Source organism: Choloepus didactylus, chromosome 21, assembly GCF_015220235.1.
Source record: "Choloepus didactylus isolate mChoDid1 chromosome 21, mChoDid1.pri, whole genome shotgun sequence".
In the NCBI taxonomy this organism is placed as follows: Eukaryota; Metazoa; Chordata; class Mammalia; order Pilosa; family Megalonychidae; genus Choloepus; species Choloepus didactylus.
In genome coordinates, this window is record NC_051327.1 from 9,009,066 (window position 1) to 9,081,154 (window position 72,089).

A 72,089-nucleotide genomic window follows, 5' to 3' on the forward strand; every position below is an offset into this window, starting at 1 on the left:
GTAGGCATGTGGCCCAGCCTGGAGCCTAACCAATGGGGTAGGCAGGTGGATGCTGGGACCCAACCCAGAGCCCAAATTCCCACCATATATATGGGGGCCTGACTCAGAACCCAAATAACTATGGTGTAGACAGGTGGAGGCGTGGGGCCATTCTTCAAGCCCATATAACTTCATGGTAGATGGTTGGAGGACAGGGCCCAGCTCAGAGCCCATATTCCCACATTGTAACAGGCCTGGCTTGGTGTAGACAGGTGGAGGCTAGGGCCCAGATCAGACCACATATCCCCACATTGTAGACAAGTGGATACTAGGGCCCAAAGGAGCCCATATATACACAGTGTAGACAGGAAGAGGTTGGGGCCCGGCTCGGTATCCATATCCCCACAATATAGACAGGTGGATTATGGGGCTCAGAATGGAACCCATATCAGAACCATTTAGACAGGTGGAGGCTGGGGCCTGGCTCAGAGTCCATATCCCCAGAGTGAACACAGTTGGAGGCTGGGACCGAGCTTGGAGCCCATATACTTGGGGATAGACAGGTGGAGGCTGGGGTCCAGCTTGTAGCCAATATACCTGTGGCACAGATGGTGGAGGCTTCAGCCCAGTTCAGAGACCCTATCCCCACAGCTTAGACTGGTGGAGGCTGGGGCTGGCTCGTGACCCATACACCTGTGGTGTGGATGGGTTGATGCTGGGGCCCAGCAGGGAGCCCATCTACCTGTGGGATAGATGTGTGGAGACTGGCTCCAGCGCAGAGCCCATATCCCCACAGTATACACTGGTGGAGGCCGGGGGCCTGCTTGAAGCCCGTATCCCCACAGTGCAGACGGGAGGATGAATGAGGCCCGGCTTGGTGCCCGTATACCTGGGGTGTAGACAAGTGAAGCTTGGGGCCCGGCTTGGTGCCCATTTTCCTGAGATGCAGAGCAGTGGAAGCTGGGGCTAGTCTCCTAGCACATATCACCACAGTGTAGACAAGTGGAGGCTGGGGCCTTATTCAGAGCCCATATACCTGTGCTGTAGATGGGTAGCTGCTGTGACCCAGCATGGAACCCATATACCCAGAGTTTAGACAGGTGGATGCTGGGATCCAGCTCACATACCATATCCCCACAGTGTAGATAGGTGGGGGTGTTTGGCCAGCTTGACTCCCGTATACCTGTGGTGGAGACAAGTGGGGTCGAGGCCCAGCTTGGTATCCATATCCCAACAGTATAGACAGTTGGAAGCGGGGGGCAGCCTGGAGCCCATATTTAAACAGTAAATAAAGGTGGAGGCTTGGGCCCAGTTTAGAGCCCATATACTGGTTGGTTACACAAGTGGAGGCCTGGGGCCAGATTCAGTGCCATATACCTGTGCAGTAGACAGATGTAGCATGGGGCCAGATTGGGAGCCTGTATACCTGTGGGACAGATAGTTGGAGGCTGGGGTCGAGCTTGTAGCCCATTTACTTGTGGGGTTGGCAGGTGTAAGCTAGGGCCTGGCTCAGAGCCCAAATGTTGTTTTGTAGGCAGGTGGATGAGTGGGGCCCTGCTTGGAGTCCATTTAACTGTGGTGTAGATGGGTGGTGGCTGGAGTCCATATCCCCACAGTTTAGACATGTATAAGCTTGTAGCCCATATACCTCTGGGGCAGACAGCTGGAGGCTAGAGAAAGGCTCAGAGCACATATGTCTGTGTGGCAAATAGGTGGAGACTGGGGTCTGCCTTGGGGCCCATATCACCATACTATAGACATCTGGAGGACTGGAGCCCAGCTTGGAGCCCATATACCACTGGGGTAAACTGGTAGAGGCTGGGACCAGCTTGGAGCCCATATTCCATCAAATTAGTTGGGCTTATGCTGGGGCCCAGTTTTGAGCCCATGTACTGTGGTGTAGACAGGTGGAGGATGGGGCCCGGCTCAGAGCCCATTTCCTCACAGTGCTTATGGGTGGAGGCTGGAGCTTAGCTCGGTGCCCATATCCCACAGTGTAAACGGGAGGAGGCTGGGGCCAAGCTTGGAGCCCATACACCTGTGAGGTAGATGGTGGAGGCTTTGGCCCAGTTCAGAGACCCTGTCATCACAGTTTGGACTGGAGGAGGCTGGGGCCCACTCAGAGCACATACTCCAATCAGTGTAGATAAGTGGAAGTGTGGTGCCCAGTAGAAGCCCAGATACCAGTGGTATAGACAGGCAGAGGCTGGGACCTGGCTTGTGCCCATGTTCCTGCAAAGTAGAAGAGTGGATTTTAGGGCCAGGTTTGGAGCCCAGATCTGCCAAGTGTTCAAACATGGAGCCTTGGGCCCAGCTAGGAGCCCATATACCTATGTGGTAGATCTGTGGAGTCTGGGGCCCGATTCTGATCTCATATATCCACTGTGTAGATGGCTGGAGACTGGGGCCCAGCTTGGAGCCCATATACCTGTGTTGTAGACAGGAGAAGCCTGTGTTTCCACTTAGAGCTCATATACCTTGAGGCAGACAGGTGAATGCTGCAACGTGGCTCAGAGCCTATATGCCCACACTGTAGATGGTGGAGGCTGGGGCCCAGCTTGAGACCCATATTCCCACAGTGTAGATGATGGAAGCCTGTGGCCTGGCTCAGAGCCCATATACCTGTTGTATAGACAGGTGGAGGTTGGGGCCCATAGCAGAGTCCATATACACGTGGTGTAAACATGTCAAGGCTGGAGCCTGGCTTGGTGTACAAATAACTGTGGTGTAGACAGGTGGAGCTGTAGGGCCCAGCTTGGAGCCCCTATAACATTTGAGTAGATAGTTGGAGGCTGGTACTCACCTGAGAGCTCATATTCCCACAGTGTAGATGGGTGCAGGCTGGGACTTGGCTCAGAGACCATGTTACAGTGGTGTAGACAGGTAGAGGTTGGAGCCCAGCTTGGAAAACAAATAAATGTATTTTAGACAGGTGGAGGTGTGGGGCCCAGTTTGGAACCCATATACATGGGGCTTGAACCCATATCCCTACAGTGCAGACAGATTGAGGCTGGGACACCATTTGGAGCCTATATACTGCGGGGTAGACAGGTGTAGATAGGTGGAAGCTAGGGCCTGGCTTGGGGTCCATATCCCCATTGTGCTTGGGCACAGTGGGAGCACATATAACTCAGGGGCAGACATGTGAATGCTGGGGCCTGACTTGGAACACATAGATACGTGGGTAGAAAGGTGGCCACTGGGGAAAGCCAGGAGCCCATATACCTGTGGTATAGACAAGTAGAAGCTGGGGTTCAGATTAGAGCCCATATACTTATGGTGTCAATGGGTGGAGACTGGGGCCTGGCTCAGCTTCCAAACCACTGTAGTTTTGACAGGTGAAGGCATGGTGCCAACTTGGTGCCCATAAACCTGTGGGATAGTTGCGTGAAGGTTGGGGCCTGACAAGGAGCTGATAACCCCACAATATACATGGGTGGAGGTGTGGAGACTATCTCTGAACCCATGTACCTGTGGTGTAGACAGGTGGAGGCATGGGACCCAGCTTAGAGCCCAAATTCCTACAAGGTAGTTCGGTAGAGGCTGGGGCCAGGCTCGAAGCCCATATACCTGGGGGTTGGACAGCTGGAGGTATGAGTCCTGGCTTGGAGCCCATACATCTGTGGGGAAAATGGGTGGAGACTGGGCACTGGCAATAGCCCATATTCCCACAATGAAGATAGGTGGAGGCTGGGGCCGAGCTTGGAGCCCATATACTTGTGGGGTAGACAAGTGGATGTTGGGGCCTGTCTCAGAGCCCATATTCCTGCAGTGAAGACAGGTGGAGAATGGAGCCCAACTTGTAGACCATATAACTGTGGTATAGAGAGATGGAAGCTGGGCCCCAGCTTGGGGCCCATATTCCTGCAATGAAAACAGGTGGATGTTGGGGCCCTGCTTGGAGCCCACTATGATATAGATGGATGGAGGCTGGGGCCCGGCTCGGAGTCCATATCCCATCAACCTAGATGCTGGGGGCTTGGGTCCACCTTGGAACCCATATACATTTAGGGTTGACTTGTGGAGGCTGGGGAGTGGCTCAGAGCCCATATAACTGTGGTGTAGGCAGGTCGAGGCTGGAGCCTGGCAAGGGGTCAAAAAACTGTGGTGTAGACAGGTGGAGGCTAGGACCCATCTCGGCACCCATATTCCCACAGTGTAGAAGGGCAGATGCTGGGGTCCATCTTGGAGCCCATATACCTGTGGTGTAGATAGTGGGGCTGGGGCTCAGCTTGAGTATATATACCTGTGGGGCGTACAAGTGGAGGCTGGGCCCAGCTCAGAGCCCATATACCTGTGGAGTAGACAGCTGGTGGCTGTGGCCAGCTTGGAGTGCATATGTGTGTGTGTGTGTGTGTGAGTGTGTGTATGTGTGTGTGTGTGTGTGTGTGTGTGTGTGTGTGTGTGTGCGTGTGCGTGTGTATACAGTCTTGTAGGGTGGAGCCTGGGATTCGACTCAGAGCCAAAATAACTACTGTATAGACAGCAGGAGGCCTGGGAACTAATCTGGGGCTCATATAACTGTGGGGTAGATAGCTGGAGGCTTGGGCCTGACTTGGAGCCCATATCCCCACAGTGTAAATGGGTGGAGTTGTTGTGCCAAGCTTCTAGCCCATACAACTGTGGTGTGGACAGGTAGTGGCTGGGTATAGCTTGGAGCCCATATACCTGTGGATAGGCAGGTGGAGGCTAGGGCACAGATCAGAGTACATATTCCCACAATGTAGATGGCAAAGGCTGTGGAATGTTTTGGAGCCCATAAAACTGTGGTGTAGACAGGTGGAGGATGGGGTCTAATTTGGATCCCAATACCTGTAGGGTATACAGGTGGAGTCTAAGGCCTGGCTCAGAGCCCATATCCCCACAGTGTAGATGCTTGGAGACACAGGGCCCAGCTTGGAGCCCATATAACTATGGGGGACTGGTGGAGACTGGGGCCTGACTTGGAGCCCATATACCCACAGAGTTTATGGGTGGAGGCTGGGGCACAGCTCAGACCCCATATCCCCACACTTTAGATGAGTGTAGGCAGGGCCCAGGTTTGAGCCCATATAACTGTGGGGAATGTGGGCCGTGGCTAGGGCCTGGCTTGGAGCCGTATCTCCACAATGTAGACAGGTGTAGGCTGGGCCCAAATTGGAACCCATATACATATGTAGTAGATGGATGGAGGCTGGTGCCTGGCTAGGATCCCATACCCTGAAGTGTAGACAGGTATAAGCTGGGGACCAGCTTGGAGCCAATATACCTGTGGTATAGAGAGGTAGAGGCTGGTAAATTGCCCCCATTCCAGCAATGAAGATAGGTGGAAGCTGTGGCTCATCTTGGAGCCGATATCCCCATAGTGTAGACGGGTGGAGGCTCAGTCCCCTCTCAGAGCCCATATGCCCACAGTATAGATGGGTGGGGTGTGGGACCCAGCTTGGAGCTTACATAGCTCTGGTGTAGACAGACAGAGGCTGGGGTGTCACTCTGAGCCGATATCCCCACAATGTAGATGCATGGAGGCTGGGCTCAGACTTGGAAACCATATTGCGACAGTGTAGACTGGTGTAGGATGGGGCCAATCATCAAGCCCATATACCTGTGGTCTAGATAGGGGATGCTGTGGTCCAGCTTTGGTCCCATATAACTCTGGTGTAAACAGGTGGAGGTTGGGCCCAGCTTGGAGCTGGTGGGGAAAATGGTGGATGCTTAGGCCCACGGTGTACATGGGTTCATGCTAGGGCATGGTTCAGAGCCCACATCCCCACAGTGTAGACTGGTGGATATGTGCAGCCTAGCTTGGAGCCCATATATGTCTGGGGTAGACGGCTGGAGGCTGGTGTCCAGTTCAGAGTACATACTCCCACAGTGTAGACAGGTGGAGGTGGGGGCCTCGGCTTGGAACCCATATACATGTGGGGTAGACAGGTAGATGATGGGGTCCATCTCAGAGCCCATATCCACACAGTGTAGAAGGGTAGGAGCTAGAGACCAACTTGGAGCCCATATATTTCTGTAGTAGACAAATAGAAGCTGTGACCCAGTTCAGAGCCCATACACCTGTGGAGTAGACTGGTGGAGGCTGGTGCCTGGCTTGCAGCTCATATACCTGAGGTGTGGACTGGTAGAGATTGGGGTCCAGCTTGAGCCCACATACCTGTAGTGTGGACAGGTGGAGGATGGGGTCTAACTTGTAGCCCATATACCTTGTGGTAGACAGGTGGAGGTTTAGGTGCATCTCAGAGCCCATATCCCCACAGTACAGATGTTTGGATGTGTGGTGCATGGCTTTGATCACATATAACTCATGTAACTGTGGTGTAGACAGACGACACTGGGGTCCAGCTTGGAGCCCATAATCTGTGGGGTAGACAGGTGGAGATTGGGATGGGGCTGGGAACCCAAAAATCCTGCAATAGAGAGTGGTGGAGGCTGGGGCCTGGTTTGGAGCCCATATCCAAACAGTGTAGATGGATGTAGGCTGGGTCCCAGTTTGGAGCCCATATACCTGTGATGTAGAAAGCAGGAGCCTGGTTTTCTGCTTAGAGCCCATATAACTTGGGGCAGACAGGTGGAGGCTGTGGCGAAGCTTGGAGCCAATATACCCTCAATGTAGATGGTGGAAGCCTGTGGCCTGGCTTGCAGTCAGTTTACCTGTCATGTAGACAGGTGGAGGTTGGGGCTGATAGCTGACCATATACACATGGTATAGACAGGTCAAGGCTAGAGCCTGGGTCAGAATACAAATAACTGAGGTGTAGACAGGTGGAGGCATGGGGCCCAGCTTGGAGCCCAAATAACCTTAGGGTAGATGGTTGGAGGCTGGGGCCAAGCTCAGAGCCCATATTCCCATAGTGTAGATAGGTGCAAGCTGGGGCCTGGCTCAGAATCCATATCCCCATGGTGTAGATGGGTGTAGTATGGGTCCCAGCTTGGTGCCCATAAACCTGTTGTATAGACAGGTGGAGGCTGGGGCTCAACTCAGGGACCACATTCGTGCAATGCAGATGGATGGTGCCTTGGGCCCAGATCGGAGCCCATATACCAGTGGGTGGACTGGTGGAGAGGGTGGACTGGTGGATATTGTGGACAACCTTCGAGCCCATATACCCATAGTGCAGATGGGTGGAAGATGGGGCCTGGCTCGGAGCACATAAACCCTCAGTGAAGACAGGTGAATTTGGGGCCTAGCTTGGAATCCATGTACCTGTGGGGCAGACAGGCAGAGACTGGGGCCTGGCACAGAGCCCAGATAACTGTTGTGTAGACATGAGGAGGCATTGAGCCCACCTTGGAGCAGATATACATGTGGTGTAGACAGGTGGAGTCTGGGGGCCTAGGTCAGAGCCCATATCCCCCAGTGTTGACAGTAAAGGCTTTGGTACCAGTTTGGAGCAACACAACTGTGGTGTACACAGGTGGAGGCAGGGTTCTGGCTCACAGCCCATATCCCTAGAGTGCAGATGGGTTTGGCATTGGGCCCTGCTTGGAGCCCATATAGATATGGTGTAGAAATGTTGATGCTGGGGCTCAGATCAGAGCCCAAATTCCCACAGTGTAGATAGATGGAGGCATAGGGCCCAACTTGGTGGCCATATACCTGTGGGGTAAAGAGGTGTATCCTGGGGCCTGGCTCAGGACCCACAACCCTACAAAGTTTATGGGTGGAGGCTCGGGCTTGAAGCGGAGCCCATATCCCACAGTGTAGACCAGTGATGTCTGTGGCCCGGTTCATAGCCCATATACCTGTGGTTATATTGTTGGAGGCTGAGCCCATTTTGAAGTCCATATCCCCACATTGTAGATGGTTTCAGACTGGGGCCCAGGTTGGAGCCCATATACCTGTGGGGTAGACAGGTATAGCCTGTCCCCATATTCTTTATGGGTGGAGTTTGTGTTTTAGCTCGGAGCCCATATACCCTCAGCATAGATGGATGTAGCCCTGGGAACCAGCTTGGAGCCTGTATACTGTGGTGTAGATAGGTGGAGTCTGGGACATGGCTCAGAACCCAAACAAATGTGGTTTTGGCAGGTGTAGGCATGGTGCCAAGCTTAGAGCCCATAAACCTGTGGTTCAGTAAGGGTGAGGTTGGGGTCTTGCAAGGAGACCATATCCCCACAGTGTAGAGAGGTGTAGGCTAGAGTCCAGCTTGGAGCCCATATGCATGTGGCTTAGACTTGTGCATGCTGGGCCCAGCTCAGAGCCCATATCCCCACAATGTAGATGGGTGGAGGCATGGAGACTATCTCTAAGCATATATACCTGTGGTGTAGAAAGGTGGAGGCTGGGGCCTGGCTCAGAGCCAAAATAACTGTGTTGTAGGCAGGTGGAGGTGTGAAACCTAACTTGGAGCCCATATGTTTCTGGTGTAGACAGGTGGAGTCTAGGGTCCAGTTTTGATCCCATGTCCCCACAGTGCAGATGAGTGGAGGCTGGGTTCTGGCTCAGAGCCCATATCTCCACACTGTAGATGGCTGGAGGCTGGGGCACAGCTTGGAGCCCCTATCCCCACAATGTAGACAGACAGGGACACGGGGCCTTGCTCATTGCCCATGTAACTGTGTTGTAGACAGGTGGAGACTGGGTTCCAGCTTATAGGCCATATACCTATGGTGGAAATAGTTGGACGATGGGGCCGAGCTTGGAGACAATATAACAGTATGGTAGATTGGTGGAGGCTGGGGCATGTTTTGGCACCCATATATACACAGTGTAGAAAGGTATAGGCTCAGGCCCATCTTGGAGCCCATACACCTGTGGGATAGACAGTTGGAGGCAGGGGCCGGGCTCAGAGCACATATACCCACAGTGTAGATAGGTGGAGGCTACAGCCCAGTTTGTAGCCCACACCCCACATTATAGACAGGTGGAGGCGTGGGTACCAGTTTGAAGCCCATATAACTTTGGCGTAGACAGGTGGGGACTGGGGCTTGGCTCAGAGCCCATATACCTATAGAGTAGACAGGTGGGGGCTGGGGCCCACCTCAGAGCCCATATCCTCACAGTATTCATGGGTGGAGGGGCCCAGCTTGAGGCCATATACTTGTGGTATAGACAGGAGGAAGATGGAGCAGGATTAGAACCCATATACTTTTGGGTAGACATCTGAATTCTAGACACTGGCTTAGAACCCATATCCCCACAGTATAGAAGGGTTGAGGCATGGGTCCCAGTTTGGAGCACATATACCTGTGGCGCAGACAGGTGGGGGCTGGGACACAGCTCAGAGCCAATATCCCCACAATTTTCATGTGTGGAAACCTGTGGCCTTGCTCGGTGCCAATATAACTGCAGTGTTAACAGGTGTAGGTTAGGCCTGGCTAGGAGCCCAAATAACTGTGGGGTATACAGGTGGAGGCGTTGGGCCCAGCTTGGAGCACATATACATGCAGTGTAAGTGGGTGGAGGCTGGGGCTTGTCTCAGAGCCCATATCCCCACAGTTTAGATGGGTATAAGCTGGGGCCCAGCTTTGAGCCCATATACCTGTGGTGTAGAGTGGTGGAGGACAGGACCCAACTTGGGGCCCATATTCCTGCAATGTAGAAGGGTGGAGGCTCTGGTCCCGTTTGGAAACCATATAACTTGGGAATGACAGGTGGAGGCTGGGGACTGGCTTGGAGCCCATGTACCCCCAGTGTGGATGAGCATAGGCTGGGGCCCAGCTTCCAGCCCATGTCCCCACATTGTTGATAGGTGGAGGCCTGGGTCCCTGCATGGAACCCATATACTTGTGGTGTAGACAGATGGCAGGTAGGACCCGGCATCAAGCCTGTATTAGGGTTCTCTAGAGAAACAGAATCAACAAGAGATATCTATAAATATAAGATTTTATAAAAGTGTCTCATGTAACTGTGGGTATGCATAAGTCGAAATTCTGAAGGGCAGGCAGAAAACTGGCAACTCCAATGAAGATGTTTGATGAACTCCTCAGGCAGCAAACCAGCAACTTTGATGAACCTGTTCAATGAACTCCTCAAGAAACAAACTGGCAACTTCAATGATCTCCTCAGGAAACACTTTCCTGGTTAGCTGAAGGAGAAGTAAAAGTCCTCTATCTGTCTCGCTTAAAAGTCTTCAACTGATTGGATTAAATCCAGCTGATTGCATTCTCTCATTGTGAAAGGCATGACCTTTGTTGATGTAATCAGTCACAGCTGCAGCCAATTGACTGATGATATAATAAACAAGCCTTCTGGTTTACTAACCAGCCACAAATGTCCTTGCAGTAATGGTTAGGCCATGCTTGCTTGACCAGACAGCTGGAGGAGTGGGGCCCAGATTGGAGCCCATATATTGTGGTGTAGAAAGGTGGAAGCTGAGGCCAAGCTTGGAATCCTGTTCCAGCTTGCCAATGCTGCCATTGTGCAAAATACCAGAAATGGATTGGCTTACAAAGGGGGTATAGTTGATTACCAAGTTACAGTCTGAAGGCTATGAGAATGACCAAATGAAGGCAACACCACAAGTATACTTTCACCAAAGGAAGGCCAATGGCATCCAGAAAACCTCTGTTATCTGAAAAGGCATGTGGCTGGCTTTTCTGAACCCAAGTTGTGTTCCAGCTCCACTCTTAGCTCCTGTGCATTCTTCAAAGTGTTTCTCTTGGCTGCAGCTCCAAAATGTCATTCCTAGCTTCTCTGAGGTCATTCTGTGAGCTTTTTTATAGGAGTCCAGTGATTCAGTTAAGACCCACGCTGAATGGTGGGTAAGAATTCCATGGAAATTATCCAATCAAAGGTCTCACCCACAGTTGATTGAGTCACATCTCCACAGAAATATTCAAAGGATTCCAATCAAATCAACACTGATACATCTGCTCACACAAGATTGCACCAAAGAACATGGTATTTGAGGGGACATAAAACATCCAAACTGACACAAGCCCATATAAACTGTTGTGTTGACAAGTGGAGGCTCTGGCCCAGGGTGGATCTCATATCCCCACAAGGTAGACAGGTAGAGGCTGGGGTCCAGCTTGGAGCCCATATCCACACAGTGTAGGTGGATGGAGGCATGGGCGAAAGCAAGGAGCCCCTATACCTGTGGGTAGACAGGAGTAAGCTGGGGCCTGGCTCAGAACCACATACCCTTGGAAGAGACAGTTGGAGGCTGGGTTCCAGCTTGTAGCCCATATACCTGTTGAGTAGACAGGTAAATGCATGGATTTGTCTGGGAGCCATATCCACACAGTGTAGACAAGTATAGCCTGGAGTCCAGCTTGGAGCCCATATAACTGTGGGGAACACAGGAGGAAGCTGGAGCATGGCTCAGAGCCCTTATCCCCACAGTGTAAATGGGTATAGGCTCAGACCAGATTAGAACCCATATACATGTGGTGTAGGCAGGAGGAGGCTGGGTGCCTGCTTGGAACACATTACTCTTGCGAGGTAGGTGGGTGGTGGCTGGGGCCTGGATTGGAGCCATATCCCCACAGTGTAAATGAGTGTAGGCTTGGTCCAGATTGGAGCCCATATACATGTGTACACAGGAGGAGCCTGGGGCATAGCTTGAGGCCCATATACCTCTGGGATAGACAGTTGGAGGCTGGAACCAATCTCAAATCCAATATACCTGTGCAGTAGACAGGTGGATGCTGGGGCTGAGCTTGGATCCCATATACCTATGGGGAAGATGGATGGAGGCTGGGCCCAGCAAGGAGCCCATATTCCTGCAATGTAGATGGTGGAGTCTGGGGCCTAGCGATGAGCCCATTTACCTGTTGGTTACACAGGTGGAGGCATCTGTCAAGCTTGGAATCCATGTAACTGTGGGGCAGACAGGCAGAGGCTGGAATCTGGCTCAGAGTCCCAATCTCCACGGTGAAGAGAGGTGGAGGCTGGGACCCAGCATGGAGCCCATATTACTTTGGTGTAGACAGCTGGATGCTGGGGCCCATCTCAGAGCCCATGTTCCTGTAATGAAGACAGGTGGAGGGTGGGTCATGACATTAAGCCCATATCCCATCAGTGTACATGCGGCGGGCTGGGGGCCCACCTTGGAGCCCATATACCTGTAGGGCTGACAGGTGGAGGCTGGAGCCCAGCTAGGAGCCCATATATATTTGGTCTAGACAGGTTGAGCCTAGAGCCTGACTTGGAGCACAGATAACTGTGGTATAGACAGGTGGATACATGTGGCCCAGCTTGGAGCCCATGTATCTGTGTGGAAGATGGCTGGAGGCCTGGCCCAGCTCAGAGCCCATATTCACACAGTGTAGACAAGAGTAGGCTGGGTCCAGGTCAGATCCCATATCTAAACATTGTAGTAGGGTGGAGGCTTGGGGTCCAGCTTGGGACCCATATACATGAGGGGTAGATAGGTGGAGCCTGGGGCCCAAGTAGAGCCCATATCCACACACTGTAGAAGGGAAGAGGCTGGGGAAATCTCAGAGCCTATATACCCACAGTGTAGACGAGTGGAGGCTGGGGCCCAGTTTAGATCCCATATATCTGTGGGGTAGACAGGTGGAAGGTGGGGCCCAACTTGGAGCCCAAATCCCCACAGTGTAGATGGGTGGAGGCTGGGTCCCCTCTCAGAGCCCATGTCCCCACATTATTGATGGCAGAGGATGGGTCAAGTCTTAGAGCCCATATTCCCACAATATAGACAGCCTTGGGCATGGGGCCTGGCTCATTACCCATATAACTGTGTGATAGATTGTTGGAGGCTAGGGCCTGGCTTGGGGCCCATGTTGCCATGGTGTAGACCAGTGTAGGATAGGGCCAATCATTGAGCCCATACTTGTCTAGACTGGGGATGCTGTGGCCCAGCTTTGATCCCATATAACTGTAGTATAGACAAGCAGAGTTTGGGCCTGGCTTGGAACCCATATACCTGTGGGGTAGATGGGTGGATTTTTGGGCCCAGCTCAGAGCACATATCCTTACAGCGTAGACAGATGGAGGCTTGGATCCAGTTCAGAACCCATATCCCCACAGGGTACAAGGGTGGAGGCTGGGGCTTGGCTTGAAGCCTGTATCCAACAGTATAGACTGGTGGATATGGTGGCCCACCTTGGAGCCCATATATGTCTGGGGTAGATAACTGGATGCCAGGGCCCAGCTCAGGACACATATTCCCACAGCGTAGATGGGTGAAGGCTGGTGCACAACTTGGAGCCACATATTTCTGGAGTAGACAAGTGGAGGTTGGGGTCCAGCCGAGAGACCAAATTCCCACAGTGTAGACATGTGGGAGTTGGGGCCAGGCTTGGAGCCCATACATATACAGAGTAGACTAGTGGAGACTGGGGCCAAGTTCAGAGCTCATACACCTGTGGTGTAGACTGGTGGAGACTGGGGCCTGGCTCTGAGCCCATACACCTGTGGTGTAGATTATTGGGAGTCTGGGTCCAAGCTTGGAGGCCATGTAACTGTGGTGTGGACAGGTAGAGGCTGGGGTCCAACTCGGAGCCTTTATTCCCACAATGTAGACAGGAGGTAGCTGTGGACTAGCTTAGAGCCCATATACCTCTGGTCTAAACAGATGGAGGATGGGGTCTAACTTAGAGACCATATACCTTTGTGTTAGGCAGGTGGAGGCTTGGGTCTGGCTCAGAGCCCATATCGCCACAGTGTAGACAGGTGGATGTGTGGGGCTTAGCTTGGATCCCATATAACTGTGGTGTAGACAGGTGTGGCTGGGGTCTAGCTTGAATCCCATAATCTGTGGGTAGACAAGTGAGAGTGAGGCAGGCCTGGGAACCCATATTCACACAATGTAGAGTGGTAGCAACTGGGGCCTTGTTTGGAGCCCATATCCACACAGTGTAGATGGAAATAGGCTGGGTATCAGCTTGGGGCCCATATTCCTGTGGTGTAGACAGGTGGAGACATGGGGCCCAGCTTGGAGCCCAAATAAGTTTGAGGTAGATGGCTGGATTTGGTTAAGTCCTGCACCTGTTGTAAAGTTATCTTATAACAAATCATATTAAGGTCAATAAAATTACTTCTAATTTTAGAATGGTGTACTAAGGCAAAGTCTTATTTTGAAACCAAAGATCTGTTTACTCATTCCTTAAACATGCACAAATCGACTTATCATTCATGATGGAAATTTAGGAAACTGTAAAATAAAAATGCTAAAGCTTCAGTTATTGGAAATCACTTATTTCTCAACTCAGCTATAATGAGATTAAAAAACAGGAATTGTTTGAAAATCCTCTAAAAATCAAAATAAATATAAAATATTTGGATTGAGATACACTTCTTTCTCTAACCTAAAGCAATGTAGAAATCTAATTCAGAGTTGGCAAATGCTGAATTGAGAAATCAATTCCAACCAGCCAGCTCCTATGGGTTTTCCAAGACCACTGAAATTGGATGTCATCAAATCATGTCTTATGGAAAAGGCACAACCAATATCTTCCAGAATGGACAAAAGTGCTTCTAAAACTGCACTCATCCCCTGAAGACATCACTACATTAGAACTCAATAAATCCAGGCAGGACCCCATTTAATACCATGTAAAGATAAACATTCTTGTCATCTGGAACATAGTTTCTAAATTCAAATGTTATAAATGGTTGTGAGATGCTAATGCTAGTCCAAAACACTTGCTGAGGTGTTGGAATATTGTTGTATATCTAAACACCATTTACAATAGTGGTGCTATAGGAAATGCATCCAGGAGATGGTGATTTTTCTTTTCCCCATCACACACTACCTGTTCAGGCAAGAAACAGAAGAAAGGTCAATGGATATGCAGCTAAGGGAAAGGACAAGTGTTCCAGGAGCCAAACACTGCAGCCAGGGAGCAGGCGCAAGACAGAGAGAGCAAACACCATGAAAATAAGAGCCCTTGTTGGGTATTTGAAATGAGAGAACAGAGTGGGGAAATAAGAAATGCTTTCCCCTTCCTATTATCCATTTCCCTTTTGATTATGAACTTTTCTTTCCTCTGATGGAAACCCCATGGGCAGCAAAGGGAAAAGAGACCCTGCAGATATCAAAGGAGAAAGATGTTTGCTTCCCAAGGAATTTTCCAATCAACATGCAAGGAATAAATTTCATATACCATGATAGATCAATTGCAATAAAGTAAACAGGAAAAGCACACACAATTTCAGAAAGATTTGTACCCAAAACTTTTGGACATTTTAACTGGTAAGCTTCAGTTATCTACAAAGCTCTGTTTATGCAAAATTATTTGTTCCAAATTGTGGTATAAAACTGAGGCCTTAGGGCCATCACCAAATATACCAAAGCCTTAATCTCACTTCCATTAATATAATAAAAAGAACCTAAATTTATACCAAGTCCAAAGTTACCTCTCTGTTAAATGTGCTAGAATGGTGAGTGATTATCACAGAAGATGAACAGAAGACACTGCTTTAACCTGTAATCTAAAATCCCTTTACTCTCTAAGGGTGAATTATAAATTTCAACTAACTTGGCCCAACAGTTGTGCACTGTCAACTAGGACTTTGGGTTTTATACTGTTGTACTGCATAATAAACACTACAAATGCTTGCATTGCAAAGTGATTTCTTACTTCTTCTACAGGTCAAAACAGATGCATTTATATGAGTATGTAGACAGGTACATTATTTTAACAATTCCCCTGCCATTGTGCATATTGGTTGTTGCCACATTTTCACTCTAACAAATACTGTTCCACTAAATATCCACATACAAGTCCCTTGAATGAATGTCTGACTAGTTCTTTAATCTAGATTTCTAGAAGTGGAGTTACACTAAATAAAGTTATAAACATATTTACTGTTTCAGATATATTTTATGAAACTGTTTTTCAGGATGGTTGTAAGAACTCACAATTCTACAGAGTATGAAAGTGCCTGCCTAATATTTAATATATAGCTTTTGATAAAAATTTATTGTAATTTTCTCATTGACATTAAACAATTCTTTGTTCTCTGTGTTCTTTACTAAAACAGCTATTTTGCAAGGTTAGCTTCAATTTCAAACATTAATTTCTATTCACATTATTAATCTAAAAGGAAACAAAGAAACCATGACTACAAAAGTGCTGTTTTTAGTAACTCATGGTATGCTTATATGTTAGTTTAATATACTCACAGTTAGAATGACTCTCCATAATAAATTGGCCACTGAAATAAGTCCTACAGAGGCATCAATGTTAATAGATATTCCATAAACAACAGTTCCCAATAGAAGATTGTAAGGCAGAATATCAAGTAGCAGAAATTATAATATTTGAAATAGTGAGATGCTTAAAGAAATAAAGAATATAGAAGAAACAATAATCATTGTTAGATACTCTAAAGCTGCTTCCAAGGGGTAACAATACCCTTCAAATGATCTCCAAGGGATTGTGCTACTGAAGAAAAATTTGAAGCTGGCAGGTTTCGTGTATGTGTGTGTGTTTGGTAACTGTGACGTTACATACTGCAAAACTGGGAGTCTTCAAGTAGGAAAGAGCTTCTAGGTTGATCTGGGCTCTACATGGTTTTATGTCTAACTCTATACTAGCATCTGTCTGAATGATGTTTTTCCTGGGACAAGTTGATTGTTATTTAAAAAGCTGCATAAGAAAAAAAATTAATACAATAGAAAGATGACTTCATTTAGTCATAATCATCTTTTAAGTGTGCCAATAGAATCAATATGATGATATTAAGAGGACACTAATAATATGCGATTTGTCCAAATCCTTGATTTTCATTGTATTACACTGATACGTGAATGAAGACAAAGACTCCCGTTGAGTAAGTTCAGACTGCTCCTGAAAACTGCTCTAGATAAATTGATTTGGGTTTAAGTGCATGTTCTTTAAAACTTGATACCTTAACTCCAAATGTTTCTTTGAAGACAGCATTAAATATAGATATGCTTTCAGTAGACTATGGCTCACCAATGGAAAGGTATGAATTAGGGAGCCATACAAACTGATGAGTTAATCTCAAAAACACTATTCTAAGCAGAGGAATCCAGACATAACAGAATACATATGGCATGGTTCCATTTATATGACATTTTATAATTTATTTAAGAGCTGGCATAGTATTAGGGGGAAGTGCATAGATGTTTGAAATTTAATTTGAAATGCATCAAAAATAAGATGGATTGATGTGTGGATGGATGGATGGATGGATGGATGGATGGATGTAGGCATTGGCAGACATTTGTGATTATCAAGCATATAAAATGTTAAACATTCAATCTCACTGTGTTTGAAAATGTTGGTAGGTAAGCAAAACCAATAACATGTAAATGGCAATTCTTTTGAACAAAAGGAGTAGTTGTTCCAAAAATGACTGCTGTTATTGGAATCGATGTTTGAAAAAATTTAAACACAATCCCTATGTATTTTTTTAATTCATTTTATTGAGATATATTCTCATATCATACAACATCCATGGTGTACATCCACTGTTCACAGTACCATCATATAGTTGTTGGCATTCATTGCCCCAATCTATTTTTTTTAATTTTTATTGGGATTGTTCAGATCCATACAATTATCCAAAGATCCAAAGGGTAGAATCATTGCCCCCTGGTACCCTCATACAGCTGTGGCATCCATCACCACACTTAATTTTTGTTCATATTTAGGATCACTTTTCATTACTCAGACAAGAAATAAAGTGAAAGATGGAAAAAAAAGAAAAAAGGAAACTCAAATTCTCCCATATCCCTAACCAACCCCCTCATTGTTGACTCATGGTGTTGGTATAGTACATTTGTTACTGTTTATGAAAGAATGTTGAAATACTACAAACTGTAGTATCTAGTTTGCAATAGGTATATATTTCTTCCCTATATGCCCCTCTATTATTAACTTCTAGTTGTATTGTCATATATTTGTTCTGGTTCATGGAAGAGCTTTCTAATATTTGTACAGTTAATCATGGACATTGCCCACCATAGGATTCAGTTTTATACATTCCCATCTTTTGACCTCCAACCCTCCTTCTAGTGACATATATGTCTCTAAGCTTCCTGTTTCTACCTCATTCACATGCCATTTGGCGCTGTTAGTTACTCTCACATCTTGCTACCAACACCTCTGTTCATTTCCAAACATTTAAGTTCATCCTAGTTGAACATTCTGTTCATACTAAGCAACCACTCCCCATCCTTAAGCCTCATCCTATATCTTGGTACCTTACATTTCATGTCTATGAGTTTACGTATTATAATTAGTTATTATCAGTGAGACCCTGCAATAATTGTCCTTATGTGTCTGGCTTATTTCACTCAGTATATTGCCCTTGAAGTTTTGATATCAACCCATTTTTTAGATGGTTTTGTTCACACCCCATACATTCCATCCTAAGTAAACAATTGATGGTTCTCTGTATGGTGACATATTTATGTGTTCACCACCTTCACCACTATCTATATAAGGGCATCTGTGTTTCTTCCACAAGGCAGGAGGGAGAGTCAAAGAAGGTAGAGAGGGAAAAGAAAGAGGAAAAAAATGACAGCCAGGAAGTAGCAAAAGGAAAAGCAAAAGGAAAAGCAACCCCAAATCAAAATAGGGTAAAGAGTCAGACAATGTCAAGTGTCCAACATGCCTTCCCTATCCCCCCCTCCTATCTGCATTTACCTTGGTATATCACCTTTGTTACATTAAAGGAAGCATAATACAATGATTCTGTTAGTTACAGTCTCTAGTTTACATTGATTGCATCCCTCCCCCAATGCCTCCCATTTTTAACACCTTGCAAGGTTGACGTTTGCTTGTTCTCCCTCATAAAAGAACATATTTGTACATTTTATCACAATTGCTGAACACTCTAGATTTCACCAAGTTACACAGTCCCATTCTTTATCTTTCCTCCTTTCTTCTAGTGTCTCACTTGCTCCCAATCTTCCTCTCTAAACCATATACATAGCTATCTTTGTTCAGTGTACTTACATTGCTGTGCTACTATCTCCCAAAATTGTGTTCCAAACCTCGCACTCCTGTCTTCTCCTATCACTCTGCAGTGTTCCCTTTAGTATTTCCTGTAGGGCAGGTGTCTTGTCACAAAGACTCCCATTGTCTGTCAGAAAATATTTTGAGCTCTCCCTCATATTTGAAGGACAGCTTTGCTGGATATAGAATTCTTGGTTGGCAGTTTTTCTCTTTCAGTATCTTAAATATATCACACCCCTTCCTTCCTGCCTCCATGGTTTCTGCTGAGAGATCCGCACATAGTCTTATTAAGCTTCCTTTGTATGTGATGGATTGCTTTTCTCTCGCTGCTTTCAGGATTCTCTCTTCGTCTTTGACATTTGATAATCTGATTATTAAGTGTCTTGGCGTAGGCCTATTCAGATCTATTCTGTTTGGAGTACGCTGCGCTTCTTGGATCTGTAGTTTTATGTCTTTCTTAAGAGATAGGAAATTTTCATTGATTATTTCCTCTATTATTGCCTCTGTCCCTTTTCCCTTCTCCTCTCCTTCTGGGACACAAATGATACGTAGATTCTTGTACTTTGTTTCATCTTTCAGTTCCCAGAGACATTGCTCATATTTTTTCTTTCTTTTCTCCATCTGCTCCTTTGCATGTAGGCTTTCAGTTGTTTTGTTCTCCAGTTCTTGAGTGTTTTCTTCTGCCTCTTGACATCTGCTGTTGTATGTTTCCATTGTGTCTTTCATCTCTTGTGTTGTGCCTTTCATTTCCATAGATTCTACTGGTTTTTTTTTTGAACTTTTGATTTCTGCCTTATATATGCCCAGTGTTTTCTTTACAGCCTCTATCTCTTTTGTGAAATATTCTCTAAACTTTTTGAATTGATTTAACATTAGTTGTTTAAATTCCTGTATCTCAGTTGAAGGGTATGTTTGTTCCTTTGACTGGGTCATAGCTTCGGTTTTCTTAGTGTAGGTTGTAGTTTTCTGTTGTCTAGGCATCTGACCTCTTAGGCCACCCCAATCAGGATTTCCCAGATGAGAACAGGCTCAGGTCACAGAAAGAGGTAATATTTCAGTATCTGGTTTCCCTGATGGTTTTTCTTAGAGGATTGAGACACCTGTGCTTTTCTGCTGGGCAGATGCACCTGTCACTGCCTGTGTAAGAGGGTGTGGCCTGTGGCTCCCCCCCCCCCCAGGCTTTGTGGTCTGGTTCCGGAAAGACTGAAAGACTGACAGTAGAGCTGGGCCCCTCCCTTTCCTCTTGGGAAGCTATGCCCCCTGCAGAGATGTCATTTGCATATCAATAAGTTCTTTTTTTCTCTGACTCTGCTGATCAAAGTGTTTAGATTTTAAAATGTCTGAGGCTGTCTTTACTGCAAAGCACTGGGGGCTGAGAACAGCTGAGGTTTTCTCCACAGAGAGAAAGGAACAGAAAAACTCCCAGGTTCACCTGTCAGCCAGAGATAGAACCTGATCCTCTGGGCTCCCTGTCCTGAGACAGATATGTCCCCCAACTCTCCCAAGGTCACTTGTCACCAAAAGCCTCTGTCTGCTTGTTGAGGATTCGCTGCCTGTATTGAGCAGTTAATATTAAAACCTCACTTGGAGCTGGGCTGAGAGAGTGCACCATGCAGCTTCTGTGAGGGAGGGGCTCTCGGCTTTCATCTCTCGGCTTTCAGTGCAGGTCTGCAGTTTTACTTACAGATTTTATGCTATGATCTCGGGCATTCCTCCCAATTCAAGTTGCTGGATGATGAGTGGACAGTCACGTTTGTCTCCCCACTGTTATTCCAGTTTATTTACTAGTTTTTGGTCATTTATGAATTGTTCTGGGGGGAAACTAACAGTCTTCCACTCCCCTCTATGCTGCCATCTTAGCTCCTCTCCCTAAATGTATTTTTATTCCAAAACACTGTATCATGGAATTACAAACTACAAGTAAATGCTGGAACAATCCCACTGAGGGGCTGCTTTGGGGGATTATGTAGTAAGGTTATGGCCATATGGGAAAACCAGCCACATTACCTTTTCAAGGAAATGGATAAATGAGTTGTGGTATTACTACCCAGCAATGAAAAGAAACAAATTTTAATATACTCAATATCATGGATAAATCTCAAAACAATGCTAGAGTCTCCTGTCAAAGCAGGCCACCTGCCATCCCAGCTGCTCCTCCACTTGGGCTTCAGAGGATCTCAGCTTTGCTTCAGATGTCCCAGCTGTGGTGACATGGAGGTCATTTAGGACTGCAGGGCAATGTTTCTTTGACCTTGGTTTCATTAAATCTAATAATGGGAGATATTGAGGTCAAGATGGCTGAGTAGGCAACTCCAAACAAATGGGCAAGAAGGAAATGAAAAGACATTCAACATCAGTAGCTATTAGGGAAGTGGAAGTCCAAACTACAATGAGATACCATTTCACACACATAAAAATGACTATTATTAAAAGTCAGAAAATAACCAGTGTGAATAATGATATGGAGAATTGAAACTTTAGTGTGCTTCTGGTGTGACTGTAAAGTCCTGCAGCCATTGTGGAAAAGAATTCAGTGGTTCCTCAAAAAGCTACATATACAATTATCATACAACCCATCGATTCCACTAATAGGTATATAGCCAAAAAAATTAAAAGCAGAGAATCAAACAGATAGTTGTAAACCAATGTTCACAGCAGCATTAGTCACTCTAGCCTAAAAGAGGAAACAATCCAGGTGTCCAATCACAGATGAATGGATAAACTAAATATGATATATACATAGAATGGAATATTATGCAGTCATGAAAAGGAATGTGGCTCCAATGCATGGTATAACAGGGATATCCCTTGAAAACATCATGGTAAGTGAAATAAGCCAGGCACAAAAGGAAAAATATGGTGTGATTCCACTTACATGAAATTATTTAGAACAAGCAAATTTACAGGAACTGGAAGTAGACAGGTGTTACCAGATATTGAGAGGGTGTAAGAAGAGGGGTGGGTATAGAGTTGGGAATTACTGTTTCAAGGTTAAAGCATTTCTGTTTTGCATGTAAAGTTTTGGCAATGGATGGTTATATAACATTGTTATGTAACATTGCAAATGTAACCAATGCCACTGAATTCTGCACATAATGGTGGTTAAAGTGGCAAATTTTATGTTATAGATATGTTACCCTAATGAAAAAATAACAATTTTGTTAGTGAAAACACCAGGGAGAAAAGAGAATATCCTCTATATGATAACTTTACATAAAATTCTACCTGAAAAAGTAATCTATACTGACAAAGCAGATCAGTAATTGATGAGGTCCATGGTGGGAGAGGGTGTGGGAGGGAGGGGATGGCAGGATAGATTCCAAAGGGCTTCAAGGAAACATTTGGGGGTAATGGATATGTTCACTATCTTGACTGAACAGATGTTTTCATGGCTATATGCACATGTCAAAACTCAGCAAACTGTACACTTTAAACGGATGCAGTTTGCTGTGCATTCCTCGCATCTCAATAAAGCAGTAGAAAAATCAGTAATCAAATATTCAGAGGCTTTCGAAAATTGTTAGAATTTGACTTACAAACTTATAAGCCAGTTTATATTTGGGAATAAAAAAGAGAAATCCAGAACTTAACATCAGTCAGGAAGTCTAATTTTCATGAGTGGAATCAAACTGCTTGGGTCAAATCCATTGAAAATAGGTAAAAATATACCCAACCTGTAGAAAGAATGGGCAAAATGGATAAAGAGCAATTACAATTCTGTACAACAGATAGACATGGCAGAATGCTGACCAGTGAGGAGACATGGAAGAAAGATCAATATTGACATAATTGAGAGTCTAGATGGTTGCCCTTATAATTACAAAATTATTTAATTATTGCCATGATATCAAGTACAGAATATTGTTAGGACAAAATCATTGAAGTTTCCTTTCAGTATTCAGTTTCATTCTGAACACAGGACACATCATCTCAGATTTATCAAGTAAACAAAAGAGCTGCAATACAGGGGACTATTGTCTATTGTGTGATTAAAACTACCAGAACCCAATCTGGTTGGAAACCTAATTCCAAATAATCACTGGCAAGAATTCACCTTCAAATTTCTTGAATGCATTTTCAACAAAACAAAAGACAAAGAAAGTATTTTTTCAAAAACTACATTTCACAAGTGTTCTTGGAGAAAATAAATGTACAGTATATTCATAATACTCTGCACACCAAGCTTCAGTTCTGCATGAATTAAACCCTCTGAGCCACATAACACTGTCATCTTCAGCCCCACAGCTGAGGGGTGGACAGACAGTGCTCTTGGAAAACACGCACTGGCTTTGGGTAGCCAAGGTCAGAAAGGGAGTGACAGCTCTCAGTGCAATCACTAAAGATGTGGGTCAAAAGCACACAAGGGACAAGTGCCATCTTAGTCATGTACTGGTAAAATATCCCAGCCGTGGACCTTCTCCTTATAGCTGCTGTCTGGACAGCCAGTATCAGAAGTGGACCACAAGTGTGATTAGACCTGACAGGCCACTAAAACCTGCAGTAAGGATGGTTAATATCCAAAACCATCAGAAATCAATAAACACTGCAGAATTCAAAAGAAGACATGGAAATAATCATTTTGAGAGCTAAGAGGGAACTTTATGTTTCCAACATAGCAGGCTTGAAAATGAGAGAGGAGATTGAGGAAAAATACACTTTTTCCTTCTGAGGAAAATCTAAATGAGAGTATCTGGAAAAGGAAAAGAAATCAGAGACATATGAAGACAGGAAATACATTTACCTTTGTTCAATCTTAATCCCTGAGACAACAGGAATGGATATAATCTTGATGTCCAGCCATCCTCCAATGCTTGGTTTTACCTCCATATATCATCTCTGCCAAGGAATCATTTATTTTTTAAACAGAGTGAAACTTTTACAGTTGGAATCAGGTGTTTCTGTGTCTGGACAAACCACCAAAGGATATTAAGGAAGGATTACTACTTTGGGTAAACCAACAGTCTGCATATGACACATTTTTCCTACAAAAGGACATTAACTCATCCCCCTCCCAATAAGTGACCCCTGGACTCATTATAAACATCCAACCAGGCTACAGCCATATGTTTCCACATCTGATGGAATTCTCAGGGCTCCCATCAAACCAGCTAACACTGATCCGCCATGGGAAATCTCCAGAAGCAAAGGGCGTCTGAAGGAGCAGGAGGAAAGGGATGACCCAGAAGTTGCTAAAAGCCAACAAACAAGAAAACACAGAGTGCAAAGGATAGTTTGCTTTTTTTAACAGACAAGCAGTAACACCAATGATGAGGTACCATCATTCTCAGAGTTACCACACTTTCAGGAATAATCTACTTTTAGAAAAAAGCCAAGTACACATGGGCTGAAGACTAAGCTGGCCAAGCCTGAAGCAGGATCTTGCCCAGTGATTCCAGGAGTAAGATGTTAATTCCCATGTTACCTATTAAATAAAATCTTACTTTTTGACACTATGGTTAAACTTTTCATGTTTTCACAATTTCAACCTTTCCTGTGCCTGGAACAAGCAGGCAGGACCCCAAGCTGGATGTGCACAGCAGTTCAGGCTGGTTAAGAAAACTGCACTGAAGTCCTCGCTAGCAAGGGAGGACCTAGAACCCAGAGACCACTAGAAAAACCTAATTCCTAAACCACAGTATATTAAGAGCTCACCAATAAAGAAGGACCTTAGGCTTGTGCAATGTTTACTCACACTGGCAGTTGGGTGTCTAGGCACTTGCCAGAGTGACCCAAGCAGGAGCAGCCAGAAGAGCTGCCCCAGGGCCCCCATGTAGGGACCACCAGGGCTCTAGGTGGGAGATGGAGGCTGGACAGGGGAGGAACAATGGCAGGGGGAGGAGGCTGAAGGTGGGGCAGGGGTGGGGTGGAGGGTGGGGCAGAACTGGAGGTGGGGATCTGGGCAGGAATGGGACCAGGTGGAGATGCTGGAGAGGATGGTAGGAAGGTTCAGAGATAGGTCAATAGGTTAACAGGTCAGCACTAGCTAACAAATCAGCAGGATTCAAGGATCAGGAAAGAGGGTCTCACAGGAGCAGGAGGAGAGCTCTGTCTTCCTCCGAGTCTTCTCCTGTTTGGTGGCTCCCTTGGCAATGTGGCTTTTTAAACCCTCTTCTTCCTCCAATTACCTGCTGTCTCCCCACACGACTGCATTCTTAGAACACCACTCTCCCACCCCTACCTCATCCCCTCCAAGCACCATCCAAATGACAGCTCCTCTCTGGAGCCTTCCAATCTTCTAATTTCTGATCCTTCCCAGCTCTTTTTGTCCACCCAGCCCATGCCCCCAGCTTGATGGATCACTCCCTCCTCTATTGAATTCCCTTGTTTTCCACCCTTGTTTCCAAGGTCTGTCTTTTCTCTAAGTTCCCACCAGAGAGTCCTCAAGTATAAGAAAATCAGAACAGCCAACCCAGGGTAGGTTAGCTACACCGAACGTTGCATTTACCCAGGGCCAGTGGCTTCTCACTGTAATGTCTGCTGAGGTTACCAGTCAACTTCAAAGCTCAAGGAAACCCTTTATTTTGTTCCCCTAAGTAAATTGACTCCTGTAGCCCCTGTGGCTATTCTAGTATAAACATATGGTCATGTCTCTCCTCTGCTCAGAATCTTCCTCTCATTTCCAAGTCTGAGCTTCTGACCTTACTGGACAGTGAGGAACTCAAGAGCTGACCAGGATATATCAAAAAGAGGCAGGAACCAGCTTGAAGGGGCTGCCACTGACTCCATCAGGACAACCTGAGCATCAAAATGCATTATGGCAGGAATGGCTTATAACACATTGAATAATAAGTAAAATCATCCATGTGTCACCAATACTCTTAAAGAAATGTTTAAATAGGAGGTTGAGAGAAGAGAAATCTCTTCTGTATGGGAGATTACCAAGAAATGAAGATAAAGGGATTAATGGAAATAGTAAATTGACATCTTACAATGACCAATGAAATAATTGAGCCCCAAATCATCAATGTATGCTCAAGTCATTGGTGAAAAGAAGTTGGGCGGAGGATGAGGATAGTGGAGACCACATGAAGCAAATGATCAAACTTAATATCATTAATAATAAACTGTTTTCATGTGTCTCCTGATGCTGAAACAGTGAGAATCATAATTTAAAGTCTGATAGAAAGAAAAGAAAGGGGAAAAAAAGGAGAAGGAAAACAGCATAGAAAAGTCTGGGCAAATAGAAAGTGCATTACAAAATCGTGATAGTGAACTCAAACATAATAGGTTTACATTGAATGTAAATGGATCAATGTTCTTGTTAAATGCCAAAGGCTGTCAGAATAAATTAAACCCACCAAGCAACAAAACATAACAACTGCATGCAGGTTACATGGGACACATCTAAAGCGTAAAGATATGGAAACTCTGAAAATAAATCACTAGTTAAATCACTGAAACACTAATTTAGAGAATGCTGCTCTTAATGTAGTAATCTTACTTAAAATTTTTTTTAACAGGCAAAAGCATTACTAAATGCAAAGAATGTTTTCACAAAATGATATCAGTTCACCAGAAAATATCACAATATACATAGTGGCCATGAACACACAAGCAAAACATGACATAGCTACAAGAAGAAACAGACAAATCCTCATGCAGAGTGGGAGATTTTCACATCTCCTCTCAGTAATTGCTACAATAAGCAGATCAGAATTCAGCAAGGATTTAGAAAATCTGAACCACCCACAAATGTAGCATAAAGACATACATGTATCATTATACCAACCAACTATAGAAGACATATTGTTTTTAGCATACATAGTACATTTATAAAAATTAACCACAACTTGGCCATAAAAAGTATTAATATATTTCAGCATAACAAAATCACAGAGCATGTATTCTATGACCATGGCACAATTGGCTAGAAATGTTTTTTCTCACCTTATAGAAACAAAAGGAATTATAAAGAACAACTGTGAATAGTTGTATACCAATAAATAAGGTAACTTAGATGAAATAGACAAATTACTACAATGATAAAAATGACTGAAGCTAACTCAAGTAGAAATTGAAATAGACTTTGTTAGACTGATAACAATTAAAGAGATGGGACTTATAACCAATAAAGTATCCCCCCCAAAATTTTCCAAACTAGATAGAGGTGGTGATTGTGCAACACTGGGAAGGTACTAAATGCTACTGAATTGTGCATTCTAAAATGGTTAATTCTATGTTGTGTGAATTTCACCTTAATGTGTTAATAAAAGTGCCCAGAAAGAAAAGTTCATGCCCAAATATTCTCACTGGTGAATTCTAGCAAATATCTAAGGAAGAAATCATACCAATCCTTCATAAAATTTTCCAAGAAATGGAAGTGTAGGAAACACTTCCCAACTCATTCTATGGTGCTAATATTACACTGATACCAAACCAGACAAAATATTTCTGGAAAAAAACTAAAAATTAATATTATTTGCAAATATAGACAAAATCTGAATAAATGCTAGAAATACCAAATTAAGCAACATATAAAATCGATCATATACTTTGATTAATTAGGATAACCCAGGAATAAAAGGTTGGTTTAGCATCTGAAAATCAATTAATTTAATACACCATACCAATAGATTAATAAAAGTAATCATCTCAATAGACACAAAAAGTATTTGACAAAATCTAACACTATTTCATGATTAAAAGAGATAAAAATGCTCAACGAACTAGGAATAGAAGGGAACTTCCTCAACCTGGTAAACAGAGTCTATGAAAAAAACCCACAGCTAACGTCATGCTTAATGATGAGAGTGTGTGCTTTCCCCCTAAGATAGGAACAAGTCAAGAATGCCACTCTCATCATTTCCATATAATGTTGTACTGAAGGTTTTGGCCATGGATATTAGACAAGAAAAAGCAAAAAAAAAGTCCAAATAAAAAAGAAGAAACAGAACTCTCTATCCACAAATAGAGTTTCTCTATTTGATCTTGCAAATAGAGAAAACAAAGGAATCCACTATACAACAATTAGTTGCAGAATACATGATTACTATAAAAATCCATTTTTTCCTATACACTTGCATCGAAAAATCTGAAAATGAATTTAAGGGACACAATTCTGTTTACTGTATTATCAAAACAATAAAAAACTTAGGAATAAATTTAACAAAAAATGCAAAACAAACCAAAAAACTACAAAATTAGTTGAAAGAAATCAAAGAAGAAGGAAACAAATGAAAACACTTCCATGTTCATGGATCAGAAGACTAATATTGTTAAGATGGAAACACTCCCCAAATTGATCTATATATTCAATACAATCCCTACTAAATACCAGCTAAATTATTGTAAGAAAATGACAAACTGATCCCAAAATTCAAATGGCAACTGAAGGAATCCAAAGTAGTGAAAACAATCTTGAGCAAGTAGAACAAAGTTGGAAGAAACACACTTCCTGATTTCAAAACCTACTACAAACAATAGTCAAGACATTATAGACTGGCCTAAGGATGGACACACTGATCAATGGGATATAATTGGGAGTCTGGAAATAAACCATATATCTTTGGACAATTGATATTTGACAGGACCATTCAATAGGGAAAGAATAGTTTTATCAATAAGTAGTGCTGGGACAACCAGATAGCCACACATGGAAGAAAGAAATTGGACCCCTACCTCAGATCCCATACAAAAATTAATTAATAATGGATTAAAGAACTAAATATAATAGCTACAACTATAAACTCTTTCCATCATGTTTGTCTTCAGTGTGGCACTGATACTTATAATCCCATAAACGAAGTGTCATTAGCTCTGTGCATACTCATACCTTTAAGTTCACACTGATTAACATGTTTTTACATATTAGGTAATCATCCCCCCTTCACTAACTTCTATCTCTGTTTCCCCTCTATTTCACATTATAAAAGAATGATTTGACACTGTTTGTGGAGTCCATAGTAGTGATGACATACAATATCTCTCTTATGTCTGACTTATTTCACTCAGCATTGTATCTTCAAGGTTCACCCATGTTGTTTCTGTTTTCAGGAACTTGTTCCTTCTCACTGCTGCATAGTATTCCATCACATGTATATACCACGTTTTCTTTATCCACCCATCTGTTGAAGAACACATGAGTTGTTTCCACCTCTTGGCAATTGTGAACAGTATATGAAAAGTATGAGAAATATCTTGTGGAATTCTTTAAGTCTGTATCTGTTTTGATCTTTTCAGCTGTTTTATTTAAACTTTTTCATCTTGCTAAAAATTTCAGTGCTCTTGAAAATGCTGACGTAGCTTAGTGTATATATTCCTTTGGTATTATTTTCATGACTGAGGAGTCGGTACTAGTGTGAATACTTTCAAGAATATTCCAGTCTTTGAAGTATTTGGGACCCTTTAAACCCCTCTTGGAGTTCAGACTGTTATTTCTTCTCAGCCAACATAAGCCCCTATGATGATGTATCAATGTTTATTATAGGGGAAACTGGAACTGGAAAATCAACACTTATAGACACATTGTTTAATACTAATTTTAAAGACAACAAATCTTCACTTTTAATTCAAATATTGGACTTAAAATTCAGACATATGAACTCCTGGAAAGCAATGTTCAATTGAAATTGACTTTTGTGAAAACAGTGGGATATGGCCATCAAATAAACAAAGAAGCCAGGTTAGTGTTTCCTCATTTTAATTTTAAAAGGTTTTCTTATTTCAAGGATTTTGGCTTCTTTCTCCTTGGACTAAGTCATAATTCTTCAAAGGTAATGAATATTCATTCATATAGCTCCTTCATTATGCTTATTTTTTTTTGTAATCATGCTTCCTTCTTTTGAATTCTTTCTTTCCAGATATTAATTTTTTTCTGGGTAAGCAGCTGTGATGTTTAATTTTTTGTGTCATCTTGGCTAGAATACGGTGCCTAATTGACTGGTCAAACATTAATCTAGATGTTTTGTGAAGGTATTTTGTAGAGGTGAGTAATATCTACACCTCTACAAAGTTGACTTTTTTTAATTTTTAAGATTTTCACTCCAAAGATTGCAAGAATGCCTAGTTGCTTACTGTATTGTATTATTTGTTTAAAACAAATTTCCAAACAAAAGTGTGTTACTTCCCCAAACTGGATAGAAAAAGCGGTGTAGGCAATGGAGTTCTTAAATTTGAATGGGACCTAATAAATACCTACTTTTTACCAAGTCAAGGTACAAGACAGTGAGGCTACAGTGCACAGACTATTTTTTGGATTCTCTGTAACTTCATATTATCTGCAACGGTTCTTCCTTTGAGTTAAAAGATTTATCATTGTACCTGGTACAAAAAAAATCTCATTAGGAGACAAAATCAACCAGGCTCTACATTTTTTCTGCTTCCTTTATTCTTACAAACAATTACATATTTCAAAAACCTCTCAAATTATTTCATAATAAGGATCTTTCAATATCTAACAAATGTCATCATAGATTCTGTGTAGGAAACTTGAATAACAGAATAAATAATTGAACAACTGAGAATGAATCAAATATATGTTCAGTACTCTACTGAGCTGCCGAGATTGATTTCCAAATTTTGTAATTAGTTACTGTATTTTCCAAATTCTCTTTAGCAAAAGTGAGATGTTGCCTCATATCCAAAGTCAGATATTTTATTACTCTTCCTATAAAACTTGTTCCTTTATTTACCAATGAGGCTTTTTGTTTCCACAGCCTAATTTAGGCCACTCTTTAAATATACAGAATATTCCAGAACGAAAGAGTGTGTTTGTTCTCTCAAAATTCAAGATAAGGGCAACAAGTAATATAATCCCACTGAGATACTAACTGTAAAGATATTTTGTCCATGAGATACATGGCACAAACTTTCTTTTGAAGGGTTAAAGAATGTAACATGCATTTCAGACCTTTTTTCTTACAAAATTTATAAGAAAATTTTCAAATTATATTTTATGACATGCAAGCTTATGTGTGACCCATAAAATTCTGAATTATATAATTAGAATATTTATGCATAATGGGAACTATTAAAAGGGTGTTTAGTTAGTGAAAATTATTCACCCTATGGATCTATTTTTAGTTCTTAAAACTGTTGGGTACTTTTCCATTAAATATTATATTCCACATAAAATAAATTAAATAACAATAATGCCTAAACACATTAAAGCCCTAAATCACAGACCCACTCACTATTAAAAAAAATGTATTCAGTACTCATATGGGATTTAGTCTTACAAAACAAAAAACGTACTATATTTCCTGAATTCATGTCAAATATGTTCACAATACTCATCTACATCTCTACTTGCAAATTGTTACATGATCAATATTTCAAAAAAGGAAAAAGTTTGGCACGTGTATCAATTCCTTAAAACGTCCCTGTAATTTAACACAACACTGTTAAGATCAATGATTTCAATGCCAATATTTACTGATTGGCAGCTAAACAGGATGCTTCATCCCGTAGCTTCACACAGTGTATCAGATGCACCTTACATTGGGATGGAGGCACTGAAGGTGCAGTGCAGTAGTGCAGTCACTTGAACACCAGAGGGCAGTCTCTCCACGCAGCTCAAAGCTGTATGTGTTGCTCGGCTCATCCCACATCTTGAACAATTTCATTTCCACTGGGTAACTGCCATTTTCAGACATTCTGTACCTCTGGGTCCGCATGTGAAGTAAGACATTCCCAACAGAAACCTCAAAGTGTAGACGGGATCCTCGAAAAGGAGATGATTAGTGTGAGCACAGTCTGTCCAGCTCCCTATACCGGTTCTCACCAAGGGGCCGTCTTCTTCCCCGCTGCTCTGTAAATGCCTGGGACCGCCGCACCCGAGAAGTTCCTCAGCACCGTCCGACGGGCCCAGAGGCTCAGGACCTGCTGCCCAGACTGGCTGATCATGGAGTGATCTCCCCACCGCCTTCTTCTTCCCCCGGGGGCACTCGCTGCCCTCTCCTCGGGCAGGGAGCTGCTGCTGCTGCAGACGGTCCTCGGGGTGGGGGCCGCTCAGCGCGTCTCCAAGGCCGCCCCCTGCCCGCCGGGGAGACAGTGAAGACGGCGGGAGGGGGAGGGGAGGGGGGAGGGGAGGGGAGGGGAGGAGCTTGTGGCCCGAGACCGAGGGCCCGGGCGGAGGAGGCCGCCACTCCCACCAGGGCCCGAGTGGCCCGGGGCCCACGACCAGCCCGAGGTCAAGCGACAGAATCGGGCTGACCCGCAGGAGGCAGGTGCTGTTCCTGACCGGGCGCAAGTCAGCTACGCGGAGGATGAGGACAGACAGGGGCAAAGGGGAGGTTGCTGTGGAGGCCGCGGTGATTTTAAGTAAAGGAGATTAACCCTTGAAAATGTGAGCGGGCCTCATCAAATCATCGAAAACCCTTAGGAGCAAAAATTTCTTCTTCAGGAATGCAAAATAAACCCCTGAGGAGATTCCAACCTGTTGACTTCCCCTCCAGATTTTGGATTTGCCAGCCCCCAACAACCACATAAACCAATTCCTTGAAATTGGCATATTTGTCTCCAGTTGTCTGATTTCCTTCACAATTTTGAAGTAATCAATTCTAGTAACAGTTTTTCCACGATGTTTCTATCTGTTTTAGCTAATTCCCTTATTTCTCCTCTGGTATTATGAAGACTTTTTATAGCTCCTGAATTATATGTAAACTATCTGGGAAAGAGGGAAATGAATTGTGTGTAGCAGTGGCTTTAGACCCCTACTCCTTTTGAAATGAATGCATGTGACGGTTAGGTTCATGTGTCAACTTGGCCAGATGATGGTACCCAGCTGTCTGGTCAAGCAAGCACTGGCCTAACAATTGCTGTGAGGACATTTGAGGCTGGTTAATAAACCAACAGGCTGGTTTATTAAATCATCAGTCAATTGACCGCAGCTGTGACTGATGACTCACCAAAGGGCATGTCTTCCACAATGAGAGAATGCAATTTGCTAGATTTAATCCAATTAATCAGTTGAAGACTTATAAGCGAGACACATAGAGGACCTTCACTTCTTCTTCGGCTGCCCAGTGAAGCATTTCCTGAGGAGTTCGCCGAAGTTGCTGGTTCATTTCCTGAGGAGTTCATTGGACATCTTCCTTGGAGTTGACAGTTTGCTGACTGCTCTACAGAATTTGGACTCGTGCATACCCACAGTTGCATGAGTCACTTTTACAATTTGATAGTCAGAGACACCGCTCATTGATTCTGTTTCCCTAGAGAACCCTAACTAATACAATGCATATTATTATATGGAATTCCCCTAGTTAGCTAAAGTTAGCTTTAGCGAGCATATTTTTTCATATATTGACTTGATTTATATGAATTATTTTAGTGGTGTGCTAGAGCCAGCTCTACCAGCTCAGACCAATCATACTCCTCCCAAGGCTGCCATTCAGTGGTGTCATGTGAGTAGTTTGAAATCAGCCAAGATGGGAACATTCACACCACAGAAATCAGCAAATGCTACAAAGAAGTTTTTCTTTCCTTCCACAGAGGCATTTTTGTAAACATACATCAGCACATTACTGGCTAAAAACAGCGTTAAAAGAAGAATGATCTCAAATCAATAACCTGATTTTGTACCTTATAGAGCTAGAAAAAGAAAAGCAAACTAAATCCAAAGTTAGCATAAGGGGGGAAATTAAAGAGGTTTAAGTGGGACAACTGGAACAGAAAATATAAAAACCACAAAGAAAATTTATAAAACCAAACTTTGTTTTTTTAAAAACATTGACAAAATTAGCATACCTTTAGCAGACTGAGAAAGAATGTTAAGATGCAAATTTCTAAAATCAGAAATGAAAGTAGGGCATCCCTACCATTTTTACAGAAATGTAAAGGATTATATGAGAATTCTATCAATAATTATTTAATGACAACAATTTGGGTAGCCTAAATAAAATGGATAAATTTCTAGAAACAAATTACCCAGTAAAATAATGTGCTACAAGTGGTTTCAGGTTCATTTTCTGTTTTCTCCTGGCCACCCTTGGAGTCCACCACTTCTCAAAGGAGTTCTGGTTGTTTTTAATCAAAATGGTATTTAGAAAGCAAGATCTGGGCACTAACTCTCCTTTTGCTATTGGCTTGTCAATGCTTCTGGGCCCTCTCAGTAGACAGAGGGTGGAAATATTGCATGTATAGTAACCCCAATATATACACATATATATTTATTTCTAAATCTGTCTCTATTTATATCTGAAAACCTGATTATATTTAAAAACCTCTCATTTCAATCCATTACTTATAAGGTTTATTCTAGACCTCCCCCTTTCCTTTATTGTACTCTCCATTCCCAATAGTGAAAATATATTTACTTATTCATTTAATCCTTGTTTATACACATAAAAGAGTTTTAGAATTGCTAGCCCTTTCTGTGTGAGAAATAAATTTACTAAATAGGATCCAGTATTTCTGAACTGTTCTTTTTGCCCTTAGCATTACAGTATTCAGTTAAAATTCTCTTTTCCATAGTTTCTTTAATATGTTATTTCCTTTTCCACCCCTTTCATTGTGGTTATGTTATTTATTTGTAATAGAATTAGGCTCATTTTTTATAGTTTGTATTCTATTTTGGATTTCTCACATAGTCTCATTGATATTTTTAAAGATAATACAGATTTGCTTCCATTGTACTTTCACCAGAATTATAAAATTCCGTGTCGTTCCCCCCCTTTTTTTTCACCAGCACATTTCAGCAGAGGTTGACACCAAAATAACCGCAGCTGTTCTCACCTCCCCCAGAGAGGAGGCAATGATTTCTCTCAGTCCTCTTCAGTCATGATGGTCAGATCTTCTGTTCCCCACCAGGACAAGATTTTTGGGATAGCTCATTTATATTTAAACTAAAGTAGAAGGCTTGCGGCTATCTTTTCCATTTCTGAAGTGGTATCTAAATATGCTTAATTTGTAGACCCTGAGAAAGCCGTTCCTTTCTCTTCCTCCTTCATTGGATCTTGTCTTGGTTTGTAAGGACTCTATGACAAATACAACACAAAGGGTTGGCTTAGCAACAGGAATATATTGGCTTATGGCTTGAAAGGCTAGTGTCCAAAACCATGGCCTCAGCAAGGTCATGCTTTCTCCCCAGTTCTGTAGCATTCTGGTGCTGACTTCCTGCAATCCTTGGGGCTCCTTGGCTGCATCTCTGCTTCCTGGCACATGGCCGTCTCTCTCTTTCCTTCTCTTGGGGCTTCTGGTTTCCACTAACTTGCAGCTTCTCCTGTATGGCCTCCTCTGACTGTATCCAAATTTCTTTGGCTTATAAAGGACTCCAGTAATATGAATTAAGGCCTAGCCTGATTCACTTTGGGCCATACCTTAACTAAAACTACATCTTCAAAAGGTTGTTTTTACATATGAGTTCACACCCATGGGAACGTGGATTAAGATTAATAACATGCCTTTCATTGAGGTCCATAATTTAACCTTCCACAGGTCTGTTTAATTAATTTATTTAAGTTGATCTTTTTAAATTTTACATTCAGTGAAATTCACTTTTTTGTTATGTCTAGATGGGTTTTGAAAAATGCATAGAATTATATATCCACCATCTTCTCTCATGACAAAGAAAAGTTCTATTAACCCCCAAATTTCTCCTGTACATTGGTCTCTTTAACTATTGCTGGGCTAATTCCAAACTGCCTTAGGCATTTTAGATTCATCACAAGACCTGATACACAATAGAGTATGTCTTCCTTAGTGTCCTTCAGTTTGTCTTGGGCATTCTTGGTCCTTTGCACTTTCAAATACATAAACATATAAAATCGGGTTTCTGATGGGAGTGCATGGAATTGATAGATCGTTTTGCCATTTCTATCAAAAATGTAAAGCACAGCTCTTATTGTTGGTTTTGAATTGTTATCTTTGTATCGCATGTTATGCACATTATCTTTTGTCACTATGGCAAATTGTTTAGACAGATTTAATTGTTTATTAAATGGTGAAGATGCAGACTTCAAATTTTGTTACCCTGTTATGCTAAAAGCTTAAATAATCATCTTTTCAGCCATTGAACATAGCTGACTACATAAATGCTCAATTTGAGGCCTACCTCCAAGAAGAACTGAAGATTAAAAGTTCTTTCTTTGAGTACCATGATTCTCACATCCGTGTGTGCCTCTACTTCATTTCACCTACAGAACATTCCTTGAACTCAGTTGATCTATAAACCTTGAAGAGCATTGACAGTAAGGCATGGTTGTTAAATCCATCAGTATTTTATCATTTAATATTTGAGAAATATTTTGAAGGTGTTTGCCTATAGATACCTGTTATTCTGCAATATGGGTCTATATCATAATTATATTTTTCTGTTAATGTTTAAAAGCATTTGTTAAATTTCAACCTTAGATTCTTTCTTCAGAGAAATTTAATTTAAAAATGATAAGTTTGAAATGTGATGAGGGTAAAAAACTAAAAATATTTAATTTCTAAACATTTTTAAAATGAAAATTTAGTTTTTTTTTTTCTGTGATCCTGTGGTTAGGCAGATCGTGGTTTATTTGCACATATTTTTGAAATTGAATTCATTGTTTGGTTCTATTATGTAAAAGGAGAAGGTTAAAGTCTAGTGTTCAGTATATATTTTTGGTAACATATATTTTCATTTTACTAAGGAAACCTATTTTTGAGTTCGACTACTTTCTTATACAAACTATTCCATGAATGTTTGCCTGTATGACTGAAGGTGAGAAACAGAAGTTTTCATCATCCTGGCTGTTGGTCCTACCAGAGAGGATTCAGATTGCAGGGATGTGCAGGCAGTTACTGCTTCCTACAGAATGCAGGATTCTTTTTATGTAAGCTTTGGGACATATATACATTTTCTTTCAACAGGCCACTTAATCACCATGGCTTACCAGATTCTTGATGATATTTATATGAGAGCTGTTCTTTTCATTAAATTTTCTAACTATTATATGGAATATCATTCTGTTGAACATGTTTGACCATCAGAACATGTGACTTGTAGTCATGACTTAACAGAAGTTATATATATACTTTATATCTTTATATACAGAGAGATCACAAGGTTTGCTGTTAATGTAAACAGGTTTTTGAATGCTTACTTTTACACTTATTGATTTTCTGCCTTGGGAAAATGTCTTTAGGTGTCAGGAGTTAAAAGCATGGGCAGAATAAAAATCACGGGCAGTGGTTCAAGATGCTTGCTTTCAAAACCTGCTTCAATTTCTTGATTGATGTACATTCAGTAGTCAAAGACAGAGTTTTATTTTATTTTAAATTTCCTGGGCAGCTGTGATCTTGAAGCCATTTTTCAGAAATAGGAAATCCCTAATTATCACAAGGTCCATTACTCAAAGGAGTGAGAAAGATTCTGCCTTGCAGAGTGTGCCCACTGTCTTTGCTTCCCATTGCTTAGTTCTTGAAATAGTTGCCTTTTGTTCCTCAAATCTGAACACCCAAGACATTATTGACATAGTGAATATTTCTTTCTTATATGTTAATGATTTCCCATTACTAGAGGTTCCCTTTTCCCACCTCTCTCACCCATACAACCCAAACCTTAGGTTAAGCTTGAATCTAACTTAGCCATTGTATGCTCTTGATTCTGAAAGTTCTTAAATCAGATATTAACATAAGAAAATTATGAACATCTACATTTACAATATTGAAGCCTTGGATTTTCCCAAGAGATTTTTAATATACTTTGAGCAACCTTAAGTTTGTCAAACAAAAGCAATCTAGCCAAAACTCATTTCTAGATATTCCTTTTCTATTACAGAACTTAATATTGTGTCTCATGATTTTGTAAGATAACTTCTTTTAACAGGAATAAAATATATTTTGGAATTTTCATGGTGTCATTTTTCTACAAAGTACAATTTTTAAGATGTTAAAGTACAGGAACAGGAGTGATCAGATTGTAAAACTAGGAAAAAAAAGGTATGGATAAAATTCAACCGTGAACATGTAATATGGAAATAGTTCATTTTTACAAATGAACATATTAGTAAGGTGCTGTACACACACACACAAACATACCATACATATACACACACCCACACAAATACACACTTTAACCTCTAGAGTATGCTACCACAAATATTTTTAAGGAGACTTTGAGAAAGGCAAATCTATCTGTAAGGACATCTAGGTAGACAAAAGTCCATGAAAATGGGGCATTGATTAAGATGGATTTATTAGAGTATGTGGCACGCATGAAGGACAGGCAGAAGGACAAACTTCCTCTGTTCTAGAGTTTTGATAATAAAGATATCTTATTCTTACTTTTTAGCATCCAGTTTAGTAAGAAATCCAAGTGATAATGAGTTAGATTACTTACCCAATAGCATACATTTTATATACTCCAGATGTATTGGAAGTTTAGGAGATTTTGAAAACAAGATGAAGCCTGAGATTTCTAAACCTTCATTCTGGTAAAAGACTAATCTTGAAAAAGCACTGATGATTTGGAAAAACAATTTTGAAGGAAAGCATTTCTATGAGTGGTGGCCAGTGATTATCTAGTTACAAATTTATTGTCAGAAAATATAATTTGATTTTAAGAACTACTGGATCAACAACAAATCCTCAATGATGAGATTTTGTTTGTCTTCCTTCTTAATAGGTCAACATTATATCACTGATTGCCAAGGCAGATACAGTTTCTAAAAATGACTTGCAGACACTTAAGAGTAAGATAATGAATGAATTGATCAGCAATGACATCCAAATACATCAGTTGAAAACAGATGATGAAACTACTGCTCACATAGTCAACTCCACCAGGAATGTGAGCATGTAACTATTGAACATGAATTCTGCTTTACATGTGGAAATGAAAATACAGTTTATATTGTAACAGGGTTAGTAATATATTGTCACTAGTATCTGACCAAAAACTATAAACAAGGTTATTAGTTTTTTCAAAGTCTAGTGTGGGAAAATTTTTATTTTCTTGATTTTGAAAAATATTTGTGGAGAATTCATTTTAACAGCTTTTTTGAGATATAGTTCAAATGTCATATGATTAATCCATTTGAAATGTACAATTCAATGATTTTTAGTATGTTCACATATATGTACCACCATCACCACAGTTAATTTTAGAACATTTTCATCACCTCAAAAAGAAACCCCATAATATTTAGCTATTTGTACCTCTAGATGTCCACTCTCAGTCTTTGGGAACCACTTATTCAATTTCTATCTCTACAGATTTTTCTGTTCTGGAAATTTCAGATGAATGGAATCTATACTTTGTGGTTGCATGTATCAGTACTTCATTATTTTTATGGTTTAATAATCAATTGTATGGATATACCAAATTTTGCTTAGCTGTTCATCAGTTGATGAGCATTTGGTTTGCCTCTGCCTTTTGGCTGTTATGAATAATGCTGCTACAGATATTTTGTGTAGACATATGTTTTTCAATTCTCTTGGGTATATGGCTAGGAGTGTAATATCTAGGTCATATGGTAGTTAACTCTATGTTTAATTGCTTGAGAAACTGACAAACTTTTCCAACGCAGCTGCATCATTTTTATTCCTATCAGCAGTGACTGAGGGTTTTTGATTTCTCCACATTCTTCTCAACACTTGTCATTTTCTGCCATTTTGATTGTAACCATCTTAGTGATAGCTCATTGTTGTTTAGATTTGCATTTCCCTGATGAATAATGATCTCAGGTGTCTTTTCATGTGTTTATAGGCTGATTTACGTATTCCTTAGAGAAATATCTATTCAGATTCTTTGCCTATTTCTTCTTTTCTTTTTTTTATCCAACAAATATTTATTGATTGACTGCCAAGGGAAACCAGAGGGAATGGGAAAGAAGACAAACTGCCCTCCAGAGCACTGAGGAGGGAGGTGGAAAGGGAAGGGATGCTGGGGCAGCTGCAGGGGCCATTTGTGGCACCTTGCCAGTCCAAATAAATTTGGATATTGGTTTTTCTATTTCTGCAGAGTAAGTTGTTTCAATTTTATGCACTATGCAGATATCCCTTTTTAGGTTTTAGTGTATTGGAATAGCTAGAAGTACATACCTGAAACTGTAAAACTGCAACCTTAACAAACTTGCTAAGTGATGCTGTTCCATAATTTTCTTTTCCTGTAAGGTCTTCAGAAACAGAATTGAACTGTCCTCAGAAGATATGCTTGCAAGAGTTCTTTCATCTCCAATATTTTAGAGACGTTTTTGTAGGATTGGTACTTTTACCTCTTTGACTATTTTATAGAATTCACCTGTGAAGGCAGATGGACCTGGAGTGTTCTTCGTCAGCAAATCTTTAAAATAATTTTGCAGTTTATTTTTTCATATAGGGCTATTCAGATTTTCTATTTCTTGTAATATCAGTTTGAATCCTTTACATCTTTCAAAGAATGTTTCCATTTTATCTGTCAATTTATTAGTATAAAGTGATTTATAATATTTACTTATTTTCCTAAGTGGAAACAACTATTAGATCATACATCTTTCTTTTCTAATAAAGCACAGATCAATGTATCTTTTTTCATTTTTATTCAATCTTTCAATCTGTCTTCAGATTGGATCATTTCCATTGATTCCTTTTCTCAGTTTCCCTAACCCTTTCTCCTATACTTGCCAATCTTCTCTTAACCACCCATTAAATTGTATATGAATGTAAAATTCATATACCATAAATACACATATATTTATACGTAGTGTGTCCCTCCTCATTTTCCACCTGCTGAGATGTTCTGTCCTCTAATTCTTCAAACCAACATGATTATGAGTTGCTATCTGAATTTTACCCACTCCACATGACAGCAATTGTGGGCTGTCCTCTGGCAAAATGGTGTAAAATCTGAAAACAGTGCTTTCACCTTCATCTGAGTTTTTACTTCCCTTCTGTTTCTGACTTCTTTTGTTCATTTCCTCATGCCATTAGCAGTTAGTTACTATTAGATAGCTATTATCTTCTGGATGGTTGGTCTGATTGGAACTACCCCATCATCCCCTGAAGTGAAACTCCTATGTTTATTTTTAAAAGATGCCACCAAAATACAATTGTAAAACCTAAAATAATAACATTAATTACTTAATATTCTCAAGTATCCTGTGAAAGTTTAGATTTCCAACACTGTCTAAATGTTTCCAGTTTGTTTGAATCATGATCCAAATAAGGTTCTCATGATGAAATCAGTTGATATATCCCTTAAGTTATTTTAATGTATAGGTTCAATTTCCATCCTTTTTACTTTACGTATTTGTTGAAAAAGTTGCTGACCTGCCTTTGATTTTGGTGATTGCCTTCTCATGGAGTCTTTTATATGGTACTTTGTATTTCCTGTCAATTGTTAGTTTTATATAAAGCTCAGTCCAATTTGCAGAAAACCTCTTAATAGGTAATAATATTGTCTTGCAGTAAGGAAGCATATAATGTCAGGATGTTTTCATTTCTATGATACCAGCTGTATATACTGGAGGCTCTACCCAGGGAAGTTAGACAAGAAAAAGAAATGAAATGCATCCATATTGCAAAAGAAGAAATAAAATGCTCTATCCACAGATGACATGGTCCTGTATATACAGAATCCAGAATCCTAAGAAAGCCACTATAAAACAATTATGTACAAGAGATAAATACACAAAATTCAAATTGTATTCCTATACATTTGCATTGAAAAATACCAAAGTAAAATTAAGAAAATGATTCTATTTCCTGTATCATCAAGACAATAAAAAATTTAGGAATAATTTTAACAAAAAATGTGCAAAACACTCTGAAAACTACAAAATATTGCTGAAAGAAATTAAAGATCTAAATAAATTAAAACACATCCAATGTTTACGGACTAGAAGACTTAATGCAGTTAAGATGGAAGTAATCCCCAAATTGATCTACATATTCAATTCAATCCCTACTAAAATCCTAGTTAAGTTATTCTCAGAAAATGACAAGCTGATCGCAGAATTCATATGGCAACTGAAGGAAGCTAAAGTAGTCAATCTTGTGAAATTGGAACAAATTTGGAAGACCCACACTTCCTGATTTCAAAACTTATAAAAAAGCAATAGTAATCAAGACATTGTGGATTAGCATAAGGACTGACATATTGATCAACAGAATAGAACTGGGTTCTGGAAATAAAATTGACATATCTTTGGTCAATTGATTTTGACAAAGGTGCCAAGATCATTCAATGGGGAAAGAATAGCCTCACCAATAAATGGTGCTGGGACAAATAAATAGACAGATGTGGAAGAATGAATTTGGACCCCTAACTCAGACCACATACAAAAATTAATTAATAATATATTAATGACCTAAATAAAAGAGCTAAAACTATAAAATTCCTAGGAAACATACAAAGGACATTGCATTCATGACCCTGGATTTTGCAGTAGATTTTTAGATATGACACCAATAGCTACAACAACCAAAAAAAAAAAAAATTGATAAATTGGACTTCACCAAATTAAAAATGTTTGTGCTCCAAATGATGCTATCAAAAAGTGAAAAGAAAACAGAGAGTCCAACTAGATTCCAAGACCAAAAATGCATGGGAGGGGATTCTGGGAAGATGGCAGCATAGAAAGAAGTGGAAGACTTAGTCTCCCCCAGAACAATTCATAAATGAACAAAAAAACAGTAAATAACCTGGAATGGTAGTGGGGAGACAAACGTGACAGTACACTCAACATCCACCAACATGAATTGGGAGGAATGCCCGAGATCACAGCATAAAATCTGTAAGTAAAGTTGTGGACCCACTCTGAGAGCCGAGAACCTAGAGCTGGGAGCCCCTCCCTCACGGAATCCGCACCGTGCACTTTCTTAGCCCAGCTCCAAGTGAGGTTTTAATAATAACTGCTCAATACAGACAGCGAATCCTCAACAAACAGACAGAGGCTTTTGGTGACAACTGACCTTGGGAGAATTGGGGGAAATATTCTGTCTCTCGCTCTCTCTCTGTGGAGAAAACCTCAGCTGATCTCAGCCCACAAGGCATTGCAGTAAAGACAGCCTCATACATTCTGTATTCTGAAATGAGCTGAGAGCCCCGTGGCACAGCCAAGTGGCCCAGGGCTTCCCTAGAGGGACGGCGCACACTGATGATGTAGCGCAGCATCCCCCTCAGCTGAAGGAAGATTGTGGCTGGGAGGGGGGATCTGCTTGGAGAACCCAGGGGCGCTATGCCAAGTCTGGTGGTATAGGGGACATGGAGAGAGAGCAGCCTTTCCTCCCTGGCCACCCGTGCGTGCACCCCACATTCAGGGCGTGTGACTCCAGCGGCAAGCCCAGGCTGAGCTCTCCAACTGAACACACATGAATCATTTCCCCTCCCTATGCGAGAACTGACTGGAGGAATATAGGTGGCTCACAGATGCCATCTGCTGGTTACTTAGAGAAAGTGTATGTCACCAAACTGTATCTCTGAAAAATTTGATCAATATCCCTTTTTTTTTTGATACAACTTGAAAGAACCCTATCAAGCAAAACAAATGTGAAGAGGCCCAAAACAACAGAAAATCTTAATGCATATGATAAACCCAGATGATATGGAGAATCCAGCTCCAAACACACAAATCAAGATTTCAGAAGAAACATCATTCCTCGCAAATTTAATTAAAGAACTACAATCAAAGAATGAAAACATGGCAAAGGATTTAAAGGACATCAAGAGGACCATGGCCCAGGATATAAGCACCATAAAAAAGACACTAGAAGAACATAAAGAAGACATTGCAAGAGTAAATAAAAAAAATAGAAGATCTTATGGAAATAAAAGAAACTGTTGGCCAAATTAAAAAGACTGTGGATATTCACAATACAAGACTAGGGGAAGCTAAACAACATCTCAGTGTCCTAGAAAGCCACAGAACAGAAAATGAAAGAACAAAAGAAAGAATGGAGAAAAAAATTGAAAAAATCTCAATGGATCTCAGGGATATGATAGATAAAATGAAACATCCAAACTTAAGACTCATTGGTGTCCCAGAAGGGGAAGAGAAAGGTAAAGGTCTAGAAAGAGTATTCAAAGAAATTGTTGGGGAAAACTTCCCCAACCTTCTACACAATATAAACACACAAAGCATAAATGCCCAGTGAACTCCAAATAAAACAAATGCAAATAAACCCACCCCAAGTCATATTCTGATCAGACTCTCAAATACTGAAGAGAAGGAGCAAGTTCTGAAAGCAGCAAGAGAAAAGCAATTCACCACATACAAAGGAAACAAGATAAGACTAAGTAGGGACTACTCAGTGGCCACTATGGAGGCGAGAAGGCAGTGGCATGACATATTTAAAATTCTGAGAGAGAAAAATTTCCAGCCAAGAATACTTTATCCAGCAAAACTCTCCTTCAAATTTGAGGGAGAGCTTAAATTTTTCACAGACAAACAAATGCTGAGAGACTTTGCCAATAAAAGTCCTGCCCTACTTCAGATTCTAAAGGAAGCCCTACCAACAGAGAGACAAAGAAAGGAGAAAGAGATATAGAGAATTTTACCAGACATATATAGTACCTTACATCCCAAATCACCAGACACACAATTTTCTCTAGTGATTACAGATCTTTCTCCAGAAGGGACCATAAGCTGGGACATAAAACAAGCCTCAAGAAATTAAAAAAAAAATTGAATATACTCAAAGAACATTCTCCAAACACAATGGAATACAAATAGAAGTCAATAATTTTTGAACTATAACTGTACTATTTACTTCCTACATGATAAAAAAAATACACAAACTCTAAGGACAAATCAGTGGTTTTGAATTCAGTGTAAAATATGTAATTTTAGACAACTATATAAAGGTGGGGGAATGAAGGAGTATAGAAACATAGTTTATGTGCCCTATTGAAGTGAAGGAGGTATCAAAGAAAAACAAGATTGATAGGGATTTAAGAGGTTAATTTTAAGCCCCACAGTAAACACAAAGAAATTTTCAGAGAATATAACCATAGAGATGAAATTAGAGTTTGGGTTAAGAGAAATGGGGGAAGGGGCAATGGGAAGTTAAGAAAGGAGTGTAGGGTTGCTGTTTGAGGTGAAGGTAAATTTCTAGCAATGGATGGTGGGAAAGAGCATTACAACATTCTAAATGTGATTAATCCCACTAATGGAAGGCTAGGGAGGGGGTGGAATGGGAAGATTTAGGCTGTAAATATGTTTCCACAATTGAAAAAAGGAAAAAAAAAAAAAAAAGACAGTCTAACTAGATGACAATTGAATGCTAAGGATGAACTTGGATGGGATTGGAGGGTGGAGGACAAGTGGCTCGAAGGGACACAGTTGAGACATAAGGAAAAGGAAAATAGAATGTAAGCATTGTATCATTGTTGAATCTCATATACTTCTTAGCTGTGCTTAATGGAATTACATAAAACAATGTTCTTGTTCATGGGAAGTGTATATGTGAATTATAGTGTATGTTCAAGGATGTGTGCAGCTAACTCTCATATGTTCAGAAGACAGAGAAATATAGAATGGATGATAGATAGGGAAGGAGAGAGGGAGGTAGGGAAAGAAATAGTGATGTGACAGCATGTTAAAGTTGGTGAATTGAGCTATCGGGGGAGGGGGGTCAGGGTATGATGGAATTCTGTGTATGGGGCTAGTATTGTTTTTGCCACTATTCATGTAACTTTGAATTTATTTCAAAATAAAATTTAAAAAAAATGCATGGGAAACATCTACAATGAAACTAGTGGAAAAAGCATCCCCTAAAACACCAACAAACTAGCAGATGGGGAAAATCCACTCATCGTTACAAAACTCTATGGTTTAGTATATGGCAGATGGAAGCAAAGTGAATAAACCGGGTGTTTAACAGGAAGGAGAAAAAGGACACCCCCAAATAGCCAATAGGTATTAACTAGAAAGTACAGATATCCAGCAGTTAATTTGGGTGGAGTTTTGCCCACTCCAACAGTGCATAAATGCAATGGGCCTTGGTTAAGAAGATCTAAAGGAGATGGAGTTCTTTAGACCCTCTGAACTCTTGAAATTGTCCAGACAGATCTTCCTTCCAGGACAGAAGCCTACAATCAGGAGAAACTGTGGGAAAAGGAATCAAAATTGAACAGAGAAGAAGGAAGCTGAAGGTCCAGATAAAAGTGGAAATGTTTATAAGATCCAGGAAATCTTAGTAAACAAGCTGCCATATTTTTAAATACTAAATGAAAACAACAAAAGAGGGAGATCTGTGAGGGTAGAAGAGCTTTCCTGGACTCCACTTCTTTGTTAAATTTCATGGGGGAAAAGTGAAAAGACAGTTCACAGTATGGGAGAAAATATGTGCAAATCATATATCTGATAAGGGTTTAATATAAACAATACATAAATTATCCTACAACTCAACAACAAAAGACAAACAATCCACTTAAAAGAGAGGTAAAGGATCTGAATTGACATTTCCACAAATATGGTATATAAATGAGTGAAAAACACATGAACAGTTGCTCAACATCATTAGTCATTAGGGAAATACTACAATGAGCTATCAACTCACTCCCACTTGGATGGCATAATGAAAATGTCATGTAAGAACAAGTGTTGGTGAGGATATGACAAATTCATCCTTATATACTACTGGTGGGGACGTAAAGTGATGTAACCACTTTGGAAAACAGTCTGGTAGGTCCTAAAAAAGCTAAACCCAGAATTACCATTTGACCCAGAAATCCCACTCCTAGTCAAGTGAAACACATATCTATACAAAAATATTTACAAGACTGTTCAGCGCAGCATTATTCATAACATCCATAAGGTGGAAACAACCCAAATGTCCAGAAACTGACAAATGGATAAACAAAAGCTGTATTTCCATACATTAGAATACTATTTGGCCCTTAAAAGAATGATACATGCTACAACATGGATGAATTTCTAAACATGCTAAGTGAAAGAAACAAGTCACAATTTTCCATGATACTATTTTTATAAAGTTTCTGGCGTAGGCAAATCTATAGACACAGAAAGTAGAGTGGTACTTACCTGGGGCTGAGGGGAAGAGGAGAAATTGGGGATGCTGGGGGGGAGCATGATAGATAAAGTGTACAGGGTTGTTTTTTCTTTTCTTTTTTTTTTTTTTTTTTACAAGATACTTTGTTATTTTGCAATTACTAGTATTTAGGTGATTTTGTTTGTTTGTTTTTTTAAAAATTCAATTGTATTGAGATTGTTCACATGCCATACAATCATCCAATGTGCACAATCAATTGCCCATGGTACCATCATACAGCTGTTCATCCATTATTCCAGAAAAATAAAATCAAAAAAGAAAACTCAAATCCACCCATACTTCTAACCCCACCCCCTCCATTATTCACTGATGGTATTGGTATAGGACATTTGTTACTGATGATGAAAGAATGTTAAAATGCTGTTAACTGTAGTACATAGTTTACAATTGGTATGCATTTTCCCTATATACCCCTCTATTATTAACTTCTAGTTATAGTGTCATACATTTGTTCTAGTTTATGGAAGAGATTTCTAATATTTGTACAGTTAATTACAGACATCATCCACCACAAGATTCACTTTTTTATACATTCCATATTTTTACCTCCAACTTTCCTTCTGGTGACATACATGTCTCCAAGCCTCCTTCTTCCACCACACTAACACACCATTCAGCACTGTTAGTTATTCTCACAATAAAATGCTGCCATTACCTCTGTCCATTTCCAAACACTCAAGTTCAACCTAGTTAGACATTCTGTTTATAATGTGCAACTTCTCCCCATTCTTTAGCCTCATACTATATCCTAGTAACTTATATTTCATGTCTATGAGTTTACATATTATAATTAATTCATATCAGTGAGATCATACAATACTTGTCCTTCTGTATCTGATTCATTTCACTCAATACATTGCCTTCAAGTTTTCTTTGTCATTCTGTTTTTTTGTTTTTGTTTTTTTAAGATGGTTTTGTTCACTCATCATGCATTCCATCCTTAGTAAACCATCAATGTTCCCTGATAATTGCATATTTATGCATTCACCACAATCACCACTACCTATATAAGGAAATCTTCATTTCTTCCACATAGAGGAGGAAGTCAAAGAAGGTAGAGAGACAAAAGAAAAAGAAAAACATGAAAAAATGGCAGCTGAAAAGCAACAAAGAGGAAATATAGAATTTAACTAAAGTACAATAAAAGAGTCAGTCAATATCACCAATTCCAAGAGTCCCATACCCTTTTCTTACATCCCTCTCTTATAGGCATTTAGATTTGGTGTATTGCTTTTGTTACATTTAAGGAAGCATAGTACAATATTTCTGTTAACTATAGTCTCTTGTTTGCATCGATTGTATTTTTTCCCCGATACCACCCCATTTTTAGCACCTTGGTAGGTTGACATTCATTTGTTCTCCCTCTTGTAAAAACATATTTGTACATTTTATCACAATTGTTGAGCACTCTAGTTTTCACTAAATTATGCAGTCCCAGTCTTTATCTTTCCTCTTTCTTTCTGGTATCCCACATGCTCCTAACCTTCCTCCTTCAACCATACTCTCAGTCAATTTTGTTCAGTGTACTTACATTGCTGTGCTACCATAACCCAAAATTGTTTTCCAAACCTCTCCCTCCTGTCTTTTCCTATTTTTCTGTAGTGTTCCCTTTAGTATTTCCTGTAGAGCAGGTATATTGTTCACAAACTCTGTCATTATACATTTGTCAGAGAATATTTTGAATTCTCCCTCATATTTGAAGGACAGTTTTGTTGGATACAGGATTCTTGGTTGGCAGTTTTTCTCTTTCAGTATCTTAAACATATCACACCACTTTCTTCATGCCTCCATCGTTTCTACTGAGAAATCCACACATAATCTTATCACGCTTCCTTTGCATGTGATAAATTGCTTTTCTCTTGCAGCTTTCAGGATTCTCTCTTTTTCTTTGATGTTTGATAATCTGATTATTAAGTGTCTTGGCATAGGTCTATTCAGATCTATTATGTTTGGGGTATGCTGCACTTCTTGGATCTGCAATTTTGTCTTTCATAAGAGATGAGAAATTTTCATTCATTATTTCTTCTATTATTTCATCTGCCCCGTTTCCCTTCTCTTCTCCTTCTGGGACACCCAAGACATGTACATTCATGCGCTTCCTGTTGTCATTCAATTCCCTGAGGCATTGCACATATTTTTCCATTCTTTTTCCTATCTGTTCTTTTGTGTGTAGGATTTCAGGTGTCTCGTTTTCCAGTTACTGAGTGTTTTCTTTTGCTTCTTGAACTCTGTTGTTGCATGTCTCCATTACATTTTTCATCTCTTATGTTGTACCTTTCATTTCAATCTCAGTTTCTTCCTTCTGTTCACCAAGTGTTTTCTTTATATACTTCATCTCTTTTGTCACATCTTCCCTGAACTTGTTGAGTTGGTTTTTATTTGACTTAGCATATTTCTTTGAAAATCTTTAATTGACTGTTTCATGAAAGTGAAACAATATCTCAACTCTGTCTTAAATGAGATATGAGTTTGTTTCTTTGAGTGGACCATATCTCCACCCTTCCCAGTGTAGTTTGTAGTCCTCTGTTGTTTAGGTATCTGGCTTCCCTGGTTACCCCAATCAGATTTTCCCAGACCAGAATGGGTTCAGGTCTCAGAATGGGGTTATATTCAGTTTCAAGTCTCCTTGAGGGTGTGTCTTAGGAATTGACGGAATTTCCTGTGTGGTCTTTAGCTGCTGTGATTTTCCTAACCTGCCCAGCAGGTGGCACTTCTCAGCCTGTTGCTCCTGACTGGTGTAAAGAAGTGTTGCACCTTTAATTCTTAACTTAGGTTGTTTCTGTTTTGACTGTTTCCCCCAGGCCCTGGGGTCTGAGTTCTGAGGGGAAGGGTAGGCCCTTGAGCTGGGCCCCACCTCCTTCCTCTTAGGGACGATACAACCCACTAGGGAGCTATCTTCTGCATTTCAATACCTTCTTTTCCTCTCTGACTCTGTCAACTCCACCCCTGTCTGGGTCAGAGTGCTGTGAACTGAAAATGGCTGAGGCTCCACTGAGCCATTCAGGTTGAAAAAGAGAAAGAAAGGCCCCTGTGATGGTTAGGTTCATGTGTCAATTTGGCCAGATGATGGTACCCTGGTGTCTGGTCAAGCAAGCACTCGCCTAACCATTACCGCAAGGACATTTCTGGCTGGTTAATAAACCAGAAGGTTGGTTTATTAAATCATCAGTCAATTGGCTGCAGCTGTGACTGATTACATTGATGAAGGATGTGTCTCCCACAATGAGAGAATGTAATCAGCTGTATTTAATCCAGCTTTCTGCCACAGCTAGGTCCTGCAGCCCAGCCTGCTGTGAGTGGAGGGGGATCCCAGCAAGCTTCCACAGATTTAATCCAATCAGTTGAAGACCTTTAAGCAAGACAGATAAAGGACCTTCATTTCTACTTCAGCTAACCAGTGAAGTGTTTCCTGAGGAGTTCATTGAAGTTGCCAGCTCATTTCCTGAGGAGTTCATTGAACACATTCATCAAAGTTGCCAGTTTGCCGCCTGAGGAGTTCATCAAATATCTTCATTGGAGTGTTCTGCTGCCTGCCCTATGGAATTTGGACATGTTCATACCTACAGTTACGTGAGACACTTATAAAATCATATCTATATATATATATCTTGATTCTGTTTCCCTAGAGATCCTGAACTAATACACTCTCCTTCAGAGCTAGTCCATGGTCCCCCAATTTCACCTGTTGTTCAGATAGAGCACCTGGTTGTCTGGGCTCCCCCTGCTGGGGCACAGGGGTTTTCCACCTCTCTAAGGTCAGTATCTAAAAGTCTCTGTATTTTTTATTTTTTTATTTTTTTTTCCCTCTCCATAAACCCCACCTCCTGTCCACTGGGAGCAACCTCATAGAACTTCGCTGCTTATTTATGTTTGTAGCTTGTATTCAGCAGTCCACATTTGTTAATTAAAACCCCAGGTGGATCTGGACTGAGCTATGTTCGCTCTCTCCGAGAATGCTGCTTTCTGCCACAGCTAGGTCCTGCAGCCCAGCCTGCTGTGAGTGGAGGGGGATCCCAGCAAGCTTCCACAGGTTTTACTTACAGATTCTAGGTTGTGATCTCAGGCATTCCTCCCAATCCAGGTTGGTGTACAATGTGTAGACAGTCGTGGTTGTTTCTCAGCAGTTATTTCACATTATTTACTAGTTGCTCCTCATTGTGTTTTAGTTGTTCCAGGGCATTAACCAAATTCCATACCTCTTTATGCTGCCATCTTAGCTCTTCAACCTAGGGCTTGTTTTTGAAGTAACAAAAATGTTCTAAAAGTTGTTCTAGTGATGGATGCACAACTCTGAGAAAATACTAAATGCCATTTTATTGTACAATTTTATTGGATAGAATGCATGGGCATGTGAATTATATCTCAATAAAGCTGTTACCAGGAGAAGGAGGAGGAGGAGGAGGAGGAGGAAGGAAGGAGAAGAAGTTGTTTAGGACACAGAAGTTTTTGCTGGTGACAAACCTTGACTTCTATAGTACACATTAGAAGGATTTGTACTTAGAAGGAAAGTAGTGGAAATTGAGGCAGATTAAGGAAACCTCACAACCCTGTCCGGTTAGGAACCTAGAGAAAGAGGGATTTCCTGCAAATCTGGAATATAAGGAATAGCTCTTACAGAAAGGCTGGTTCACATCTAATTTTAGATTCCTTGAGTCTGGCAACTTTTAATGGTAAACAGGGAATTGTTGTTAATGGAGAGTCTGAGTCACCTTGCCAGAATATAGTTATCTGTTTCCCTTGAAAAGTGTTCACATGGGACCCTAAAATATCTCTAATGAATGAAAAGTGCTAATTACCATTTTCGTGTATCTTTTATTTCAATTTCAAAAAGTGACTGGTGTGGGAAGAATGATCCTGACAATTTATTTAATTTCTTGAGAAATATGAGAAGAGGTGGCTTCTCATGGGAAGTATCTCTCAACATTCCTGACTTATTGATCCTTCTCAGAAAGAACCAAGGTGGGAATGTGCCTTGTGGTTCATCTCAGACTCCTCCCTAGGATGTGTAGTGAGTAATAAGGGCCTTATGTGAATAAACGTGAGCACTGGTTATATCTGGGGAAGGAACATGCAGCCTGGGTCTCCTTCATTTAGTACCAATGAGTCCCTTCTGATTTCAGTTCCCATAGAGCCTTTTCAGTTGCTCATGCAAGTTTGGATACAGTTGTCATAAAAAAGTTAGGATTTAAGAAATGATTCTGATTGCTGAATCATTATATAGACATTTCTTTTTACTTTCTAGTGTATTTGAATTTGCTGAACTGTAATCCAGGTACCTTGATCTCTGACAATGATTGTATAGCTATAGAGCCTTTTTTCTTGTGATTGTAAAAACTATGAGACTGACCCTCACTTGTACCCCTTTATCCTGCTTTTCAACTTTAAAGTCTTATGATCATTAGAGACAGTCCCTAATGTTTATTGATGAAAGGATGTGAGTCAGCCCAGAGCTAACTCATCCAGTTCCAAAACTATCTTGCTAGACAAAGCTAGATCTAACCAAAATTTTCCCACCTGATAGCTTAAACTTACACCTATGAGTGACCTACACTAAGAGTCACACCCATCGTCACATTAAGGCTGCCATTTTCTTACATAGGTTCTGTGACTAAGCATGTAATTGATCTGCATATACTCAATAATTAAATCATCTTTAACCTTGACATCTTGAGCCATTGCTCGCATTATCCTAAAAGTTGCCCATATTTTTTGTTGACTCAGTATTATCGAGGTATATTCACATATTCTGCAGTAATCCACAGTGTACAGTCAGTTGTTCACAGTTCCATCATATAGTCATGCTTTCCACACCAAAATCAATATTTGGAAGTTTATTTACTCCAAAAAATAATAAAAATACAAGCAAATAAGAACACTCAAAACATCCCATCCCACTTTTATTCAACTATTTTTTGTTCCCATTTTTCTACTCATCTGTCCATACGCTAGATGAAGAGTGTGAACCACAAATTTCCCACAGTCTCACAGTCATACCATGTAAGCTATATAGTTACACAGTCATGTTCAAGAGTCAAGGCTACTGGGCTGCATTTGAACAGTTTCAGGTATTTCCTTCTAGTTATTCCAAACAACTAAAAACTACAAAGGGACAGCTATATAATGCATAAGAATAACCTCCAAAGGGACCTCTCAACTCCACTCCAGTGTCTCAGCTGCTGAAATTTTATTTTCCCCCTTTTGCTCAAGAAGACTTTCTCAATCCCATGATGTTCAGTTCAGGTGCATCCCTGGGAGTTATGTCCCATGTAGAGGGGAGCTCCCCCCCCCAACTTGGCTCTGAGCCTTCATTGTTCTTGCCCTATATAAAGATCTGTAACCAGCTGGATGGCATGGGGCACTACTCTGAATATTTTGCAACTGCCCAGGGCTAGCTTCCCAGTCTGTAAGTTCCCTAACAAACCGTTACTGTTTTGCTATATGGAGTGACCTGATTCATGTTTCAGTCTCATGTGCCAGTTGAACTTCAGAACAACCTATTCTGTAGGTTCACAGGAGACAACTAGCATTCCTGTGATATCAAAAAACTGGCAAGGTTAATATAAAAAAGGAAAATCATGGGTTAATCACACACATGAACATAGATGTAGAAATCCTAAACACACTTCCTGACAATCTTACTTGACCCTTACGCTGATCTGACCCTCACTTTTGCCTTGTCCCTGACCCTGGAATTGAACCTGACCCTGACCCTCATATTGCCATTCACACTGGCCCTTACTTTAAATTAGAGACCCTGACCCTACCGTTAGCTTCACCTCTGTAACTCTGATTCTCATATTCATTTTGACCCTTACCCTAGACCCTGATCCTCAAACTCACCCTCACTCTTAGCATCTGTTCTAGTTTGCTAATGCTGTGGAATGCAAAACACCAAAGATGGATTGGCTTTTATAAAAAGGGGGTTTATTTGGCTATACAGTTACAGTCTCAAGGCCATAAAGTGTCCAAGGTAACACATCAGCAATCGGGTACCTTCACTGGAGGATGGCCAGTGGCGTACGGAAAACCTCTGTTAGCTGGGAAGGCAGTTGGCGTCTCCTCCAAAGTTCGGGTTTCAAAATGGCTTTCTCCCAGGATGTTCCTCTCTAGCAAGCTTGTTCATCTTCAAAACGTCACTCACAGCTGCACTGAGTTCCCTCTGCTTATGTCAGCTCATTTATATGGCTCCACTGATCAAGGCCCACCCTGAATGGGTGGGGCCATGCCTCCATGGGAATATCTCATCAGAGTAATCACCCACAGCTGAGTGGGGCACATTCCAAGCAAGTCTAATCAGCATCAAAACGTCTGCCCCACAAGACTACATCAAAGATAACAGCATTTGGGGGACATAATACATTCAAACTGGCACACCATCCCTCTTACCATAACCCTGAATCAGTCCTTAAACTTTGCCCTCTCCCTGACCCTAACCCTCATTCTCATCATCTCCATTACCCTTACTCTCAATCTGACTCCAACCCTGATGTTGTCTGGCACTGTCTCTGACCTCCCCACCCCTTGGAACTTACCCTTTACTGACGTTCAACATGACCATCACCATGATCATTACCCTAAACCTGAATAACACTTTCATCTTGACCCTAGCTCTGAAGCTGTCCCTGACATTTGCATGAATCTCATCCTGAACTTGACCTCACTTTACACTGATCATGATCCTCATCATGACCCTTATTATACCTTGGCTGTTAGCTCCCACAGATGCTGTACCATCACATTGACCTCACACTGACCTTCCCCTAAGAAATGACCTTACCTTGAATCTTACCTTCACTCTCACCTTGAACCTCATCCTAATGTTCACCTGGAAACTGACCATGAACCTCATCTGCATGTTGACCTTCACTTGACTTCAATCTGACCCTTACCCTCAAAATGAAGTTCACCATGAACCTGATAGTGACTATGATCCTTAAACTGAACTTAAAATTGATCTAAAATGCACAGTCATCCTCACCCTAACTCAGACCCTCACTGTCACTCTCATGCTAATACTGATCTTGATATTAGTAATTAGATTTGCTAATACCAAACCATCCCTCCATCATCATTCTCACATCCCCATGCTTAATCCTGCCTGTGACCCTATCCATTACACTCACTGTGACACTGACACTCATTGTGACCCTGACCCTAAACCACACCTTCACTATCACCAAATGAGGTTTGAGCATGGTATCTTTCACATATGCACTCTAGTTTCATCTAGATTTCTTATAATTCAAAAAAGTGTGCATTTGAGAACCTTGTATAACCATGTACTTGCTTATACTTGTCCTCCTTTTTGAAATATATACTGCCTTAGCATTGATGTCAGCAGATGGCAGACTAAACAGCTCCAAGATCCCAACCCCAAACAGAAACATTGGAAAACAAGCAGAAACTGTCAAAACCAAACTTTCTAAGAACTCTGGAAAACAGGCAAAGGTTTACAGCAACCAAGTGAGCACTGAATCAAGAAAAAAAAAACAAACTAAAATGTTAGGAATGGTTTGTGGAGTTTTTACTTGCCCCTGCCTCACCCCATTTCCAGCTCAGTAGCAGTTTTGAAGACGACAGCTTGCATTGTCAGTGTGGGCGAATGGCCCCTGGTTCTGGAGGGAACAAAGGGAGCCTTACTCAGAATCTTTATGTAGTTCTGTTTAACCAGTGTGATGACTACCTGAAAGACTGACAAAAAGTACTTGTCTCTGTTTTGCCTATGTTGATACTCAGGGCAGAGAAGTGGTGGGTATTGCTTGAAAACACCGCAAGGAGAAAGATCATCCTACAGTAGCCTAGGGCAAAAAATACAATAGACTACCTAAAGCCTGGGAAGAAAATCCAAGGAGAAGTTTTTTTTGGGGAACTTAAGGTATCCAAACACACCCATGAATATGAGGCAATTTAGAAAGCCACATGCATACCTAGGGTAAGACACGTGTTCAGAAAAGACCCAAGTAGACCCTAGGTTTTCACCATTGGCTGATATCCACATTTGTAGCAAGCCTGGGTAAGTGCTGAAAGAGTGCTGCAGTGCAAAGCCAATGTGCAAAGACTGAGAGGGGTGCTTTTAATTTTTAGCTCCTGGTGTTCAAGGAACTCTCATCAATATACTAGTTGAGCACATGGTAAAGAACAGAGAATTCAGTGGCCATGCATGACGAGGAACACAGTCTTTGCAAAAATAGTTAAAAAAATCAATAAACAAATGGTCTGATATAACCTTCACCAATCAAAAAAATCAGCAAATTCTGGGGGAGGGGAAAAACCTATAAAAAGTTAACATGATATATATTAAAATGTCCAGCTTACAACAACAAGAAAAATCTCAAGGCATACAGAGAAGCAGGAAAGGATGGAACCTTCAAAGGAACAAATTAAAATGACTATGTGATCCATGCAGACAATTGAAGAAAAGCTCCATAGATGAACGTACACAGACCACAAACATAATATTGAGCAAAAGAGTCAGAAGCAAAATACGGCATTTGGCACAAGAAGTAAAATAAATTAGTGAATGTCTCAGGGAGTGTGAAGAAATTGGGAAATGGGGACAAAGGTGACAACAAATGTGTAAACATCACGGAATGAGTGTGAGCATGTGCTTGAGACCTAGCAGTGCCATTAAAATCCACAAAAATATTAAAAAGTCTAACTAATTGACTTACCATTACTTAGAGGACGCTCTTTCCTTCTAAAACTGGTTATTAAGGCTAAATTCATTGTAAATTAATTACTTACATTTCCTCTGGTCTGTTTTTGACTTTCTGTTCCCTGAGAAATACAATAATTTTGAAGGCAACTCTAATTCATTTTACATATTATTTGTGCAGCAAAACATATTCCTTACAGATTTTCAACATTTCCTCTTATGGTTGAGGAAATATTCAATAGCAAGGGAAATAAAAGACAAGAAGGAAAACAATGTATAAAACCCATTTTTAAGAGAATAAAACAGAATTAAGCAAAAAACAAGAAAAGCTGATTAGAGCTGATACAAAGTCAACCAATGGTCAGTGTAAACCTTTTCTTATCGGCAAGGTTGCATTGTACTTTTGTTGATGGTGATCATTACACTATATTAAAATTATCAATTTTCTTCTCTTCCACTGTAATTTAAGTCCCTCAAAGTTCTGTTTATGAACTCAAAATGTGGCTGCCTCATTTGAGATGTTAGATAAATGTATGTTAAATTATTAAGTGGAAATTATTGAATAAATGAGCATAACAATATTTAGAAGAATCATAGGTAGAAAGGGAGAGAAACAATATAACGGAGTAGTACAGGAGAGGAAGAATCGAATGCAGACTATGCATCAAAGAAGTGAGTTGAGGATGTGTGAATGGAGACAGGCAAAAAGAGAAATCACAGAGGATTCTTTTTTTTTTTTTAATTAAAAAGAAATAGGGCAGAAGGATGGTGAATAAAGGGTGACACCAGATTAAGAGAAAAGAGGAAGCAGGATAAATGAGAAGTTAATTTAAAATGACTGAAGTGTTAGAAATGAAATTTATGAGAGGAGAGGGAAAACGAAAACTAAATGAAACTGTAAAAAGAAGTATAAAAACTAAAACAATAATGGGAATCAACAAATACATAACACATAAGGAAGGCTATGTGAGAGTAGGCCATGTTGGAGAGAAGGAATGATATTGAAAACACCAGAAAGAATTTTCAAGAAAGAGAAAAAAATCTAATTATTACATCATGAATAAATGAATGAATGAAAGGGGTTTAGGAAGTGACTATATATTTGGGAGCCATTTTTCCCCCTGCCTACTACAGAGAGAGTAATTTCTCCAGGAATAGCTTATCTCAGGTTGTATGAGCGTTCTCTGTTTCAAACAGGTTGAGTCTCTGTGGAAGAATCTGATGGCAGAAAAATGTAGGTACCTTGTGTCTTCTGGATTTTGATGACGTGTTCTAAGGAAGTTGCAATCCGGTCCTGTCATTCAAGCACGACAGAGATCTTTTTCAGATACCTCAAAAGTATGGAGATCTTCTCTTTTCCAGGTCATGGCTCCAATGCAGGTACCTATCAAGCGTGCACGTGCTGTCAGCCGAGCCCGGACCCTGGAGAATTGCAGCGGTTCAACAGTTCAGCGGGAGCGGGAGCGCGACCACCGCTAAACGGTGAGCTCCAAGCTTCGTTTCCCGCGCGCCAACGGCCGGAAGGGGGCGCCCGAGCTTGTGTCTTTCACCAACCAGCGCCTGTCACCGAGGCCTTGGGCCAACTTGCCAATGCTGGGCATTGCCCGGCTCCTCAAAAAGACACATTTATTAGATAGCGATCCCAGAGAGTTTCCTTGTCGGTTCTGTTTCTAGCTAGATATTTTGTTCTTTACTTTCTCTTTTATTGTTTCAGTAGGACTTGTTTTTCAAAAGTCTCTCCCGTTGGAGGTATTTGAATGCTCACAAGCATAGATACTGTGCTATTTTTACACATTAAGGATTGCTTTTCAGGGGAGAAATCCCATCTATATTTAGAGAACTTGGAAGCAAACAACATCATGAAATGAAAATACAAAATATCGGTGCCTTCCAGGCGAATGCGTTGGGAACAAGCCAGCACCTGGCGGAGCCATAGTGGAACCGGAAATCAAAGGGAAGAGATGCACGCCTGCATATATACAAGCTTCTAATTAAAATTTATGGGAAATTTTCCTACAGCATTAAAGTAGTAGAAAAATACTGAGACATTGAAAGGTAAGTGCATTAAAATTCACATTATTTTAAGTTTAATCACTTTATACCCAGAGAAGAATGTTACAATTTTGCCTTCAGAATTTAGTGGAAACCCACTCGTCTATAATATATTAAAAATATATTTTAGCTTGTATCATAATTGAGAGAATTGCCATGTTTGACAATTCCCCGTGACCCAGAGACTATCATAAATAATTCTTAATTGATTTCAGCTTCCTGAAACAACTTTTGGAGGACTCCAATATTATTGTAAAAAAAAAAACTTATCAAGGAGTACTTCCAAATTTGGCTAAGATTCCACTGAGCATAATTCGTGAATCAGATCAAAGCATGATTTGCATCTTTGTAATTATCCACCTTTGATATAGCATGATGCTTTAAACAATTTAACATGAAATTTTTACAGGACATAATTTGTCAGAATATTTAAGAGACATACACTGGCTGCTTTGTGTCAATCAGGTGACTTCATTAAAAATAGTTTTTCTTCAGTTAAAAATTCAAAATCCAGGACAGTTAGTTTAATTTTAATGTTGCCATTTCAAAGGTGCAATTAGGATGTCTATAATGTTTTTTTAACTATGCCTATTTCCCATAATAATGGATATTTCATAATGTGATTCATAATTTCCAAAACTGTTTGCTTGTTTTGCTAAGATTTGTATTTCTCAAACATACTTTCAAAGTTCCTTTCTTATTTCTTTTAAGCAGATGGATAGGCTTTCAAATAAGTATGCAGCTGTATGTCTTGTCAGGTTTCTTTGTTGAAGAGCTTCATTAATTTTCCATTGGTTAAAAATATCCCACACTAATAAACTGCATAAAACTCGGTAATCTGATTGCACCAAGATGATTTTGATTTCAGTATAGTGTATTTCATTTTGCCAATTTGTGGGGGAAGTGCTGTGATTGCATTTGATGTAGGTGCCCACTGGGAATCCTTATGGATTTACAATGTAGGTTTTAGAACAAGCATGAGAATATTCCATCTGCTCATTGAATTTGCAAAAAAAAAAAAAAAAAGGTATTTTTGCACAATATTTAAATACATTGTTTGAATTCATAGAAGTAGCAGTTTTGCATACTAAGATTATGAGTTGAACAAGATACAAATGTAGCATCATTATTTTCAGTGAGGAAATAATGGCTCTAACCTTTTATACATCTCTTGTACGTGTTGTATTATCATTTTTCTGGCTGCAAGCATTTTTATGTAAGTATCATCCTTTTCTAACTATTTAATAATCATTTCCTAAGAGACACTGTATTCCATTTTTCCTCTCAATTCAATAAAGTCAAGAAATATTTCTTCATTGTTATGAAAATATTTTTAATCTGAACATACTTTATAATTGTAACACTTGTTCACAATGAGCTACATCTCTTGTGCAATAAAAGACTAAGGAAAGTATTTTTCTTATATTCCCAATAGTAGTTCAGGTCTAACATGATATTCTAGAATATTATAAATTTGTTTAGAATTTTGTTATACATGTAAGGCATAGTTCCGTTTTTATCATTTGCTACGTGATTAGATATATCGACGTTATAATAACCTGTAAGTGCATGTAAATTTGAAAACATTCCAGGGTTTGGGCTTCAAATACCTTCTTGTGACACTGTAACAGGTAAATTATTTTTTGCACAAAACATAACATCTAAAATTTCTTTCAAAATAGTTTGCCATTTTGTGTCTGTGATTTTATCATTTTCTGCAAGCATCACCTAGTGAACTACCAGTTTGGATATTTTAAAAAATATCTGTGATTCAGAATAGATTTTCTTCCTTACCAATTTGGATACCTTTTATTTCTTTTCTTTTTTTTTTTCCTGCGTAATTGCTCTGGCTAGATCTGGCGGTGCAGTATTCAATAGCGGTGAAAGCAAGAATTCTTGTTTTACTCTGATATCGAGGGAAAAAGTTTAAACATTTCAGTATGTGTTTTGCATATATATGCCCTTTATCATGATGAGGAAGGTAACTTCTACTGCTATTTCTACAGAGTTTTTATCATGAAAGGGTGTTGGATTTTTCCAAATGCTTTTCTGCTTCAATTGAGATGATCATGTGATATTGTTTCCCCTTCATTCTATGAATATGGTATATTACATCAATTGATTTGTTTATATTGCACCACCATTGCATTCCTAGAATAAATCCCCCTTGGTCATGGTATATAATCCTTTTAAAATGCTGTTGGATTCAAATAGTTATGGTTATGCTGAGGATTTTTGCATTATATTCATAGGGGAAATTGGTCTGTAGTTTCCTTGTGCTGTCTTTTTATTTGGCTTTGGTATCAGGTGATGCTTATAGAATGAGTTAGGAAGTGCCCCTCCTCTTCCATTTTTTTGGAAGCATTGAAGAAGGGTTGGTGTTCATTCTTCTTTGAATATTTGGTGGACTTCACCAGTGAAGCCATCTGATCCTGGACTTCTGTTGGGAGGTTTTTGGTTACTAATTCAGTCTCTTTATTTGTTATAGATCTAATGAGATCATGTTTTCCTTCTTGACTCAGTTTAGGTAAATTGTGTTTTTCTTGGAATTTGTCCTTTTCCTCCAGATTATCTGATATGTTGATAGATAATTGTTTACAGTTTTCTCTTATAATCCTTTTAATTTCTGCAAGATCAGTAGTAATATCCTCAGTTTTATTTCTGATTTTAGTCATTTGAGACTTCTTTCTTTTTCTTTGGCAGTCTGGCTAAAGTTTTGTCAATTTTATTGAACTTTTCAAAGAACTAACTTCTGATTTCGTTGGTTTACTCAGTTGTTTTTGTAGTCTCTTTTTCATTTATCTCCACTCGAAGCCTTATTATCTCCTTCCTTCTACTATGTTTAGGTTCAGTTTGCGTTTCTTTTTCTCATTCCTCAAGATATGAAATTAGGTTGTTGACTTGAGATTTTCTTTTTTAATGTAGGTATTTACAGCTATAAATTTCCCTCTGAGCACTAACTTTGCTGCATTCTTTTTCTGCTTTGTTATAGCTAAATCCTGAATGTTATTCTTTAAGAGGTAATATAACATTGGTATTCCCCAAATACTTAAAATTTGCTACTCTCTGAGAACTGTAAGGTTGACAAAAGAGAGACATAATAAATTTTCTATATTACTTAGGTTCTAAAAATTGTTTTGGAACCTGCTAGATGCCTGAGAGTAATAATGTGATAGCTACCTAGTCATTTATTTATGTGTGTGTATACATGTCTATATATACATATACACTTAAATTTCTGTGTGTGTGTGTGTGTGTGTGTGTGTGTGTGTATATATAATTCTTTCCCTATAATTTTGGGCAATTATTTTCTGCAGCTATTGAGAGGATTATGGATTTTGTGTGTTTTACTTATATCTGCTAATGTGGTGATTTAAAAAAGTTTTATTTTCTAATGTTAAACCAATTTTTCATTACCAAGATAAACCTAACTTTTTATTTTCCTGTATTTAACACTGTGTTAGGATTTTTCCATCTATATTCATGAATGTGAATAACCCATAATTTTGCTTTTCTTTATGTTAACCTTGCCACTTTTTTTGTATCACAGGAATACTGGTTGGCTGGCTGTGAACCTTTACAGAATGGGCTCCAACATAGTTCAGTGAGCACATAAGACTGAAAAATGAAGCAGGTCACTCCATATAGCAAAACAGTAACAGTTTATTAGGGAACTTACAGGCTGGGAAGCTGGTCCTGGGCAGTTGCAGGGCATTCACAGTAGTGCTCCGTGCTATCCAGTGGGTTACAGAGCAAGAACAAGGAAGGCACAGAGCCAAGTCAGGATTTGAAACATAATGAACACATTTCTTTGAAGTTCATATGTACCAGGAGTAGTTTAGTACAGATAGCTACTGTGCTTAAGAATTTGCTTATCAGTGTGCATGTGTGCTTTAAGATGCGCTTATGGTTTTTGTGTGTGTGTTATCTAGGAATTTATGGCTTCTCTGTTTTATGGCCTCACATTGATTGGCTTTATCAAATGGGCTAGAACATGTGTTTTCTTTTACTCATCACTGGAAGAGTGTATGTCAAATTGAGTGATTTCTGCTTTCATTTTTTGCATAAAACTCTCCAATGAAGTAATTTATGCCTGAAGTTTTCTTTACAGGAAGGGTTTGAATTCCTGAGTCAATTTAAGTAACAGCTGTAGTGGAGGGAACATATATCCTAGTTTCCCTGGGACCGCTCTGATTTCTGCTTGTCTCTGGTGAAACCTTCAACCACATAATAACCATAGCAACTGAATTACCTTAAACTAGTTTTTATTCATAGCAACTGAATTACTTTATAAAACTAGCCTTTATTTAACTATTAAGTTCCTGATATACAGTCAAATAGTCAAACCGTAGGTGAACTGTTACCCCAAAGTTTGTTAACCTTTGATGTAGCCAGAAGGCAAACACTTAAAATTCAGAAATCCTCACTGAACTGTATTCTTGAGGTCTGTAACTTATTGAGGGAGCCAGAGCAAAAACATATAAATACTCTAAGTTCCTGGACTGTTAACCAGATTCCTGGATGCTTTAATACTGCTTTTTTGCATGGCTGTACAAACCTTACCCGTAAATGTAACATTTCTTAATGAGTCATGACTGGCTCTGCTAGTAATCCCCCTTTTTGTCTTAATGTCTATTAATCTTTGAAGTAGCAAAAACTTGTAACTCTTGTAAGGCTTTGAACTGTAACCCAGATGCCTGAATGTTTGAATAATATCTTGTATTGTAACTCGTGACCAGCTCTGTCAGGACTCCCCTATCTCAATTTATGTAATGAACAATAGCAAGACAACTTGTGCCTGACCCTGCTTGTATCCCCTTATCTCATTTTACAACCCTGAAGCCTGGTGCTTCTGCATGTAGCCCCCTTAATAATTATTAGTGAAGTAACATGAGTCAGCCCAGAATTAACCACCTTGCTCTTTACTGTAAGCCCACTTGCCTTTGTTTGAATACTGTAAAAATCTCCGTTCAGGGAGACAGATCTGAGGTTTTAACTTCCTGTTCTCCTGTGCTGTGCAACACAATAAATGCTGTCCCGGCCGGCGGGACGTTCAACGGAAGCTCCGAGTCCTGTGAGGGAAGAATGGTATGGGACAAGAGACACGAGGAATGACAGCAAGACAGGTTTCTGATCAAGCTGCAAAACTTTATTGAAGAGGCAGGGTATATATACCCTAAGGTAGAGGGAGTGGCTAGTACGAACGGGTGGCGGCCTAGGATTGGCTGCTGCTGTTGCTAGGGCGGATGGCAGATGTAAGGCTAGCACAGGATTGGTGGCTACTGTTGCTGGGATAGAAGGCAGGTAGTAAAGCTAGCACTCTAGATGTGAATCTTAGGCGCAAACGGCTATCACTTCCATAGAAGGCTGAGGGCAACTTAAACTGTTGTTACATCAGCCCCAGCTGTCATGTTGCATATCTCCGGCATCGCTGAGGGTGGATTTTATACATGCTACCTTAATCGTCCCCAACAAAATGCTTTTTCTCTCTTTGAAATCCTGATGTCTCAGAATCGATCCTTGAGTGCATGGGGTGGTGAATCCATGTTTTTGGCCAATATTACTGGGAAAATTATCAGTAGTATGTTCCTTTCTCTCTCAAAAGCACCTTGGTTCTTACGTTGTATTACATGGTCACCCTAGTTATAGGACTACTCAGGCTTTTTATTTATTCTGTGCATATATAAGTGAAGCTCTTTAATTGTCTTAAGTTTTTCTGATTTTATCTAAATTTTCACATTTTTGGCACTGTTTTTACTGTCTTATTAATATCTTTATATGCCTGAGTGTTATTCCTATTTAATTTCTGATATTGATTATTGCTTGTTTCATTTTACCTGGGACATTCTTGCCAGAGGTTTATCAACGTCATTCATTTGCCAAAAAAGTGATGTTTTTCTTTATTGATCACTTATTTTATATTTGTTGTCTATTTTACTACTTTCTTTTGATTTACTTTGTATGCTATTTTTATTGTGATTTTTAAGTTAGCATACTGTCATAAGCAGTTACATACTATTGCAAAATTTTGAAGGCTCTAGTTTATTAGCTGATTAGTATTGCATCATTTGTAAGTACTGCCAGTTTCATAATTTTTCATGCTTCCAATTTTTCGTTATAATGTATAGAGCAAACATAAACATCCCTTTCTTTGAGTGGCATTAATTTTGAAGTATGGTCTTATAATTGACTTTGAGAAGCATAATTTTTTGACCAAAATTTTTGAAACTTTTGATAAACATAGCCTAATTCTTCCATAAAATTCTTGCCCAAAATAAGCTTTGGATCACAATAATCAGAATGAGCATTTCCATTTTGACTCTAATATGAATTTTTTGCTTGGCTGTTGTACCATTAAAAACTTGGAAATGTAGCCCAAACACCTGTTTTAGAATCCTCACTGTACCCTTTAATGCTGTGGACTTTTGGACAAGCTACTTGAATTGTCTGACCTTCAGTTTCTACTTTCTGTACCATGGAAGATTTATAGGGTCCACCTCTTAAAATTATTGTGAGGTCAAATGAATGAAGGTGTATTTGAAAAGCATTTAGATGAGTGCTGGCACATGGTAGGTGTTATACAGCTATTCCCTCATAGGAATGTTTGTTCACACCTTTGACAGAATCAGGGGGCTCTCCCCATATTGACCATCTCACAAGTCTCCCCAGTCTGAGCATATTTAAGATATTGCCCTCTTTTTAAAAATTTCCCTCTTCAATCAATTTTTCCCCAGTTATTTTTTTTTTTCTGTATTTGCAGATTAAACAAATTTTTTAACACCACTTGCCATTGCAAAGTCTTTCCAACCATGGAAGTTCTGGATAAATGTGCTGGTGGAAAGTATAGATTTTTAAAACTGTCCTTTTCCTCAGAATTGCACAATGGCAAAAAAAGCTCCACAGATTCTTTCTCCTGGGTTATTTGTGTAAATATGTAGCTATTATTCTCCATTTGAAATGGTTGACTGTCCAGCACTTTTGTTTTCTATATACTGTTCCGCTTTCCCTACAAGACATCCCTTGAAAATTATTCTCAAACCTATGAATATGATTGTGCATTATCCCACAGGTTCATTTATCTCATGGTAAATTCACTCATTCCTCCCAAATACTTATGTTAAAATTTCAGAGACAATCCTATTGTCATACCTTTTAGTTGGACAAATTGAAAAAGGAAAAACTAATTTTCCATGGTACAAAAGGGAAAAAGTTCACCCTGCACCCCTGCCCTTTCTTGGAGCATTTTGTTTGGTAAACATGGAGCTGTAAATTCTTTCTCTGTATGTATGTAAGTTATGTTAATGCTTTAAATCTATGTAAATCTTTTTTTTAACATTATATAAACCTCTAGCAAATTTCACAACTCACGAATATTTCCTCAAGGCCATTTCTTTGAAATGTAGCCATCTAGGAATATAGCACCCCTGTTTCCCAGTCTCCTAGGAGATGAGCATAACTTCAGGGTGTGCCTGACTCCAGATTGCAAACCAATCTGAGGTTGTAAAGATATGAGAAACATATTGAGAACATGTATGTAATTGGTTGTGTTTGCTTAGCCACATAAAAAGAGGTTTTCTCTATGCAGTCTCTTTAGTGGATTGCCAGGATGCATCACGTTGTAGTTTAATGCTTATTCAATGACTAAAGTATTTTCTTTTCTCTTCTACCTTTGTGGAGAGGTTTCCTGGGTTGGGAACAGATTTAAATTTTAAATTATACTTCCCAATGGTGTTACCAATGACACCCTGTGGGTTCTTTGCCCAATGCACTCAAATGACTGATTCCTGAGACACCAGGGTTTCAAAGAGAGAAAGAGTTTATTCATGGGCACGAAGCAGAGGATTAGATGGCCTATCAACCTAAAAATCTGTCTTTCTGAACTGCAGTATCTCTGATGGTTTTTATGGTATTAAAAAATGGGCAGTTCACCCTAACATGGGACATGACTCCCAGGGGTATAAATCTCCCTGGCAACATGGGACATGACTCCCAGGGATGAGCCTCAATCTGGCATCGTGGAATTGAGAAAGACTTCTTGACCAAAAAGGGGAAGGGAAATGAAACAAGGTTTCAGTGGCTGAGAGATTTCAAATGGAGTTGAGAGGTCATTCTGGAGGTTATTCTTATGCATTACATAGAATATGTGTTGGAACAGCTAGAAGGAAATACCTGAAACTGTTGACCTGCACCACAGTAGCCTTGATTCTTGAGGATGACTGTACTACTATATAGTTTACATGGTGTGACGGTATGCTTGTGAAATCCTTGTGGCTCACACTCCCTTTATCTAGTGCATGGATAGATTAGTAGAAAAATGGCAACAAAAAATAAATGAACAATAGGGGCATGAGATATTTTTGGTTTTCTTCTTTACTTGCGTTTTGATTCTTATTTGAATTTTTTTTTGAGCAATGAAAATGTTCAAAAATTGATTTTGATAATGAATACACAACTATATAATGGTACTGTGAATAATTTATTGTACACTGTGGATGATTGTAGGGTGTGTGAATATCTCTCAATAAAACTGAATTGAAAAAAGATGAGCAGGTTTTAGGATAATGAGCACAGTGGCTTGAGATGATGAGGTTAGAGAAGATCTAATTATTAAGCATATACAGATTGATCCCATGCTTGGTCACAGAATGTATGTAAGAAAATGGCAACCTTAATATGGTGATGGGTGTGATATTTAGTATAGGTCACTTATAGGTGTAAATTTATCTTCTGTGCATATCAGGTGAGCCAATTTTGGTCAGATCCAGGTTGTCAAGCAAGACAGTTTGGGAATTGGGGTGGGTTAGCTCTGGGCTGACTCACATCCTTTCACTGATAAACATTAGGGGCTGTCTCTAGTTGTTCTAGTTTGCTAATGCTGCAGAATGCAAAACACCAGAGATGGATAGACTTTTATAAAATGGGTTTATTTTGCTACACAGTTACAGTCTTAAGGCCATAAAGTGTCCAAGGTAACACATCAGTAATCGGGTACCTTCACTGGAGGATGGCTGATGGCATCTGGAAAACCTCTGTTAGCTGGGAAGGCACGTGGCTGGCATCTGCTCCAAAGTTCTGGTTTCAAAATGGCTTTCTTCCAGGACGTTCCTCTCTAGCAAGCTTGTGCCTCTTCAAAACATCACTCACAGCTGCACTCACTGAGTTTTCTCTCTCTCAGTCAGTTCATTTATATGGCTCCACTGATCAAGGCTCACCCCGAATGGGTGGGGCCACACCTCCATGGGAACATCTCATCAAAATTATTATCTACAGTTGGGTGGGGTGCATCTCCATGCAAACAACCTAATTCAAATGTTCCAACTTAATCCCCACTATTATGTCTGCCCCACAAGATTGCATCAAAGAATATGGCTTTTTCTGGGGGACATAATACATTCAAACTGGCACATTCCACCCCCTGGACCCCAGAAAAACATATTCTTTCCAAATACAAAATACATTCATTCCATCACAATATCCCAAAAACCAAAAACTTAAATCATTTCAGTAACAAAAGTTACGTACAAAATCCCATCAAAATCAGTTATAGGCGTGCCCAGTCCTAAAGCATAATTTTCCTTTAGCTGTGGATCTGTGAACTTAGAACAAGTCATGTGCTCCCAATATACAAAGGACAGACATTCATAGAATAAACATTTCCATTGCCATAAGGAGAAACAGTAAGGAAAACAGGGCTAACAGGAGCAAAGCAGTTCCTAAAACCCTCAGGACAAACTCCATTAGATTTGAAAGTCCGAGAGTCATTTACAGAACAATGTTGCATGCTTGGGGCTTGAGAGAGCGGGAGTCTAACCCTTCCCAAGGGCCTTTTTGGCACCTGTTTCCTCTCCAAATGCTTGGGTGAGTGCTCCAAGATATCCACACATTGGGGAGACCACCTTCTCGGCCCCACCCTCCTCAAACATCGGAGCAGCTCCCAGATTCCCTTCCATCTCCGGGGCACACGCTCAACCCCTTCAGAACAGTGGGGTGGCAGCCAGGCTCTCCCCAATTCCCTGGAAATGTGCTCCACCCTCTTTGGGACCTGAGGTGGCAAAACTCTTCCAGAGCATCGAGGTGGAAAGCCCGCCCTCGACCTCCAGGGCAAACACCCTTTCCATGCATGTGGGCTGCTCTGCTCTCCCAGCCTGAGACCTCCTGACTCCAGACCTCAACCTCCATGGCTCTGTCTTTGAAGAGATTTTTCCTTTAATTTTTTCCTGTCTCCTCCAGTCCAGACTGGCAATGGCTCCGTCTATAAAGATCTCGCAAATATTCTGTTGGCTTTGCATGAAGCACGCAGGGGTCAAAGCCATCACACAATAGGACTTTCCACAAATCCTTTCTGCTTAACTCCATCTCCAATCTTGGCTTGTACTGAAATGGCGGCTGGGTTCCATGTTTGGTTACGTCCTCATGTTGGGCTGTAGCTTCTGGGATTCCACCCCCTGGAAGCTGGTAATTTTCGAAGCCATCAGCTTCTGGTTTCTTTGAATCCAAGAGTTCAGTTCTAAGTTTATCTCTCTCCACTCGCATTTTACTATAAGCTGCAAGGAGAAGCCAGGGTATATCCTCCACACGTAGTCTGGAGATCTCCTCAGCTAAGTATTACAGGTTGTCACTTTTAAATTCTTCCTTCCATCTGACACCAGGACTCAATTTTGCCAAATTCTGTGCCACTTTAAAACAAGGATCACCTTTCTTCCAGTTTACAACAACATATTCATCACTTCTGTTCAAGGCCTTATCAAAAGTATCTTTAGAGTCCATATTTCCACAAACAGTCTCTTTAAAGCAGTTTAGGCCTTTTCTATCAAGCTCCTCACAATTCTTCCAGAAACTTCCCCTTATCCATTTAAAAAGCCGTTCCAACATGTTTGGTATTTGCAGACTCAGCAGCAAAAGCACCCCACTTCTCTGGTACCAAAATCTGTCCTAGTTTGCTAATGCTGCAGAATGCAAAACACCAGAGATGGATAGGCTTTTATAAAATGGGTTTATTTTGCTACACAGTTGCAGTCTTAAGGCCATAAAGTGTCCAAGGTAACACACCAGCAATCGGGTACCTTCACTGGAGGATGGCTGATGGCGTCCGGAAAACCTCTGTTAGCTGGGAAGGCACGTGGCTGGCGTCTGCTCCAAAGTTCTGGTTTCAAAATGGCTTTCTTCCAGGACGTTCCTCTCTAGCAAGCTTGCTCCTCTTCAAAACATCACTCACAGCTGCACTCACTGAGTTTTCTTTCTCTCAGTCAGTTCATTTATATGGCTCCACTGATCAAGGCCCACCCCGAATGGGCGGGGCCACACCTCCATGGGAACATCTCATCAAAATTATTATCTACAGTTGGGTGGGGTGCATCTCCCTGCAAACAACCTAATTCAAATGTTCCAACTTAATCCCCACTATTATGTCTGCCCCACAAGATTGCATCAAAGAATATAGCTTTTTCTGGGGGACATAATACATTCAAACTGGCACACTAGTGATCATAAGAATTTAAAGTTGGAAATCCGGGTAAAGGGGTACAAGTGAGGGTCAGTTACAAAGTTTTTACCCTCACAAGATAAAGGCCAAATAGTTATACAATCATTATTAGAGATCAAGGCACCTGGAATACAGTTCAGCCAATTTTAATACACTGGAAGGTAAAAAGAAATATCTATATAATTATTCAGTAAACGTAATCATTTCTTATATCCTAACATCTTGTTTACAACTGTATCCCAAGTTGCATGAGCAACTGAAAAGTCTCCATGGTAACTGAAGCCAGAGGGTGTTGCCATAATCATCTGCCTTATGGTACTAGATGAAGGAGACCTGGAATATGTTCCTTCCCCAGATACAACCAGTGATAAGTTTATTCACATAAGGCCCTTATTAGTCACTACACTTCCTGGGGATGAGTCTGAGATGAACCACAAGGCAAGTCGCAGCCTTGCTCTTTCTGAGAAGGGTCAATAAGTCAGGAATGTTGAAAAAGCTTGTCCCATGAGAAGTCAGTGGGGAGTCCAAAATGCTCCTTTTCTCATATTTCTTTGGAAATTACATATTTAGCCTCATTCTTCCCATATCAGTCACTTTTGAAATTGAAGTAAAAGGTATGTGCAAATGGTATTTAGCACTTACATCCACTGGGGCTATTTTATGGTCCCATGTGAATATTTTTCAAGGGAAACAGGTAACTATCTTCTGGAAAGGATGACCCAGCCCTTTCCATTGACAGCAAGTCCTTGGCTACCGATTAAAATTTGCCAGACTCAAGCAATCTAAAATTAGATGTGAACCAGCCTTTCTGTAAGAGTTGTTCCTTATATTCCAGCTTTGCAGGAAATTCCTCCTTTCCTAGGATCCTAACTAGATATAGATGTGAGGATCCCTTAATCTGCCTCAATGTCCACTCCACTCTTGAACCTCCAAGTCCTTCTAATGAATTCTATAGAATTCAAAGCCTGTCATCAGCCCAAACTTCTGTGCCTCAACCTCCCTTCACCTTCCTCTTCCTCCTCCTCCTCCTTCTTCTTCTTCTGCCTTATTGAGATATAACTCACATACCCATACAATCTATCCATTAAAATTGTACAATTCAGTGGCATTTAGTATATTCTCAGAGTTGTGCATCCATCGCTACAATTGATTTTAGAACATTTTCATTTCATCACTTCAAAAAAAACCTTGTACACTTCATCATCCTCTCCCAGCTCCCTAGTGGGAGCTGTAATCTACTTTTCGTGTCTGTAGAGTTGCCTATTCAAGAAATTTCATATACATAGAATCATGGAAAATTGTTACTGGCTTCTTTCACTTTGTGTGTTTTTAAATTCATCCTGTTATAGCAGGTATCATTCCTTTTTAGGGCCAAATAGTATTCTGTTGTATGGATATACCACATTTTGTTTATCCATTCATCAGTTGGTGGACACTTGGGTTGTTTCTACATTTTGGATGTTATGAATAATGCTGCTCTGTATATTCGTGTACACTTTTTTTTTTGTTTGTTTGTTTGTTTTTTTGTAGATCTGTGTTTTCATTTCCCTAGGAGTGGGAATTCTGCTTCAAATGGTAATTCTGTGTTTAGCTTTTTTCAGGACTTACCAGACTGTTTTCCAAAGTGGTTCCATTATTTTACATCCCCACTGGTAGTATATGAGGGTGCCAAATTTACCACATCCTCACCAACACTTGATACCTGAAGTTTTCACTATAGCTATCCAAGTGGGAGTGAAGTGATTCCTCATTGTAATATTTCCCTACTTACTAATGATGTTGAGCAAATTTTCATGTGTTTTTCACTCATTTGTATATTATCTTTGCAGAAATGTCAATTCCAACCCTTTACCTATTTTTTAATTGGATTGTCTTTTTGTTGTTGAGTTGTAGGATACCTTATATATTGTTTATATTAATCCCTTATCAGATATATGATTTGCACATATTTTCTCCCATATTGTGGATTGTCTTTTCACTTTTCTCCTGTTAACTTTGAGAAAAGAGTGGAGTCCAGGATAGCTCTTCTAACCTCACAGAGCTCCCTCTTTTGTTATTTTCATTTAGTATTTAAAAATATGGTAGCTTGTTTTCTGAGATTTCCTGGATCTTATTATAAAACTCTCCCCTTTTTTCTGGACCTTCTTTTTCCTTTTCCTTAATTGCTCTTATTCTGTTCAATTTTGATTC

General features: G+C 40.4%; 1 pseudogene; it reads left to right on the top strand.

Moving 5' to 3' along the window:
- The first annotated feature begins 8,004 nt into the window (after positions 1-8,004).
- Positions 8,005-57,844, top strand: LOC119518109 (annotated as a pseudogene).
- Positions 57,845-72,089: the final 14,245 nt, after the last annotated feature.